The 72,089-nt window shown below is 44.1% G+C and overlaps 3 protein-coding genes across 8 annotated transcripts in view; 2 read left to right on the forward strand and 1 right to left on the reverse strand.

The window, feature by feature from the left end:
* Positions 1–35,760: 35,760 nt before the first annotated feature.
* Positions 35,761–45,777, forward strand: LOC311145533 (sushi domain-containing protein 6-like). Of its 3 annotated transcripts, none has more exons than XM_084181801.1 (8): positions 35,761–36,096; positions 38,193–38,344; positions 38,847–39,038; positions 39,193–39,582; positions 39,699–39,893; positions 43,550–43,688; positions 43,856–44,244; positions 44,355–45,777. In XM_084181801.1, the coding sequence occupies exons 2-8, from the start codon at positions 38,227–38,229 to the stop codon at positions 44,378–44,380; spliced, it is 1,449 nt and encodes a 482-aa protein (XP_084037927.1). In that variant the 5' UTR covers positions 35,761–36,096; positions 38,193–38,226; the 3' UTR covers positions 44,381–45,777. The 3 variants fall into 3 exon arrangements, with proteins under 3 accessions (XP_084037927.1, XP_084037926.1, XP_084037928.1); XM_084181800.1 differs by having other exon boundaries at positions 36,010–36,096; positions 39,190–39,582; XM_084181802.1 differs by having other exon boundaries at positions 36,010–36,096; positions 39,190–39,576.
* Positions 45,778–45,917: 140 nt separating this feature from the next.
* On the reverse strand, positions 45,918–53,087 carry LOC311145679 (hepatic sodium/bile acid cotransporter-like). The gene is made up of 6 exons (XM_084181941.1): positions 52,970–53,087; positions 49,562–50,019; positions 49,055–49,259; positions 47,106–47,284; positions 46,790–46,989; positions 45,918–46,630 (listed from the first exon to the last, which is right to left on the reverse strand). The coding sequence occupies exons 2-6, from the start codon at positions 49,981–49,983 to the stop codon at positions 46,575–46,577; spliced, it is 1,062 nt and encodes a 353-aa protein (XP_084038067.1). The 5' UTR covers positions 49,984–50,019; positions 52,970–53,087; the 3' UTR covers positions 45,918–46,574.
* Positions 53,088–72,057: 18,970 nt separating this feature from the next.
* LOC311145871 (protein max-like) overlaps positions 72,058–72,089 on the forward strand; it is a 4,289-nt gene continuing 4,257 nt past the window's right edge. For 2 of the 4 annotated variants that reach the window (XM_084182221.1, XM_084182223.1), the window contains exon 1: positions 72,066–72,089. This exon is cut by the window's right edge and continues 124 nt beyond it. The gene's annotated coding sequence lies outside the window, so the exon portion shown is untranslated. The other 2 variants (XM_084182222.1, XM_084182224.1) reach the window with 2 other exon arrangements.

The raw sequence follows: 72,089 nt of genomic DNA on the forward strand, positions 1-72,089 counted from the left end.
CGGCGGTATGACACAGAGGAGAGGTCCAACGAGCCTACTTCCATACTGCCGGAGTCCTGTTTGGTGGCTCCGGTGGTGTGGGAGGTCGATTCAGAAATCGAGCGGGCACTGCGTACCGACCCTACTCCCCCCGAGTGTCCTGTGGGGCGGACGTACGTTCCGCTCGAGATTCGGGATCGACTTATTTATTGGGCTCATACATCACCCTCCTCTGGACATCCAGGTATTGGCCGGACATTGCACTGTCTTAGCATGAAATACTGGTGGCCAACGTTAGCCAGGGATGTGAGGTTTTATGTCTCCTCCTGCTCGGTATGTGCCCAGTGTAAGGCGCCTAGACATTTGCCCAGGGGTAAGCTACATCCCCTGCCCGTTCCACAACGACCATGGTCCCACCTATCGGTGGATTTCGTAACAGACCTTCCCCCCTCCCAGGGGAATACCACCATTTTGGTCGTTGTGGATCGGTTTTCTAAGGCCTGTCGTCTCCTTCCCATGCCGGGTCTCCCTACTGCCCTACAAACCGCTGAGGCCCTATTCACCCATGTTTTCCGGCACTATGGGGTCCCCGAGGATATTGTGTCTGACCGAGGTCCCCAGTTCACTTCCAGAGTTTGGGGAGCGTTCATGGAACGGTTGGGGGTCTCGGTAAGCCTTACCTCGGGGTACCACCCAGAGAGTAATGGGCAGGTGGAACGTGTCAACCAGGATGTGGGTAGGTTTTTGAGGTCCTATTGCCGGGACCGGCCGGAGGAGTGGTCGAGGTTCATCTCCTGGGCAGAGATGGCCCAGAACTCTCTCCGCCACTCCTCCACCAACTTAACACCTTTCCAGTGTGTTTTACGTTATCAGCCGGTCCTGGCACCGTGGCACGAGAGCCAGATCGAGGCCCCTGCGGTGGACGAGTGGATTCGGCGCTCGGAGGAGACGTGGGACGCTGCCCATGTCCATCTGCAGCGTGCCATCCGTCAACAAAAGGCGAGCGCCGATCGCCACCGCAGTGAGGGACCGGTGTACGCACCGGGAGATCGAGTCTGGCTCTCGACTCGAAACCTGCCCCTCCGCCTGCCCTGCCGGAAGCTGGGTCGGCGGTTTGTGGGGCCCTTCAAAGTCCTGAGAAGATTGAACGAGGTGTGTTACAGGTTACAACTGCCAATTGAGTATAAAAATATTAACCCCTCGTTCCATGTGTCTCTTCTCAGGCCGGTGGTAGCTGGCCCACTCCAAGAAGATGAGATAGGAGAGACCCCTCCGCCCCCTTTGGACATCGAGGGGGTCCCGGCGTACAGGGTCCGGACCATCCTGGACTCGAGGCGCCGGAGGAGTGGTCTCCAGTATCTCGTGGAGTGGGAGGGGTACGGTCCGGAGGAACGGTGCTGGGTGCCCAGGGGGGACATACTCGATCCATCCCTCCTGACTGAGTTTCACCATGGGCATCCCACGCGCCCGGGTCCGCGTCCTCCTGGCCGTCAAGGGGGGGGTACTGTCACGGTTTCGGCCGAGGATGCTCCTCCTCCTGGTTCGGGCAGGCTTCGGTGTTCGCCGTCCCCGGAATATTAGCTGCCACCGCTCTATGTTTCTGTGTTTGATTGCTTTTGTCTGTCTGTCACACCTGTGTCTGTTTGAGTGTTGATTACGTGTCTTATAAGTTCCTTGTTTTGCTCTATGGTAATTGTGTGTTGTTATTTTCCGTTGCCTATTTTGTATATGATACGTGTTTGTTTTCCGTATCATTTTTCTATGTTTAGTGTTTTACGCGTGTGCGTAATTTTCCCTCGCCTCTTCGTGTTATCGAGGTCGGGGTTTATACCATTGCATTTGAGACTATTAAAAGTCTTGTTGGACTAAACCTCTGCTTCCTGCGCTTGACTCCTCCACCACATCCACAACGGTTTATCACATATACCATTACCTGCATGGCCTTATAACCGCACCTCTATTACCATGGTCCTCGGCACATCATATTCCTGATAAGCAACAATGATGAAAATGTATTCTCACTGCCTATTAAAAAAAAAGCAGTTGTGGCATGATTTGACTTTCCGCGGACAACTAGCCTAGTGCCCAAGCAGATAGACTGTCTGTCTCATTGCGCTAAACATGCTGCATGTCAATATGACTCAGGGATAGGCCTATATCCAACAGTAAAAATGCAGGTAAAGTAATATACGTAATAGCATTATATATATATATATATATATACTGTATATATAATCCATATATAATTTATATAAGCTATGTTGATATACACGTAGGCCTATATATTTTAATATATACAGTTGAAGTCGGAGGTTTACATACACTTAGGTTGGAGTCATTAAAACTCATTTTTCAACCACTCCACAAATTTCCTGTTAGCAAACTATAGTTTTGGCAAGTCGGTTAGGACATCTACTTTGTGCATGACACAAGTCGTTTTTTCAACAATTGTTTACAGACAGATTATTTCACTTATAATTCACTGTATCACAATTCCAGTGGGTCAGAAGTTTACATGCACTAAGTTGACTGTGCCTTTAAACAGCTTGGAAAATTCCAGAAAATGATGTCATGCCTTTAGAAGCTTCTGATAGGCTAATTGACATCATTTGAGTCAATTGGAGGTCTACCTCTCGATGTATTTCAAGGCCTACCTTCAAACTCAGTGCCTCTTTGCTTGACATCATGGGAAAATCAAAAGAAATCAGCCAAGACCTCAGAAGAAATATTGTAGACCTCCACAAGTCTGGTTCATCCTTGGGAGCAATTTCCAAACACCTGAAGGTACCACGTTTATCTGCACAAACAATAGTACGCAAGTATAAACACCATGGGACCACGCAGCCGTCATACCGCTCAGGAAGGAGACGTGTTCTGTCTCCTAGAGATTATGGTAGAATGAAACACCTATATACCTTAAATGTTTATGGATTGAGAACCAGATGAAGGGTTAATACAGAGCAGAGACATTTGTGTTTTTCATAAACTCCCTGCAGCTGGTTTGGGTATGTCAATGACGTGATGAAGATACAACTCCTCGTGGTGGCTGTGTGGAGATTGGAGTAACAATGGAACTAGTGTTATCATTTGTTTGTGCTTATGACCTGACACATAGCCACATGCACATAATATCAAGGGCCAGGGAGGATGGTAAATGATAAATGCTTAAATGTATGTGGTTGAGAATGGGTTATGGATGACATATTTAAACCATGTTTTATAATGTGTTATGAAATGATAAAGGTAAAACAGAATGAACATGATTGATACTTTGTACTTCAGATATATGTCTGGATAGTGAATATAGTCAATACAGAGTGTGATTGTTCTTTAATGTACGTATGTACATAATTTTTTGAGTCACGCCACTAATAAGATACAGAGGCCCCATTTAGAGAAGTGCAAGTAGCCCCCGTGAGTAGCCAGCATGTGATAATGAAAATATGTTATTCATTCACATAGAGAGGAGTAACTATGTATGTTGACTATGCATTTGTGTCTGTATAAAAGGAGAGCTCCGGTTCAGGGCAAGTAGTTGCTCCATGGAGCAAGCTCGGCTTTGTTATGCAAATAATAAAAGTCTAATTTTTGGATTCACAAGCTCCAGTCTCTTGAGAAATATATTTAAGTTGACTACTTTTGAGTCAAATATTTATACAACAAGATGAACGTACTTGGGTGCGAAAAGTGTGAATCAATCCCAGAACAACAGCAAAGGACCTTGTGAAGATGCTGGAGGAAAAAGTTACAAAAGTATCTATATCCACAGTCAAATGAATCCTATATCAACATAACCTGAAAGGCCGCTCAGCAAGGAAGAAGCCACTGCTCCAAAACCTCCATATAAAAGCCAGACTATGGTTTGCAACTGCACATGGGGACAAAGATTGTACTTTTTGGAGAAATGTCCTCTGTTCTGATGAAACAAAAATAGAACTGTTTGGCCATAATGACCCTTGTTATGTTTGGAGAAAAAAGGGGGTCTCTTGCAAGCCGAAGAACACCATCCCAACCGTGAAGCACAGGGGTGGCAGCATCATGCTGTGGGTGTGCTTTGCTGCAGGAGGGACTGATGCACTTCACAAAATAGATGGCATCATGAGGAAAGAAAATTATGTGGATATATTGAAGCAACATCTCAAGACATCAGTCAGCAAGTTAAAGCATGGTCGCAAATAGGCCTTCCAAATGGACAATGACCCCAAGCATACTTCCAAAGTTGTGGCAAAATGGCTTAAGGACAACAAAGTCAAGGTGTTGGAGTGGCCATCACAAAGCCCTGACCTCAATGCTATAGAAAATGTGTGGGCAGAACTGAAAAAGCGTGTGCGAGCAAGGAGGCCTACAAACCTGACTCAGTTACACCAGCTCTGTCAGGAGGAATGGGCCAAATTTCACCCTACTTATTGTGGGAAGCTTGTGGAAGGCTACCCGAAACGTTTGACCCAAGTTAAACAATGTAAAGGCAATGCTACCAAATACTAATTGAGTGTATGTAAACTTCTGACCCACTGGGAATGTGATGAAATAAATAAAAGCTGAAATAAATAATTCTCTCTACTATTATTCTGACATTTCACATTCTTAAAATAAAGTGGTGATCCTAACTGACCTAAGACAGGGAATTTTTACTAGGATTGAATGTCAGGAATTGTGAAAAACTGAGTTTAAATGTATTTGGCTAAGGTGTATGTCAACTTCTGACTTCAACTGTAGTCTAGGTACGCCTAGCCTATAGGCCTATAATGAACTCGGATATGAATTGCGAAGATCAGTCGGCCAAAATGCTTTCCAAAATGCAACATTCTCATCACTTTTTATGATTATTTTCTCATTACTCATAAGACATTCACTAAAGTTGATCAGCCCATTCCACTGCTCATAACTAATATCATTATTGTACTATGTGCCTAGATCTCTGGTCAAAAGTAGTGCACTTTCAAGGGAATAGGATGGCATTTGGAAATAAATGATCCAGTACCTTTATCCATTGAACTAACATTGTTCCAGTAGAAAGACAAAGGTCACTCTTGTTTCCTGCTATGTCTCAGATTTGCATTAATTTGTTCCAAACAGAATGTTGAAACTTAACTATATTGGAAAAGGCACAGGTCAAATGAAGAACTGTGTATGTTAACCTGTGCGCCTTTTCTAATAGTGCGCAGGCGTTTTATTTCAAGACCACGGACAGCTACTTCTAGCTAGTGCGGGAGAAATGCAAGACATGCCGTGGCGAGTTCAGAACCACGGCAGTGGAGACTGGAGAAGGTCACTAACAACAAATAGGAAGACCACAAGATGATTTTTACCTACTGTAAACATTGCAATTTCAAATCACGATATGAACCTGTGATTTTCAACCATCTGACCTACTACTGTCTGATTCATATAGCCTGATTTTTTTTATATGTGTTCTTTATTATATCAACTGATTGCTTCTATATGGGGTGCTTTGGCTGAAAGACCAACACGTTTGATCTGGAGCCCATAGACTATGTAACTTGCAAATTAACAGTCTATACAGTAAATATTATTGTATCTACTCCATAAGATAATTAGCTATGTTCATCGTGTTATAGGCATAGGCTAAAGGTCAAGAATGGACAGAGTGAAATTAAACATACATATTTAATAACATAGTAAATTGAATCAATTCAAACATAAAAGACAAAAATACTCAACTTCTGACTACTTTAATACACAAGTGAATTTATCAAAATACCTTTGGTCCCCTTAAATGGGGGGACTATGCACAAAAAGTGCTGTAATTTCTAAACGGTTCACCAGATATGGATGAAAATACCCTCAAATTAAAGATGACAGGCTGCACTTTAACCTCATAGTCATTGTATCATTTCAAATCCAAAGTGCTGGAGTAGAGCCAAAACAACAAAATGCCAAAACAGCAATACTTTTGTAGCTCACTGTATATCAAGAAGATCTAAATGCATATTCTCATGAAACTGATTGAGATCAAATGGTTGGCATGCTGATGCTCCATGAACGTTTCAATGGTAAATCATGCAGAATTTGGCCAACCATTTATGATTGACAGTGATAAATGTGAAGGGAGAGTGAGGAATACATTTGTGCATAAAGTAGAGGTTAAACTGGAGAAACCCGGACCTCGGCCTTGATCAGTTATCGGCCCATTTCTTGCCACTGTAAGACAAGAAAGAAAACATAAAAAGGAATGTCATGTTTTTAAGCAGAAATAGAAAATAAATAATTAAATATTTAAATCGTGAGCAAGGGTTGCACCTATTCCTTTCAAAGGGTTTTATGATTTTTGGTTGCACCTTGTCTCATGTTGGTCGAGCGCCTTCTCCTCTCAAATATATTATTTCAACTACATAAAGTGCCTTGCAAAAGTATTCATACCCCTTGGATTTCTTCACATTTTATTGTGTTACAAAGTTTAATTGAAATGGCTTTAATTTAGATATTTTGTCAACAATCAACTCAAAATGGTGTACTCTAATGTCAAAGTGGAAGAACATTTTGATTTTTTATAAAGATTAATAAAACATTAGAGAACTAAAATGTAGTCGTTGCATAAGTATTCAGCCCCTTTGTTTAGGCATGCCTAAATTAGTTCACAAGTTAAATTTGGCTTAACAAATCACAATTTTATATGGACTCAATAGGGGTTGACATGATTTTTGAATGACTATCCATACCTCTGTCCCCCATACATCCAACATTTGTAAGGTCCCTCAGTCAAGTATTGAATTTCAAGCACAGATTCAACTACAAAGACCAGGGAGCTTTTCAAAAGCCTCATAAAGAAGGGCAGTGATTGGTAGATGGTTAACAATAACAAATCAGGCATTGCATATCTCTTTAAGCATGATCAAATTAATAATTATGCTGTGGATTATGTATTAAACCACCCAGACACATCAAAGATACAGTTGTCCTTCTGAACTGAGCTGCAGGACATGAATGAAACTGCTCAGGGGTGTTACCATGAGGCCATTGGTGATTTTAAAACAGTTGCAGGCTGTCATGGAAGAAAAACTGAGGATGGATCAACATCATGGTATGGGTATGCTTGACATCGTTAAAAACTTTTTTCAGAATGAAAATAAACGGGATGGACCTAAGCACAGGCATAACCCTAGAGGAAAACCTGCTTCAGTCTGCTTTACACCAGACACTGGGAGAGGAATTCACCAATCAGCAGGACAATAACCTACAACACAATGACAAATCTACACTGGAGTTGCTTACTAAGAAGACATTGAATGTTCCTGAGTTGCCAAGTTAAAGTTTGGACTTAAATCTGATTGGAAATCTATTGCAAGACTTTAAAATTGCTGTCTAGCCATGATCCCCAACATATTGACAGAGCTTGAAGAACTATGAAAAGAATAATGGGATAATATTGCACAATCCTGGTGTGTAAAGCTCTAAAAGACTTACCCAAGAAGACTCACAGCTGTAATCGCTGTCAAAGGCGTTTCCAAGGGGTATGACTACTTTTGCAAGGCACTGTAAAGTTACATCCAATACCAAGGTACAGCCAAAACCATATGTATTTGGACAGTGAAGCTAAAATGTGACATTTGGATCTATACTCCAGAATTCCGTATTTTAAATAAGTTGTTTCATGTACTATAACTTTAATACACTTTAGGTGAATTTGTCCAAATACTTATGGCTTCTTCAAATTGGGGGGACTATATACATAAAGTGCTTTCATTTCTAAATTGTAAAAAGGTGACCTTCTGTACTATTGCCTCATCTGAAACATTTGATCTCAAATCCTAAATGCTGGAGTTTAGAGTCAAACTGTAAATTTTAGCTTCACTGTCCAAATACATATGGTGTTGAGTGAACAGTATATCCTCAATTCATTCTAGGAGATTACTTCAAGTAAACATACCATCCAGAGCATGGCTTCTACCTCACTTTCTGCTCCTGACCCTTTATTATGCAAGAAATATAAATTTATTTTTTATTTTAAAGCTGCACTATGCAGAAATCGCTAGGTCATGTCAAAGTTGCTCATGTCAGCTGTTTGAAGCTGGTATACAAAACCAAAGTAAAAGACTCAAAAACAAAACTTAAGAACGGGAAGCATAGAAATAATGCATACTGTAGAACACATCTACTGCTTCTTAGACCTGCTTTCAAGTAGAATGAAAGATCTGTAACTCACATTTCTATGTGAATTTGGTCGGGCCACCCAAAAAGTTACATATTGCCACTTTAACTACAAGGTCTATGCACTGCAAGTTACAATTGGTGTTGCACTAGGATTAGCCTGTAAATACAGTCAATTTCAATGTACTGCAGATGATTTACCTCCTTTGAAGTTCTATTGGCAAGAATTTCGAGAATAGGGAAAATCATTTGTCCAGGATGCACTGGACACTGAAACAATAAATACATGTATTTACTTAATCACCTCCCATCAGAACATTAATAAAGTTAGTGTGCCAGTCATTTACATTATTCATTTTACATCTATGCCTAGCCTTATACTACACTCTTAGAAATGGTTATTTGACTGTCCCCATAGGAGAATCCTTTTGGTTCCATGTAGAACCCTTAAGACAAAGGGTTCTACATGGAACCAAAAAGGGTTCTACCTAGAACCAAAAAGGGTTCTCCTATGGGGAAAGCTGAAGAACCCTTTTGGAACCCTTTTTTCTAAGAGTGTACAGTATGCCTCTAGTAGGGGGACCATCAATCACTGGAATTAGTTTATTAAAAACATCATTGAAGATTTATGAATAAACAATATAAGTTAGATACTGATTTTTTTGCATGTAGTCATATTTCCTCTTCCTTGGTCGGGGTTGAATTGGGTTGACTGTCATGCTCAGCGGGTTGGAGGGTTTTTTGAGGGTGACAGGGCTACAGGACTTTCTCCCTCTCTTCTTTGGTTCGGTTTGGGTGTAGCTGGTCTCCTGGGCGGTGGGGGTTATTGGGGGTTCAACCTGGTTGAGGATAGTGTAGCTGGTCTCCTGGGCAGTGGGGGTTATCGGGGGTTCAACCTGGTTGGGGATCCGGGTGTAGCTGGTCTCCTGGGTGGTGGGGGATATCGGGGGTTCAACCTGGGTGAGGATGGGGGTGTAGCTGGTCTGCGGGTGGTGGGGGATATCGGGGGTTAAACCTGGGTGAGGATGAGGGTGTAGCTGGTCTCCTGGGCAGCAACAGGAGGAGGGTTGTAGTGTGGGGGCATGGGTGTTGATTGCCACTGCGAAATTTTAACATATTAAGGAAATGGGACAGACAAGTGGACAACAGTTTCCAATTGGCAGAGGTGAGCATGTACAGTGGGGAAAAAAAGTATTTAGTCAGCCACCAATTGTGCAAGTTCTCCCACTTAAAAAGATGAGAGAGGCCTGAAATTTTCATCATAGGTACACGTCAACTATGTCAGACAAATTGAGAAAAAAAAATCCAGAAAATCACATTGTAGGATTTTTTATGAATTTATTTGCTAATTATGGTGGAAAATAAGTATTTGGTCACCTACAAACAAGCAAGATTTCTGGCTCTCACAGACCTGATCCAGAAGAGGATTGGGAGAATGTCATATGGTCAGATGAAACCAAAATATAACTTTGGTAAAAACTCAACTCGTCGTGTTTGGAGGACAAAGAATGCTGAGTTGCATCCAAAGAACACCATACCTACTGTGAAGCATGGGGGTGAAAACATCATGCTTTGGGGCTGTTTTTCTGCAAAGGGACCAGGACGACTGATCCGTGTAAAGGAAAGAATGAATGGGGCCATGTATCGTGAGATTTTCAGTGAAAACCTCCTTCCATCAGCAAGGGCATTGAAGATGAAACGTGGCTGGGTCTTTCAGCATGACAATGATCCCAAACACACCGCCCGGGCAATGAAGGAGTGGCTTCGTAAGAAGCATTTCAAGGTCCTGGAGTGGCCTAGCCAGTCTCCAGATCTCAACCCCATAGAAAATCTTTGGAGGGAGTTGAAAGTCCGTGTTGCCCAGCGACAGCCCCAAAACATCACTGCTCTAGAGGAGATCTGCATGGAGGATGGGCCAAAATACCAGCAACAGTGTGTGAAAACCTTGTGAAGACTTACAGAAAACGTTTGACCTGTGTCATTGCCAACAACGGGTATATAACAAAGTATTGAGAAACTTTTGTTATTGACCAAATACTTATTTTCCACCATAATTTGCAAATAAATTCATAAAAAATCCTACAATGTGATTTTCAGGAAAAAAAAATCTCATTTTGTCTGTCATAGTTGACGTGTACCTATGATGAAAATTACAGGCCTCTCATCTTTTTAAGTGGGAGAACTTGCACAATTGGTGGCTGACTAAATACTTTTTTCCCCCACTGTATATTTAAGAAATAAGGCCCGAGGAGGTGTGGTATATGGCCAATATACCAGTGTACATGGCCAATATACCACGGCTAAGGGCTGTTCTTATGCATGATGATGCCGAGGTGCCTTATTGCTATTATAAACTGGTTATCAACATAATTAGAGCAGTAAAAATAGCAGTACAAATAAATGTCTGATATACCAAGGCTTTCAGACAATCAGCATTCAGGGCTGGAACAACCCAGTTTATAAATAAACTTCTACACAGGATATGTGAAAATAATGTTTTGAAATGTTGCTCGCCTGAACTAAGTCCTCTACTTTATTAATAAGAATACATGAAACATACAGTCGTGGTCAAAAGTTTTGAGAATGCCACAAGTATTGGTCTTCACAAAGTTCGCTGCTTCATTGTTATGAGATATTTTTGTCAGATGTTACTATGGTATACTGAAGTATAATTACAAGCATTCCATAAGTGTCAAAGGCTTTAATTGACAATTACATTAAGTTTATGCAAAGAGTCAATATTTGCAGTGTTGACCCTTCTTTTTCAAGACCTCTGCAATCCGCCCTGGCATGCTGTCAATTAACTTCTGGGCCACATCCTGACTGATGGCAGCCCATTCTTGCATAATCAATGCTTGGAGTTTGTCAGAATTTATGGATTTTTGTTTGTCCACCCGCCTCTTGAGGATCAACCACAAGTTCTCAATGGCATTAAGGTCACTTAGTTATCACTTTTGCCTTATGGCAAGTTGTTCCATCGTGCTGGAAAAGGCATTGGTCGTCACCAAACTGTTCTTGGATGGTTGGGAGAAGTTGCTCTCGGAGGATGTGTTGGTACCATTCTTTAATCATGGCTGTGTTCTTAGTCAAAATTGTGAGTGAGCCCACTCCCTTGGCTGAGAAGCAACCCCACACATGAATGGTCTCAGGATGCTTTACTGTTGACATGACACAGGACTGATGGTAGCGCTCACCATGTCTTCTCCGGACAAGGTGTTTTCCGGATGCCCCAAACAATCGGAAAGGGGATTCATCAGAGAAAATGACTTTACCCCAGTCCTCAGCAGCAGGGGCGGTGTGTTCATTAGGGCGATATGGGCGACGCACTGCCAAACGGGAAAAGGAAGGGATTTTTTTCCTAATCAATTATATCACGGCAACAGTAGTTATCAGTGTTCTAATCTAGACGTCTGATCTGCCACTAAATGTCCAATCAGGCTAAAGTCGTGCTTCAAATGGCCCCGCCCCTTTTGGGGCGATTTCAGTCAGGTTGAAAATCGCCCCAGAAGTCTCTCATAGACTCTCATGTAAAATCTTTTTTTTTCAAATATCAGAGCTTTCAATACAATCTCTATGGGTTCCGGGAGGGCTTGCACTTACGCGCTTTCGTCATACGTAACATAACCATGAACGTAACTAAGAAAAGAGCGGGTAGCAGCGTCAATCAATTCACGTACTACTGTCAAGATGGCTAGCGTTCAGTGCAACTCGATTGTCTCTTTGAAAGAAGTTCCTTTTTGTCGGCGAACAAATCAAGATAAATTGGCAACGAAACAATTAGGACCTCCCAGACCAAATGTAATAATTCAACAGGTTTCTACTAAAGGGGGAAAGTCCTACACCCGAGGATTTTCCAAAAATTGGTACGAACGAAAAACCTGGCTAGCAGGCTGCGATGTAGCTAATGCAGTCTTCTGCTACCCCTGCTTACTCTTTTACCCTGAAGGCGGCACGGCAGACAGCACCGCTTGGACAGCGACTGGTGTAACGGACATGCACCATCTTTCAGAAAAGATTAAGAAACATGAGCCGTCAAAGACCCACATGGATAGCTGTTTGAGATTGTCTGCTTTGGGGAGAGTGAACATTGCCACTCAACTGGATGAGGGATACAGGCTAGCTGTCCGCCGCCACAACGATGAGGTTAGCAAGAACCGCCACATCCTCAGCCGGCTAATCCAGTGTGTGAAGTTTTGCGGAGTGTTTGAGTTAGCTTTGCGAGGCAAAGATGAAACTGAGGGCTCCACCAACCCTGGTATTTTTCTTGGACTTGTCAACTTTGTGGCACAATTAGATGAGGTGTTTTATGGAAATGTATATTGTTTATGCAGTGTTGAGGAATGTGAAAGAACACCCTTGATTATTTTTACTGTGATAACTTATTTTGCTTTTGTAAGCCAACACTTTTGAGATCAGTCAATAAATGCTTCTGGTATTGACTTATATGCTGCCCCTGTCTTCATGTTGTTGCTGGACACATCTTTTTTTAAATGTGTGTAGGTCACCTAAATCATCAGAAAAATTGCCCCCCCTGAGAATTTTTTCAGGAGCCGCCACTGCTCAGCAGTACAATCCCTGTACCTTTTGCAGAATATCAGTCTGTCCCTGATGTTTTTCCTGGAGAGAAGTGGCTTCTTTGCTGCCCTTCTTGACACCAGGCCATCCTCCAAAAGCCTTCGCCTCACTGTGCATGCAGATGCACCCACACCTGCCTGCTGCCATTCCTGAGCAAGCTCTGCACTGGTGGTGCCCCGATCCCACAGCTGAATCAACTTTAGGAGACGGTCCTGGCGCTTGCTGGACTTTCTTGGGCGCCCTGACGCATTCTTCACAACAATTGAACCTCTCTCCTTGAAGTTCTTGATGATCTGAAAAATTATTGATTTAGGTGCAATCTTACTAGCAGCAATATCCTTGCCTGTGAAGCCGTTTTTGTCCAAAGCAATGATGACGGCACGTGTTTCCTTGCAGGTAACCAATATTAACAGAGGAAGAACAATAATTTCAAGCACCACCCTCCTTTTAAAGCTTCCAGTCTGTTATTCTAACTCAATCAGCATGACAGAGTGATCTCCAGCCTTGTCCTCGTCAACACTCTCACCTGTGTTAACGAGAGAATCACTGACATGATGGCAGCTGGTCCTTTTGTGGCAGGGCTGAAATGCAGTGGAAATGTTTTTGGGGGATTAAGTTCATTTCCATGGCAAAGAGGGACTTTGCAATTAATTGCAATTCATCTGATCACTCTTCATGACATTCTGGAGTATATGCAAATTGCCATCATCAAAACTGAGGTAGCAGACTTTGTGAAAATTAGTATTTCTGTCATTCTCCTGTAGCTCAGTTGGTAGAGCATGGTGCTTGCAACGTCAGGGTTGTGGGTTCGATTCCCATGGAGGGCCAGTATGAAAAATGTATGCACTCACTAACTGCAAGTCGCTCTGGATAAGAGCGTCTGCTAAATGATTGAAATGTAATTCTCAAAACCTTTGACCACGACTGTACATAGCTTTACAATTGTAGAAACAAACAATCAACAATCTAACTAAAAAAAAGGAAGAAAAACATTAAACGAAATACTTGTTTATACGTGGCACTAACATGCATCCTTTGTCCTGATCTTGTCCACATTCTGATTGTGCCCACATTTTTTTAAATGCGTCTACACATGGTCTTATCTGTCCACTGTGTCCGCATTGTGAACAGATTTCCTGGTCCCGCCTTGTATGCTAATTATTTGACAGATATTCTTTCAAAATAATACTTATTTATTTTAAGACACATATATATTCCATAAGTCAATGGTGCCACCTTTCAATGATTTTAGAAGGAAGGATGATTTCAATGGTTTCACTGTCACCTCCAGACGTGGTCAGGAAGATCTGATTTAAAATCTGATCACAATGTTTCTTTTAATCGTCTACACCTGTCTGAAAATGTGGGCACAATCAGACTGTGGACAAGATCAGGACATATAATGCATGTTAGAACTAGATATAAATGGGGCTAAATAGAGGTAAGAAGGGCTCAAGGAAAGGATGTGATGTGTGAGTGAGCGAGCAGGTGTTGCGCGTATGTGTGAGTGCGAAACAGAAGAGGTGTGTGTGAGAATGGTGGAGGGGAAGGTAAGGGTAGGCCATGGTGAAGAGGTGGGTTTTTAGACGGGACTGAAAGATGATGGACTCTGAGTCATGGATGGCTAGAGGGAAGGAGTTCCAAAGCCTAGGAGCAACCCTGGAGAAGGCCCTGTCACTGAAACTCTGGAGCTTGGACCTGGGGATGACAAGGTGGCCAACTGTGGTTGAGCGGAGAGAGCATGAGGCTTGGTAGGAGAGAAGAAGGTCAAAGAGGTAAGGGGTAGCAAGGTGGGGGAGAGCTTTTTAGGTCAGGAGGATCTTGTAATTAATGCGGTGGGAGACAGGGAGCAAGTGGAGTTCACAGAGAATGGGGGTGATATGCTGCCAGGATTTAGTGTTGGTTAGAAGATGAGCTGCTGAGTTTTGAACCATTTGGAGTTCATCGAGGGAGCTTGTGTTGATGCCGGGGAGTAGTGAGTTGCAATAGTCTATTCGGGAGAAGATGAAAGCATGGATGAGAGTTTTGACCAGCAGGACAGGAGAGGGAGGGGCTGACTTTGGAATAATTAATTTTTTACAGTCTGACGGATGTGGTGGTTGAAGGATAGGGTCTTAAGGTAGACAAACATACGTATTTCTGTCCAAATACCTTTCACAATTGCCTCATACAACCTTTGGATTGCTGCCATTGAGGTCTGATTCATCATACCACTGTGAGTCCTCAGTGCAGTTGACGACAAAATGTTGTCCTTCTTCCTCTTGCTGAGGAGTAGCAGGGGGTACACTCCTACCTTGTGGAACCTATGTACCTGGAATCATTAATGACAAAATAACTTCCAGAAACAACAAATATCAGTCAAATAATGACATTTAGATTTACAGTCTTAAATGACACAATGAGACAACAACAAATAAGTGCATAGGGCCTATCATTTCCCTCCGCTAGAAATGCAAAACTATTTTTAGAAGAGAACATAAAGCTTACGAGCTTGTTTGCTGCATTAACCAAGGTTGCATATCTTCCATGTTTCATTGTTTTATTTTCCCATTCATCTGTTGCCTTCATTTTTTGGGCCTCTAACTTTACCTTTAGCTGTATTTTTGCACCACAGAACTTGCACTTCTTTGATGCTACACCTATTGATGTTTTACAACTAGGACACAGCTTACGGCTGGAGCCAGGAGCCATTCTGCATGAAAGGTGGATACAAAAGTGTCAGAAAGAATAGCCCTATACACATAACTTTGACTGATGGAATGCACCAGGGAGGTCCACTCTGGCATGGGGCTTGAATTGACAAGGAGAACTAGAGATTGTGAGATAAAAACTACTCTAACAATAGCAATTAATAGAGTTTGGCCAACTAAGGAGCTGACGTTGAGTTCACATTAAAGGTCAAGCCCTGACCCTTCTCAAACCCATTAAATAACTGCTATGTGTGTGTTTGAAGGTGACATGGGTTTCAATGACTCAAACAAATGGGTCAGATCTGATAATGGACCTTGCCTGGTACTAAAACTAAGCCTAAGTCTTTAACATTATCCCACATGCCACACTGTAACATAAAAATGTGTCATACTAACTGTTGGCTACTTTTGTAGCTTAGATATAGGCTACCTGCTACAACCTCAGGTGCATAGTGCAATGAGCGTCGTTAGTTGACAGATGAAACAGTACCTGGGCCAGTGGAATTTGGTTACTTATTTTAAGCTACACTTTTTGGATAATCTCCTCCAGTTGGTTTGCATTTTAAAACTACAACCTGGTTTGGTTTGTGAAAACACAACAAATGGGAAGAAATCTGAATTAAATTGAAAAAGTCTCCACTTACTTTTTAAATGCAGCCAGATGATGGATCAAGAGATCTGTATCAAGAGGATGGATAGAAATAAAGAGAGAGAGAGATAAAGAGAGTGACTAAAGGTGTCGGCCGTTGGTTTGAGTGGTCTGAATAGAAGGGTGGTAGGTGTGAAGGGTCTTTATTTGGAGCTGCAAAGTAAACAGAACAAGTTTAGAATTGTATTTCACTGCTGTATAGGTAGGATACTTATTTTAATAAACATTTTTAACTGAGCGTTAAGATGTACTTCATTTGTAAGTGGATTACATCACAAAAACTACAAGTGGTGTACCAAAATGTAAAGAATGTGGATGATGGATAACAAGATGACCATTGGATGGATACACATTTACTGTTGCTGTCTTGTTGTCCCTATTCATCCATTGTTTGCAATTGTTTGCTCCACAAGATCTAAAACTGTCTTTAGAAAGGCTTTGCAAAGACATGTTGAACTAGCGCTATTAGACCTACCAATAATAGGGGGAGTACAGAAAATGTCAGTTTGAGATAAATATATTTCAATGTAAGTTATTTTGTGCAAAAATATAATTCAAATACAGTAGTTGCAGGATTTTGTTCTAAACAAGCAGTAACAGTAGGCTAACAGTAACAGACTAAATTTAGCAGGGTTGTCAAACTCATTCCACAGAGGGCCAAGTGTCGACAGGTTTTTGTTTTTTCCTGTCAATTAACACCTAGACAACCTAACCAGGTGAGGGGAGTTCCTTAGTAATTCGTGACCTTAATTGATCAATCAAGGGTGGAGCAAAAACCTGCAGTCACTCGGACCTCCCGTGTTAGGAGTTTGACACATGTGGATTAAAGTAATTAACCACTCAAACTAGTTGAATCAGGTGTGTAGATGTTGGCCAGAACAAAACCCTGCGCCCACCGTCAACCTCCATAGACTGTAGCCTAGCTAGCTAGCTGAAAATGTTGAGTAGGCCTATAGCTAAGATTTTCATTGAAAACCTTGACAGGTCAATGAAAAATGTCAAAGTTGCGTCAATTCAAATCTGGCATTAGGAACAAAAGAGGTCAACACGACTTCTAAGATATACTAGTTATTTTAATTAATGCAAAAACCTTCAATGGTAAATATGATGTTTCGTATATACGGGCTCTTTGAAATACCTCGCAGGGCACTTCAGAGAACTAAATCCATTGTTTCAGATTGTTCCTCAAATTCCCACCTCTCTGCTGGCCAATCAGAGTAGAGACTTGAGCGTGGTTTAGACTTACTTAGCCAATCCGTTGACGCACAGGCTAGTCCCCCGCCTCTTAGCGCATCCCTGTTTCCAGGCATACGTTTATCATAACAACCTGTCATAGTGAGAAGAGCCAGCTCCCCTAGACACCATTCCTACGTCCAAGGATGGTTCACAGATCACAAAGAACCAGTATTGTCTAGTATTTGGAGACAGAAATTCTTATCTCATTTTACCCCCTAAAACAGCTCTTCACATCAATCACAGCTTGCCAGGTGACACAACCTACATTAGCCCAGTCAAGAATGCATTCTTTCTAAGTTAGTCATGCCATTAATTATAAAAATAATAAATCTCTCACAATCCCCTTTTTCACACCCACTAGGGTGTGATTCAAAAAATAAGAAAACACAGGGTGTCATTCATTATAATACAATACAAACAAAAAGAATCCCAATTTTATTAATAGGCCATAATGATACTAAAAAATAAAAACCCTCAGTCCATCTACACCCAACTTGCAAATTGTTACCAGTCACCAAGGAACTTCAAACCATAAAACACAGGATTAATAAAACACAAAACATAAGACTATTAAAACATAAAACACAAACAGAGAAGTATATTTTGGCCCCCTTTAGACACCCTCTAGTGTCACTCCACCAAGCCTGGTAGGTCATATCCTTCATTCCTTAGGTCGGAGTCCAGGATTGGGCCGTATCTCACCATCTGTTGGGAAACCACCTTCTCCATCTCCTTTCTCACCAAACCTCAGACACAGGAAATAAGACAACATCCACAAAGAACAAGTATACCCATAGAAGCTATAACTTCACCCAGAATAGTTACAACAATAGTTTTCCATTTACCAAATATGTTATCAAACCAACCGTTTATGGAGCTATCAATACCAGAGTTCTCAGCCAGTTCGTTCGTCAGCGTAGTTACTCCCCTGAAGCTCTTTTGTCACTGACCCGTCCGGTGCTATATTGTTTGAGGATGAAAGTACAGCACATATATCCAAACAGAACACAAACTCTGCCCCGCTCAGCCAAAAGCATATCTAAAGCTATTCTATCCTGCCATGTCATTAAGCTAGTTGCCGCTGTCTGCTCAGCTAATCCCTTTATTGCATCACGAGTGTGGTTTATAAATATTTGCTGGTTATAGTAAATATAATTTATCCAATCTACGTTTTTATTAATTGTTGACCACCAAAAAAGACTTGATTCAAACTCAGCTACGATCTGATTCCTAGCTTTGAATTCTTCTGGTACCCCTCGAGGTACTCCTATCCCATCAAAGGATCCTTTCATCAAAGGATCCCGGGAGGAGGTCCTACTTTCTACGTGACAACTCACCAGTCTCTGACACGTTTGATTATTTGCGTATGTAGGTGAGTTCACAATCAGTTATCACCACACAACCATCAGATGTCAGCACGGGCCTGGTTTTGGTTCCTAAAATCCTCTGGCTGCAACAAAGAGGAGAGATTAGTCATGGTCTCTTTTAGTTGTGATATTCTCTGTGTGGGAGCAGGAGCTAAGATGCTCTACTCTGTATCCTATCTTACTAGTCCTAGAAAAACAATTAGAATCCCCTGAGACTTCAAACGTAGGCAACCTAGGTCGGAATGACTTTGTTTTCGGGGGATACAGATAGTTCAAGTTACTACAAGACTCTTTCACCACATTCCCAGGTGGCTTGCATGGAGGATAAACCTGTTTTTGCGTACTTCAGACTTTCAGACAGTACCTACCCTTCTATGGGTCGCACTGCCATTTCTGGTAATTCCCTACTTTCACAATACTACACCTGTCCCTAAACTGTGTATGGAGATTGACATATCCCCCCCCCCGCTTGGTATGAGCAACTACATAGTCCCGGGATGTACATGGTGACATACATATGGTGATGTCCTTCCCTAAAGTCCCTAGTACTTCCCCTTTCCCTACATCTAGCTGTCTCCTATGCCTTTGTAGACCGTGCTCAGGTATTATTTTATCAACTTGTGTTAGGTTAACTACTACTTCTGGCTGATCAGGAGGGTTTGAGTGTGTTAGGAATATGGCCCCCACAATCAGACAGCTACCTACCGTCAGGAGACCTGTGAATCCCCACCCTCGCCCTGAGAACATGTCAGACGCCAACCCATTGCTTCACCTTCTACCGAACTCACACAGGGATGATCAGACAGGGTAAGGGAATCTTCGTTAAGGAGCCAACCCCCGAGCCCTAGTGGTGATCGGTTCTTTCTCCTAACTCTGTGTTTGTTCGTCAGGTGTAACTGGGTTTACCTTTTTGCAGTGTGTGACATGCACCAAGGTGGATCTAATAGGACTTGATAGGGCCCTTCCCAACAGGCCTGCTTCCAGTTTTTCTTCTTTTAGGGACTGGATCCACACCCAGTCTCCTGGTGAGATAGAGTGGGTCACCTTCTCCTTTAGTTCACCTGTGGGGCACAAAACCTCTGACATACGGGTGTGGTTAATAAACTATCTTCACACATACATGTTGAGCTCTCAATTTCTATTTTTTTTTTTTTTTTTTTAGTATTTTGTCCTCTCCTTCGTATATATTTATTATTTAATCCTATCACTTTCCTAAACCATCCCTTAGGTAATTTATCATCCAATTGCCATGCCTTTCATTTTCGAGATTGTCTTTTGCTTCTTTATTGCTCCTCCCACTTCCTTTGTCTTTTATGGTAGCTAAATTCGACTTTCATCCAGTTCAGAATCAATTAGTAATCCAATCATCAATCTCTTATCTTGTAAAAACACTCATGTTTAGTTCAAACTCTGTTCTACCCAGGCTCTCCCGGGCTTGACCTGAAGACTGATTGTTGGACATGACAAGTCTATATTTAGGTCACCTAAGTCTTCTGTCTAGCAACAAAGAATAAAAACGTATATGTTCATGATTAACCCAGTTATATCTAATAGCCCACCAAAAAAACTAATCATCATTAAATCACGACCAATGTCATATCCCTCTTTACTCTCTACCATTTGGATAACATCCCTGATGTATGTATGCCTCCTTAGAGTTCCAAATGATTTGACCATGGGCTGCCATTGCCTTCCCATAGATAAGATCACTTAATTTATCCGTATGCAGTACATAATGGAGTACCCAAGCTTTACAGCAGTTTATCATGACCAAAAAGCTCATCATTTGTTTTTTGTTTAACGGTTTTGGCGCTTCAAGTATAGCAGTTTTCCTGGATGAGTTTAACATTCGCCCCTCCTGAGTTATAGTGTGTCCTAGGTAAATGACCTCGCTCTGCCAAAGTTGAAGTTTCTTTTTGCTCACTTTGTGTCCCTGTTCTGCCAGGAAGGTTAACAATTGGATTGTATCCCTCTTACATCCCTCCTGAGTGGGATTAGCCAATAGAATATCATCTACATAAACTAACATTTGGCTTCCTTCCCTAGGTTCAAACTTTCCCAAATTCCTAGTTATAGCCTGGGCAAAGATTGTAAGACTTTCCGAGTAGCCTTGAGGCATCCTAGCGTAAGTCCATTTCCTTCCCTGAAAAGTAAAGCCAAACCACCCCTGACTATCCAGATGAACTGGGATACTAAAGAAAGCATTAGCTAAATCTATCACTGTAAAATAGGAGTTATCTGGTTTCAATTGGTTCAGCAATGTATGTGGATCTGGTACTCATGGAGCTCTGGGAATTATATTTCTATTAACCCCCTGCAAGTCCATGACCATCCTCCAGTCGGCGCTAGGTGCCGCCTTTTTAACAGGAAATACTGGAGAGTTGCATTGTGCCTCATCTCCAGGAATTATCACCCCTCCCTTAAGTAAATGCTCAAATGTAGGTGTTATCCCTTTTTATTGCTTCTGGTTTCATATGATATTGCTTTTGGTATGGTCTATGATCGGATCGAGGAATCACTTGTACTGGAGCTACCCCCTTAATTAGTCCTACATCGGCTGGTCCTTGTGACCATAATTTGAACGGAATTGCTGCTAACTCAGCCTCCTGTTCCTGAGTTAAGAAAATCTCTTCCTGTCATCCGTTAAAACTTATCTCCAGGTGGACCCCGGGCAGGGTTTTTGCTCTCCAATTTAACTTTCTTCTATATCTCCCAGTGGAGTGGCCATACTGATCCACATTTGGTGTATTCTGCCAGTCAGTAATGTTTTTCCCCTGTTTTATCCATTTACCTAGTGATAACCATTCCTCTGAATGTTCTTTCACTAGGGCAACATGGGGGCTTCACCTTTCTCTGTACAGCCTCTGGCTCTGTGAACCCATTTTAACCCAATTTGAAAAACAACAACCACAAATAGCCAGGCCTCACTTAATTTGGTAGCTCACTTTTATGACCTAAATACTGCCTAACTGAGATGAGCTAAACTCTTTCTCCTGGTTATAATCTAAAGATGGTAGTACACACAAAACATGATACAGATATCCCCAGTCTTAACCCATCAATAATTGTTTGTATCAATCTAATTCCTCATAACTAATCCATTAAACCACTCAAAATTCCTCGAGTATACAATGATTATTTAATTGATTACCCTAACTCTGCTACATGTGATCTCATCTCAAATGATCCATTATCAATTATTTGTTCAACCCCCTAGGAAAATCTGTCTCCTATTCTATTGTTCCTGTCCCCCCTGTTTTACCAATCCAGAACCCACCACAGGCTGGCGCTATTTTCCCCAGCACAACAGCCAATGCATACTTTCATCCTAACCAAAATAAATTATCGTTCTAAAATTGTCCAACTATTTTGTATTTTCCTGCTAACCCATTTCAGTTCGCTATTCAATTTCTTTAACTGTTCTCTCTGATTAGGCCCTAATTAATAAAACAAATACTTGCTATCGTTGATCAGCATACACTTAATGACATTCCTACCATCTGAACTATGTCCTGTCTCTTACATCTCCTCCCCCTCTCCTGCTCCTTCCTACATTATGGGGGAGGCGCGGGAAACTTCCCTACAATCTTCCTTCTTAGGAAATAATGTCATTCGTACTTGTAACATATTTTCATAGACCTATCTAGAATAATACTAAAGCTATCTTATGCAACTTTTAATACACGTAAAAACTCTCTCTCTCTCCACCCATTCCCTATTGAATAAGTGAGTTTTTTTCTATTTAACCCCAAAACACGCTACAAATAATCCATTCAACATTACCAAACCAAATACTCCATCGTACCCATTCAATCAACACATCAGCAGTGGAATTTACACTCATAAATGCAGATTGCTACTCCATGCCTTGATATGATAAATAGATCTCCACCAATAGCACCATTAATGATTTCTCATCTTACCCTCTGACACAAAATGAAGTTCCCTCACTGTACTACGTTAGCTCTACCATGATAATTAGTTGAATGTAACCCTCTATTTGCTTTGTACTATATTATACATTACGTCTAAAACAACATTAGTTATGGTCAGTTTATTCCACCATCACATGATCCAACAACGCCACAACCTTAAACTCATATGGGGCGGCAGGCATCTTAGTGACCAATAGCGCCGCGCCAACAACCGAGAGGTCGCCGGTTCCAATCCCCGAGCCGACCAGGCGAAAAATCTGCAAATGTGCCCTCGAGCAAGTCACTCAACCCCAATTGCTCCCATAAATCGCTCTGGACAAGAGCGTCCGCCAAATTACCAAAAATGCAAATGTAAATGTTCTCTACTCTCTCACCCATGACGTACGTCTACATTCGGGTGAGCAAGTTTAGAACATCTCTCGTCAGAAACCCACATGCACCTCTCAAATAATCACCCCGTGTGGCGTTCCCAGCCAACTCCCAGTCTTTCCTGGCTCCAAAAGCCACACTTTCGCTCTCTCCAGCCCCTCCCCTCGCAACTCTACCTTCCGTGTCCTCTAAGGAGCTGTGTTTCTTGTTTTCAATATTCTGCCGTTAATTAAGGTACTTTAGTCTATTTATTTGAATCAAATAATTCCCACCTAATTAGTTAAAGTTGGTGCACGTTTATATTTAAACGATAAACCGAATTATTTCAGTCTAACTGTTTGAAAGCAGTATTCTTACAGTGCCACACATCAAATGGTAAATCAAAACAAATAAACCAAAGTGTTTCAATTATTTAACCAATGGTTGATACGTCAAATTAAACGGCACACATCAAATGGTAAATCGAACGAATAAACCCAAGTGTTTCAATTATTTAACCAATGGTTGTTATATCAAATCAAGCGCCACACATCAAATGGTAAATCGAACAAATAAACCCAAGTGTTTCAATTATTTAACCAATGGTTGTTATATCAAATCAAGCGCTAAATCATATTACTTCAATTTACTTATTTAAAACCAGTGTTATGCTATGTCAAACATTAAACATTACAATTCAATTATATCAGTTCAAACGTTTCAGTTTAGTCATACTAGTTATTCATTATTTTACCTTCATATTCCCAATTGTTATTAACGGGTTATACGGTTTAAGCAACAACAAACCCAACAGTTATTCACAAATTATACAGTTTGGACAGCCACAGACGTCTTAATATACAGGTTTATTACTTTTAATAACCCCTATTCACTATTTTATTTCGTCTGTGATCATTCGCGCACTCATGCATACAACAACACCCAGTGTCCCCCTGATCCTAACCGTATCTAGCCCTCTGATACGTGTCAGTAGCGTAACACTATCTAAAATTTAAGTGCCCGTTATGATCCTAGCCGTATCTCAGTGGATATGTGCCACAACGTTACACTTTGATCAATTAATCCCTGTATCTCACAGAGACTTCAGTATGTCCCTTGATCCTAGCCATATCTCTCTGAATATGTGTCAAAGGAACCATACTCAACTAAAATTTTGGCGCTCCTCTGATCCTAGCCATATCTCGATGGATATGTGTCAGTAGCCAACGCCCTTAGCCAATAATTCCCTGTGTCCACAGTTCTCACCCCTGGTGATCCTAGCCTGGGGACTTCAGTATTTTTTTCTGCAGAAGTTTAGTTATTTAACAATAGGTATCTGCTTACCTTTTTTTAGTAGTCCGGACTTTTTGTGAAACATACAGCCCAATGAAAGAGGTGACCAAATGGGCCGGACAATACCCAGCGAAGTCCCTTCTACCAGATCACGTCGGAAGTCACCAATTGTCAAAGTTGCGTCAATTCAAATCTGGCATTAGGAACTAAAGAGGTCAACACGACTTCTAAGATATACTAGTTATTTTAATTAATGCAAAAACCTTCAATGGTAAATATGATGTTTCGTATATACGGGCTCTTTGAAATACCTTGCAGGGCACTTCAGAGAACTAAATCCATTGTTTCAGATTGTTCCTCAAATACTCTGACAGAGAGAGAGAGTTTCCCACCTCTCTGCTGGCCAATCAGAGTAGAGACTTGAGCGTGGTTTAGACTTACTCAGCCAATCCGTTGACGCACAGGCTAGTCCCCCGCCTCTTAGCGCATCCCTGTTTCCAGGCATACGTTTATCATAACAACCTGTCATAGTGAGAAGAGCCAGCTCCCCTAGACACCATTCCTACGTCCAAGGATGGTTCACAGATCACAAAGAACCAGTATTGTCTAGTATTTGGAGACAGAAATTCTTATCTCATTTTACACCCTAAAACAGCTCTTCACATCAATCACAGCTTGCCAGGTGACACAACCTACATTAGCCCAGTCAAGAATGCATTCTTTCTAAGTTAGTCATCCCATCAATTATAAAAATAATAAATCTCTCACAAAAAGCATAGTGAGAAATGTTGTAAAAAGCTATAAATCAATCTCCATAACATTACATACTAGCGATTACAACCACATTGTTTTATTGCATACTTCACTTAGAGGGAAAGAGGATGATCGCGTTGGAGGATCGGGTACGTTCCAAGTCGCCTTCTTTGTTGAAGTTATGATGCGCAATTGTGTTGTAGGTCAACATACATAGATTCTGCACAGAAGAAGAATATACATTCAAACTGCCTGGAAAAGCGTTTCTTAGATTCATTTAATTCGATATTCTTATATGCGTCGAACAACGCAGAAAGTAACCTCCCCTGCAGCCGATTGTGTTGACGAGCTGGAACGCGCTCCGCATTACATTGGGTTGAAGTTGCCTATGTACAGTACTGATCTTGGGTCAGTTTTCCGTTATTTTCACGTACGACTTGCGGAGAGAAAGCAACATCACCCGCAAGGGTTTTGGTTGGCCAACATATGTTTTCTGACTGCAATGAACGCTACAATACCCAAAAATATTTATGTCATGCAATAAAATGCAAATTAATTACTTAAAAATCATACAATGTGATTTTTTGGATTTTTGTTTTAGATTCCATCTCTCACAGTTGAAGTGTACCTATGATAAAAATTACAGACCTCTACATGCTTTGTAAGTAGGAAAACCTGCAAAATCGGCAGTGTATCAAATACTTGTTCTCCCCACTGTATATGCACGAATTCAATGTGAGATTGTGATGCAGCATCAGACCAGAGAATTTTGTTTCTCATGGTCTGAGAGTCTTTAGGTGCCTTTTGGCAAACTCCAAGCGGGCTGTCATGTGCCTTTTACTGAGGAGTGGCTTCCATCTGGCCACTCTCATTAAGGCTTGATTGGTGGAGTGCTGTAGAAATGGTTGTCCTTCTGGAAGGTTCTCCCATCACCACAGAGGAACTCTTGAGCTCTGTCAGAGTGACCATCGGGTTCTTGGTCACCTTCCTGACCAACGCCCTTCTCCCCCTATTGCTCAGTTTGGCCAGGTGGCCAGCTGTAGGAAGAGTCTTGGTGGTTCCAAACTTCTTCCATTTAAGAATGAAGGAGGCCAAAGTGTTCTTGGGGACCTTCAATGCTGCAGAAATGTTTTGGTACCCTTCCCCAGATCTGTGCCTCGACCAAATTTCTAAAAACCTGCTCGTCCTAATATTTACATATTTCTTAATTCCATTCTTTTACTTTTAGATTTGTGTATTGTTGTGAATTGTTAGATACACTTTTGGTGCTAGGAACACAACCATTTCACTATGCCTGCAATAACATCTGTTAAATATGTGTATGTGACCAATAACATTTGATTTGATTTGATTGGTAATAATCTGAGAAAGATTTAGGGAGTCCTATTGCTTTAGGACTTGGTCAGGTGGTTTAAGCATGTCCCAGTTTAGGTCACCTAGCAGGACTAATTCAGACTTAGTGTAAGGGGCCAGGAGAGAGCTTAGGGCAGGTAGGGTACAGGCTGATGGTGGACGATAACACCCAGCAACAGTCAACAAAGAGCTTATTTGAAAGTGTAATGCTTAAAACCAGCAAATCAAATTGTTTGGGGACAGACTTGGTGGAGACAACCGAGCACTGAAGGTGTTCCTTTGGAAGATCTGTCTTGCCGAAAAAGGTTATGACCAGAAAGGTTAACATCAGTGTTCAAAGCACTCTTTCTTAACCACGTCTCAGTAATGACCAACACATCTGGATTGGAGCTGTGAACCCACACTTTCAATTGATACATTTTAGGTAATATGCTTCTAGTGTTAACGTGCAGAAAACCCAGGCTTTTACGTGAGCAGAAATCAGTGAAACAGATATCAGAGCACAAGTCAGAATTGGGGCTAGCAACAGTAGATGGGCCAGGGTGTACATGCACATTTCCAGATATCATCAGCAGTAATACAATCAGGGCACGGCAGAGGACAGGGAGAGCTCTGCAGTGTTGATTTTTTATGACATTTGAATGTGCATCAGATGGCAACAAGATCATATTGTACAGCAATTTCATCAGGGAACATGAATACAAAGCCGGCGAGAGGTGGTTAGAATAGGATGGGAGGCCAAGAGTCTGTGTAACCAATAGAGAGTCAGAGTCCCGAGTATGAGAACAAACATAGTCTGTCCCACAGTTGGGTAAACAAGCAAGTTCATAGTCAACAAAGCACGCAGGAGTCATGAGACAAATAGCATAAAGCACCAAAAATATATATAACGACTTGGGGCTAGCCATTGTAAGTTCAAAGAGTCACTTGCCCCAACAAGATAACTTGAGAGAGTAGCTCTCTATGAGTCCAGTAGGCTATAAAAGTATGAGATAAAATAAATAAATAGTAGGCCTATACTAGTTAATTAAAGGGTTTCTGAGTAAGCTCACATAATAAGCTTCACATGTTAATTAGTCTACCTAAAATTCCGATCAGTCCAAAGTCTGCGGTGTGTGTAAGTGCGTGTGTGCTGTGCTGGAGGCGAGCGAAAGCTCGGGGGGAGTGTGGCGAGGGTACCTGTACCAGACAGGGGGAGACAGGGCAGAAGGTGAACAGATTGCCAAGCAGCAGGCAATGGGAGTAGGTGTCACACCCGCTTGGGAGAAGCTTATTCGGGAGGCAGATTCCTTGTAGAAAATCCCAGCTAGCTAACGTTGCTAGCAAGTCTCTGTCCACCGTTTTTATTTTATTTTATTTTCGTGCAAAAGGTCGTTAGTTAGCTATATCTATTCAGTTTCGGCTAATGGTCCTTTACGACGTCCAAACAAAGTTGTCCTGTGGATGTTGTATTTTGGAGATTGCGAGGAGGATACCTCTCACTTCACACCTCAGTGCTAATTGAAGTTGCAGCCGGATCTGTTCTGTCCTAGCAAGCTTGGTAGCCTTAACTTAGCATTCAGACCATATAAAGTCAAATATATCATTGTAATTTTTTTTTCTTCTCGGCTTTAAAAGTAGACTAAACATTACTCACTCAGTTCCAGGTTGGATGGTGTTTTCAAGTTGCCTTGATTGGGTAACTGATTAATAAAACTTTTTTTATTTTTTATTAACTGCATAATAAATACATGTGACTGGTCAATTGTGTGAGTCAGGGTCTGGGCCCAAGCCCATAGAGGCCCAAGAGGCAAAGAAAAAATATATAATAAAAATATATATAAAACAGCCCACTCTCAATGTTCAAAATACACCAGAGGGCATAATTTGGCCACAGAGGATCAATAGTTTCTAAAAAAAATAACAGTTAACTGCCAAAATAAAGGAAACACCCACATAAAGTGTCTTAAAAGGGTGTTGGGCCACCACGAGCTGCCAGAACAGCTTCAATGTGCCTTGGCATAGATTCTACAAGTGGACCTAAACCATGCCAGGAAAATGCACCCCACATACCATAACATAAACTTTGTAGCTCCCGAGTGGCGCAGTGGTCTAAGGCACTGCATCGCAGTGCTAGCTGTGCCACTAGAGATCCTGGTTCGAATCCAGGCTCTGTTGTAGCCGGCCGCGACCGGGAGACCCATGGGGCGGCGCACAATTGGCCCAGTGTCGTCCAGGGTAGGGGAGGGAATGGCCGGCAGGGATGTAGCTCAGTTGGTAGAGCATGGCATTTGCAACGCCAGGGTTGTGGGTTCGATTCCAGTATAACAAATAAAAATGTATGCACTCACTAACTGTAAGTCGCTCTGGATAAGAGCGTCTGCTAAATGACAAAAATGTAAATGTATCCCTCATTTACTCAAGTGTTTCCTTTATTTTTCCTTTATTGATCTCAGTTTGTCAGTGTCAGAGTATCCACTCATTTTGGTCATTTGTGTGGTATTAAGAAAGATTCAGCCAATGTCTTCTGTCATGTAAATGACATAGAATTGCATGAAATGTGTTTTTAAAAGGCCAATTTTTTGGGGGGACCCTGCTAATAAATGTTCCCCATGTGTGGAAATCCTAAAAACGCCTCTGCTCAACTAGCCTATGCCACATCGCAAATGTTATTATGGGTTTATTATAAAGGGGCTTTTTCTTCAACAGTAAATTTACAACAGATCGAATTGCATCTTGGTGCACGGATTTGTTTACAGAAACGTATGGTACGCGGGGGAGGGGGCTATAAAAAAAATTACAACGCCCCGGGGCCTATGATTTCTTAATCCGGCCCTGCACAGGACAAACATAGGTACACTGTAAGGGTTTAAGATTTTACAGCGACTCGATGTAGTTGTGCTCAACTTCCTTGTACTTGTACTTGGAGAGTTGAGATTTCCCAGCAACTCGGACCCTGAAGTCAGGGGCGCAACTTTGGTTATAGAAGTAGGTGGGACATAACGTGGTGGGGGGTCTGAGGGTCCTCCAATTTTGGGGGGCATCTAAAGCTCATTTTCTGCATTTCTACACAATCTAATATGACCCATGGCCCTTCTAGCCGTCTCTATTTAGAACAACATAAAGTAAGCAAAATGTCCCAGTCATCAAGCTAGGTAAGAGATCATTATTAAATATGTGGTCCTCTGTAGCTCAGCGTGGTCCTCTGTAGCTCAGCTGGTAGAGCACGGCGCTTGTAACGCCAAGGTAGTGGGTTCAATCCCCGGGACCACCAATGCACAAAAAAAAATGTATGCACGCATGACTGTAAGTCGCTTTGGATAAAAGCGTCTGCTAAATGGCATATTATATTATTTAAGTGATTGATAAGACTGAACTAGATCAATGATAATTCAATAATCAATATTGTGTTGCACCTTTAACAAATAGCCTAACAAATTAACAACTCTTACAAATAAAGTACAAAGACTTTTGATTGTCTTTATCAAGACATCCTCTATATCAAATTTCAGCCAGACCGCCCAGCCAGCCCGAGCCGCCTGCACGCCCGACCCCCACCAGTCTAGTCAATATCTCAACTCTCTCCCCAACACAACTTCCTTCCCATCTTTTTTTTTTTTATGTCTCAAGGAAAGGTTTGGAAAAAAAAGTTTTATAAAAACACACATACACCCACACATTAACACACAGAAACAGTACACCCTCCATATAATTCATATCATAGGCCTAATAGTTCTGTAGAGCTCTTTTTACTTGCACACAGCTGGGTCACCCCGTCCTGTCCCTAGGGATCAATGGACCTGCAGCGCCCCAACCCAATACACCCCACTCAAATGTAGGATCTTAGTTTATTGGTTTCAGGTGTGTTAGGCCAACGCCAGAGTGTCAACCAACAGTATGGCAAACCCCTAGGGCCAGGACTGAGCAGCCCAGCAGCTAGGGATTGCCAAAATAGGTATCTCCCCTGACGTGGGCATGTTTTCAATACAGACTCCTTTTGTTATACTGTATTCCATATAAAGCATCCAGACCTTATGAAAGATGCACAGTATACCCTTAATCTTGTAATAAATCAAATCTAGTGATACATAACTTGACATTTCTTCCATCCATTGTGGAAAGATAACCAACCTTCCAATTAATGGCAATGCATTTCTTAGCCGCTATAAATGCTAGGTTACACAGTTTCTTCTGATAAGTCTCCAGTATCAACATTTCCAAGCAAACAAAAACAGGGAGAAGAGAGAATCTGTAGACATGCTGAGATAAAAGAACATACTCTTTGCCAGAATTCAGCCAGCCTTCACAAGACCATGTGTTTTACACCTCCAGCAGAATAATTACATTTATGTGTGCTTGATATTCAGTTTCACTGGCATATAGTAACTTCTATGGATGGTCTTAAACTGCAGTAATTTATGTCTGAGATTATATGAACATGACTGGGCATTCTAACATATCTGTATCCATTCATCATCATCAATAGCATCTCCCAGGTCTTCCTCACATTTTTGTTTTACATGTTTTGTGTCATCGGGAAAAGCCTCTATCAACCCTTGATACAGTTTGGAAATCAACTTTAGAGGTTTGTCAGACTGCCTTAAAATAGTTTCAATATTTGAAGCTTCTTGCTTGTCCAGTGTTTGCTGCACAGAGAAAATAAAGTGTATCTGCAAAAAATTCACCTCAACTCCGTCACAGACTGGTCTTCCCTGGCTGCCTGACCCTGATGAGACCACTGTCACCATCTGATCCTGCTCAGATGAGGCATGACAAAGAATTACATTGGTGTACATTGAAACATTATATTATCCATTAATAGAATCAATGGTTCAAATTTGAAATGGCCATTATTCCCAGATCCCAGACTGTAGCCTACCAATCAACTCAAGATGGAACTTTGTATCCATTCACTGATTGCAATAATATACTGCAAAACTCACCTGAGCCCTGTAGACTGGTCTTCCCTGGCTGTCTGACCATGCAGGGACACCTGTCACCATCTGATCCTGCTAAGACATGATGAGCATAGTGTTGTGTACTGACTGTGCACCATGACAGTGAAGTTTGTAGAGCTGTTTATACCGTGTCAGAGAAAAGTAGGGAATTAGCTAGGGAAACTGACAGATCAATAACGTTACATTGCTATACTGACTAATAGAAACTCACATTACACTGAAAAAAACATCAGGATATCGGTCTTCAATCGTTTGGCCGCTGGTTTAATCATTTGATTCAGGTCTAGTGTGATTGAGGCAAAAATAATAACTAAAGTTAGTGAGATAGCTAGCTAATGTTAGCCAACTTTTGGCTAGCTCTGCTAGCTAATGGTACATCATCAAATTTACTTCAGTTGAAACGGGACAAAACAAAGGCTACAAAACATTTCCATACACACAACAGGTGCTACAGATACTGTAGCTAGCAGTGGAGGCTCCTCAGAGAAGGAAGGGGAGGACCATCCTCCTCAGTAAATGTAATTAAAATTAAAATGTTAAAACATTACAAATGTTATCCTTTTTAGCTAAAAATATACTAAATATAATCACGTCACCAAATAATGGATTAAAACACACTATTTTGCAATGAAGGTCTATAGTAGCCTCAACAGCACTCTGTAGGGTAGCACCATAGTGTAGCTGGAGGACAGCTAGCTTCCGTCATCCTCTGGGTACATTGACTTCAATACAAAACCTAGGAGGCTCATGGTTCTCACCCCCTTCCATAGATTTACTCAGTAATTATGACAACTTCCGGAGGACGTCCTCCAACCTATCAGAGCTCTTGCAGCATGAACTGACATGTTGTCTACCCAATCAAAGGATCAGAGAATGAATCTAGTACTGAAAGCATAAGCTACAGCTAGCTAGCACTGCAGTGCATAAAATGAGGTGAGTAGTTGACTCAAAGAGAGAGAAAGACAATGGTTGAACAGTTAAAAAAAAAAAAAATCTTCCAAAATGAAGTAGAAGTGTGAGAGAGAGAGAGTCCTTTTTTTTCAGTTTCACTAACTTAGCTAGCAAACGCAGCTAGCAAATTTAGCCTACTCAAACAACCTGCTCAAACAGAGGGATGATATGTTAGCTAGCTGGCTATGACTATCCAACACAAGACTGGAACTCTTCCAAGTCAAGGTAAGCTTTTGGTTTTACTAATTTATTGCCACCGGGGCCCGCCGGTGTAAGTGCTGAACTGCTTACTGACTGTACACTGTAACGTTACTGCATGATTGTAGCGGGTTTACTAACGTGTTAGTTCTATTAGTTATGTTGACTATGATGTTACTTTAGCTAATATGGTGACAACAATTTGGTTTGGCTTGGAAAGTTGTTTTTGCCTGGTCACATACAGCTGATATGTTGTGCATTGAAGTCAACAAGCGAAGGGAAAAGGTGAGAGGAGGAGAGCGCATAGATGCGAGAAGGAATACAACGTGGCTGCTATGAAAGTGAACTGTGTTTACAAGTGATCAGGGGTATATTCATTCTGCCGATTCTGTTGAAACGTTTCTTCAATGGAAACAAACAGAACAAAACGGCGATAAACATACCTGAATTTGACCAATACAAACTCTCGTTTGCAACTGTTGGACTAATGATTACACCCTATATCAGCTAGATGCAGGCTAGAGTGTGCAAGGCGTTATTGAATGTGTCACTGTCTGTCCATGTGTCACTTTCTGTCACCTCAAATTTTTCTCTGGACCTGTGTGCACCTACGTTGTAAACTTTCATTCATAGGCTAGGTTATAACAACCTCATGATGGGTACAGGGAAAGTTTGAGTATCATGTAGTAGCCTAAACCTGTAGTCGCTGTTACATTGACCTGGGTGAATGGAATATGAATGGCAGTCATCCAATACAGTGCCTTGCAAAAGTATTCATCCCCCTTGGCGTTTATCCTATTTTGTTGCATTACAACCTGTAATTTAAATGGATTTTTATTTGGATTTCATGTAATGGACATACACAAAATAGTCCAAATTGGTGAAGTGAAATGGAACTTATTTCAAAGAATTCTAAAAAATAAATAACAGAAAAGTGGTGCGTGCATATGTATTCACCCCCTTTCCTATTAAGCCCCTAAATAAGATCTGGTGCAACCAATTAACTTCAGAAGTCACATAATTAGTTAAATAATGTCCACCTGTGTGCAATCTAAGTGTCACATGATCTCAGTATATAGACACCTGTTCTGAAAGGCCCCAGAGTCTGCAACACCACTAATCAAGGGGCACCACCAAGCATGCGGCACCATGAAGACCAAGGAGCTCTCCAAACAGGTCAGGGACAAAGTTGTGGAGAAGTACAGATCAGGGTTGGGTTATAAAAAAATATCAGAAACTTTGAACATCCCACGGAGCACCATTAAATCCATTATTAAAAAATGGAAAGAATATGGCACCACAACAAACCTGCCAAGAGAGGGCCACCCACCAAAACTCACGGACCAGGCAAGGAGGGCATTAATCAGAGAGGCAACGAAGAGACCAAAGATAACCCTGTAGGAGCTGCAAAGCTCTACAGCGGCGATTGGAGTACCACTTTAAGCCGTACACTCCACAGAGCTGGGCTTTACGGAAGAGTGGCCAGAAAAAAGCCATTGCTTAAAGAAAAAAATAAGCAAACACGTTTGGTGTTCGCCAAAAGGCATGTGGGAGACTCCCCAAACATATGGAAGAAGGTACTCTGGTCAGATGAGACTAAAATTGAGCTTTTTGGCCATCAAGGAAAACGCTATGTCTGTCTGAAACCCAACAACTCTCATCACCCCGAGAACACCATCCCCACAATCCAATTGAGGATCTGTGGTATGACTTAAAGATTGCTGTACACCAGCGGAACCCATCCAACTTGAAGGAGCTGAAGCAGTTTTGCCTTGAAGAATGGGCAAAAATCCCAGTGGCTAGATGTGCCAAGCTTATAGAGACATACCCCAAGAGACTTGCAGCTGTAAAATCAATTTTAATTCCAGGTTTTAAGGCAACAAAATAGGAAAAATGCCAAGGGGGGTGAATACTTTCGCAAGCCACTCTATGCTGTAATAGAAATAAGGCAATGCTCATGAAGAAAAGTCCTCCCTCATCTTAAACGGCACTGACCGCCACTGGTAGCTAGAGGCGATCTAGAGCTGAACTGGCTGTGGTGGCTACTAACTAGATAGTTATCTGCTAGTAGTTCATTCATTGAGTCAAGAGGGGATGAAACATTAGCTAACGTAACATGTCAGTTACACTACTAGCTCAGCACTGAGAATAAAACAAATTTTTTTCTGTCAAACATGCCTTGCCAGCTAGATCAGTCAACTAAAGAGTAACCAGTTTCTGCTCTGCTTGTTTTTACAACTCTGAGAAAAAGCGCAACACAGACAGCAGCTGCCTCTGTTCATCTCTCCCGTGCTAGTCCTATACGCCAGCCTTTCAGAAGCTTTGCCATCACACAGCCTGTACGCACGCTCTGTGATGTCTGTGCAGTCCTAAATCTAGCTGGCTGAAACTGGAAAACAGCCTACCCGACCACTCTGAGGCATCCGCATGGTCCTAAAGCACACCGCTGCCATGTTTTGTATCACAGTGCAATGATAAAACTGGGGGGGATAAACATGCAATTTCAGAATGTGGGGGGGGGGGTTGTTATGTGAACAGTTAAAGCCAAAGATGGTGGCTCTGTTATACACTGTACACATGTCCCTGCCTAATTACGGTCCTGGGGTCCCCTGTGAAACGTTGACCAAAAACAATGGTCCCTACCCTGACACAATAACATTCCAAAATTATATTTTCTTGACCCTTTTACTTCATGAAGAGCATACTGTAGTTCATCTTGTTCTCCACCGTGCAAAGTGTGCATGCAGATTGAAAGGCTGGTCATGGCTCACATCAACACCATTATCCCAGAAACCCTAGACGCACTTAAATTTGCATACCTCCCCAACAGCTCCACAGATGATGCAATCTCTATTGCACTCCGCACTGCCCTTTCCCACCTGGACAAAAGGAACACCTACGTGAGAATGATATTAATTGACTACAGCTCAGCGTTCAACACCATAGTGCCCTCAAAGCTCATCACTAAGCTAAGGACCCTGGGACTAAACACCTCCCACTGCAACTGGATCCTCGACTTCCTGACGGGCCTCCTCCAGGTGGTAAGGGTAGGTAACAACACATCTGCCACGCTGATCCTCAACACGGGGGCGTGCTCAGTCCCCTCCTGTACTCGCTGTTCACCCATGACTGCATGCCCCCCCCCCCCCCCCCCCCCTTCCTCTTGTAATATCCATCGATGCCTTGACCTTGACGCTCTGGTAACGTAACCCAAGATTAGAATACCGTTAGATAATTTTTGCAAGAAATTGTAGGTAAATAAATCACATGTTCTATTGTATTTTTCATTAAATTATACATATAAAGTCTACATGATAGCTGATGAGGCAGGCGTGGTAATGTTTTTGTTTTGGAGTGGTCTCTAAGGACGCAGAAGACCCGGATGTTGTAACTATACAAACGTTGAATACTAGCTAGCTATCTTTATTGGTTAATTTTCTTTTCACAATAACAAACTCCGATAGAGGCGAAATCGAGGCAGCTCAGCAAATATAAAAAAATAATTATTTATATGGCAAAGCCTAGCATCAAAGCCGTTGCCAAGCTAGCCTAGTGGGGGACGATTTGCAGTCTCCCCTGGCCGCGCATAGTTGATGTATCTAGCTAGTGTAGTAGCGAGGGACAGTTGCCGTTTTACAGAAACTGATTAGCCAGATGTATCGACTACAGTGAGCGAGTAGTAAGAAGAGGGTGGAGGAGGATCTGACTGTCCGTGTTGTGTGGGTAAGCGAAGAGACAGGCTAGCTAAATTAGCTAGCTAGGTACGGCTAGGTATAGCTGACGTTGCTAACTACAAGTAGAGGGAACGATTTTATTGTTGTTAGCTTAGCTAGCTATCGCAAATTGATTCACAGTTAGCTAGTGTTATTATGCTGATAGTGTACTGATAAAGAACGTTAGCTACAGTAGCTATATTTCTAACGTTAACCAGCTGGTGTTCTCTACCTAGCATTAATCTGCCGCTGTTAGCCAGGTATTATTGTGGTGTGTAGGTAACTATATATACAAAAGTATGTGGACACCCCTTCAAATTAGTGGATTCGGCTATTTCAGCCACACCCGTTGCTGACAAGTGTATAAAATTGAGCACACGGCAATGCAATCTCCAGAGACAAACAGTCATTGGCAGTAGAATGGCCTTACTGAAGAGCTCAGTGACTTTCAACATGGCACCATCATAGGATGCCATCTTTCCAACAAGTCAGTTCGTGAAATTTCTGCCCTGGTCAACTGGGTTTCCATGGCCAACCAGCCGCACACAAGCCTAAGATCACCATGCGCAATGCCAAGCATCAGCTGGAGTGGTATAAAGCTCACGCCATTGGACTCTGTGGAAACGTGTTCTCTGGAGTGATGAATCACACTTCACCATCAGGCAGTCCGACGGACGAATCGGTGTTTGGCGAATGCCAAGAGAACGCTACCTTCCCGGATGCATAATGCCAACTGTAAAGGTTGGTGGAGGAGGAATAATGTTCTGGGGCTGTTTTTCATGGTTCAGACTAGGCCCCTTAGTTCCAGGGACAGGAAATATGCTACAGCATACAATGACATTCTAGATGATTCTGTTCTTCCAACTTTGTGGCAACAGTTTGGGGAAGGCCCTTTCTTGTTTCAGCATGACAATACCCCCGTGCACAAAGCGAGGTCCATACAGAAGTGGTTTGTTGAGATCAGTGTGGAAGAACTTGACTGGCCTGCAAAGAGCCCTGACCTCAACCCCATCGAACACCTTTGGAATGGAATTGGAACACTGACTGCAAGCCAGGCCCAATCGCCCAACATCAGTGCCCGACCTCACTAATGCTCTTGTGGCTGAATGGAAGCAAGTCCCTGCAGCAATGTTACAACATCTAGTGGAAAGCCTTCCCAGAAGAGTGGAGGCTGTTATAGCAGCAAAGGGGGGACCAACTCCATAATAATGCTCATGATTTTGGAATGAGACGTTCGACGAGCAGGTGTCCACTTACTTTTGGTCATGTAGTGTAGTTAATAGCAGAGAGGAAGACTATCTGGCTAGTTTTAAAGGTGCAATATGTAGAAATCGCTCTGCCATTTCCTGGTTGCTAAAATTCTAATAATTCGCCTAAATGTGACACTGAGTGTAGAGAATTATTGTACCATCTTTACAATAACCAAAAAAAATGTATTTTCAGTTGTTTGAAGCTGGTGTACATAACTGAAAGTAAAGATGCAAAAATGAAACTTAAGAAAGGGGAAGCATAGAAATAGCCCACATAAAACAGATCTACCGCTTCTTAGACTTGCTTTCAATGAGAATGACAGATCTATAACTCACATTTCTATGAATTTGGTAAGGTTGCCCAAAAAGTTACATATTGCAGCCTGTAAACAAAAATGGAACTGGCTTGGGAGGACCTACCCAAACTGTAGTTACATTAACTAGCTAGCTAGTTAGTTATCAAATAGGATGCTAGTATGAGTGTCTTTGGCCGTAACTTAACTACAGTCAGATCTTGGCCGTACTTAGTTCTCATTGGACCCAAACAAAGGGTCAGTTCTATCTGGGATACTTGGAACATCCCTACCCTAAACCACAAGCCTAACCTTAACCATTTTAAATGTCAACTTCAATGGGGGTAGGGACGTCCCAAGGGTCCGTGATTGCACGGTCCCCAAACAAAGCATCTGCTCTTTCTTGATTGATCTTGGGATATATGCACTAGACTCAGTCTAATGTGGCTTTGCAGTTGCCAGTAAATAATAACTAGAACTTGGACAAGATTGATTATTTGGGGGGGGGGGGGGGGGGACTCAGTTAATTTGTCACACAATTCATTCTGGTCTTCTATCCCTAGGTTGAGCTGACTCCCTCTGCAGTGGAAGTAAAAGATGTGCAATGGAATGTTCGAGTCAATGTCAAAAGCCCTTGAGCTGCTCACCTCCGCTGACAAGTGGTCACTTTCACTGTTTCTCTTTCTAACTGTGCTATCCACTGGACAAGGGTCAGGTAAGAGATCTCTCGTCGTCAGCAAAAGCCCCCCTCACACATCTCCATTCCTCCATTCCATCCACTACTGCAACTGTTATGCTGCTACAATTCCTCTTCTCTCTTTCAGTCTAATAATGCAGGATGTACAATGCTCTATGTGGTAAATTATAACATTGGAATTGGGTTTATTTGAGCAAACAGCTGGCCCACATCCACCACATATGAGCTACACTCAATATTAAGGTGTCAAGTCCCCACATCCTCTCCCTCTCATAGCTGATGAGTAAAATATGCTGGATGGGGGGCGTGAAGCTGTTGCTAGAAATCCTCCTCTTGCTCACCTCCCACTCACCTCCCACTCACCTCCCACTGCATTCGTGACTCATTGATATTATATAAACTTCATAAAACCCACTCATATAGAATTGCCTTTAACAACAGTGTTTTAAAACCATCAAATATAGCATAAACACAACAGAATGCGCTAGCATCAATCATATTACCTTTCGTCCCTCCTCAGGATGTGTGAGGCCATTCATGTTGCAGAACAGCTGGGTCAACCTGACTGAGACCAACAGGGGTTCCTTCCCTGTGGGCACAGTGCTCCAGTACAGCTGTGACCCAGGCTACCTGGCTGATGGGCCCAGCATCATCACATGCAACCTCCTGGGCCTCTGGACCTCAGACCCACCCCGCTGCATACGGAGTGACGGTAGGTGGCTCTCTCTACAATGTGGCCACCAGTATGACTCATTGTGAAAAGGATAATTTCTCTCCAGTTGAACAACATAAAGTTGATACCAAAATGTGGATAATGTAGGATTATAACTTTATAACATGATGATTGTGTTGTTTCTGACCAGCAGTGTGCCGGCCTCCGTCTGTGCCTGAGAATGGAGGGTACACCTGCCACCCCTCTTCCTGCCACCGGCTAGGCCAGGGTACTGTGATCGAGTACTTCTGTGATGAAGGCTACATCCTGAAGGGAGACTACAAGTACAGATATCTTACCTGTCAGGATGGGGAGTGGGACGCCCCCATGCAGATTAGCTGTGTCAACCAAGGATGTGCGAGGCCGTTCATGGTCCAACATGGGTCAGCCAACCTGACAGAGACTGACAGGGGTTCCTTTCCTGTAGGCACGGTGCTCCAATACAGCTGTGACCCAGGCTTCTTGGAGGACGGGCCCAACATCATCACCTGCACCCCCCTGGGCCACTGGTCCTCAGACCCACCCCGCTGCATACACAGTGAGGGTACTAATAGCTTTACTAAATACTCTGAATTCATTCCACACACACTAACATATTTGGGAGTCTAAAATGAGGTTTGTGAGCTCAATGATGATGGTTCTCTTGTTTCTTGTCAACAGTGTGTCTTCCTCCATTTGAGCCAGAGAATGGGGGCTACACCTGCCACCCGTCCCCCTGCCATAGACTAAACCATCGCACTGTGATCGAGTACTTCTGTGATGAAGGCTACATCCTGAAGGGAGACTACAAATACCTGACCTGTCAGGACGGGGAGTGGGACGGCCCCATGCAGATTAGCTGTCTCCTGGACCAAGGTTGGTGACCATAATGTGAGATTACACTGATTTACTCTCCACAGAGTTCAGTGTTAGGTGGCTTAACTATTCGTTTTGTGTTGTATCAACCTGCAAAATGAAATTATACTGTAACGTTACTACTTTTTCAAGCCTCAAGCGGGACTGTCTGTCCTTTTATGGACAGCAGACCTGCCAACCTGCACACATTTTGCGTACCATGCATGCAATTTGAGGTCAAAGTACGCTGGTATGAAAAACTACCCTAAAATATGCAAAAATAGACTTCTATTTGGCACATTGCGGTAGTAGGCACGAGTGCATTGACGAGCAAGGAAACGTGCGTTGTTGCGGTAGTTCAGTGCATGTCGCTTCTTGAATGGAAACAGACAAGGCAGAGAGAGCTGTTCCGCCAATACGTCCTTCACAGAAAGTTATGTTACATTTGACATTTTAGTCATTTAGCAGATGCTCTTATCCAGAGCGACTTACAGTTTTTTTAGTGAGTGCATACATTTTTCATACTGGCCCCCCATGGGAATCAAACCCACAACCCTGGCGTTGCAATCGCCATGCTCTACCAACTGAGCTACAGGAGGCCCTGTTAGACAGTTAAAGATTAGTAGACCTATGTTAATTCATCAGTTCTTGATCTGTCCTCATGATATAGTTGTATGTCAACAGTAGGCTTCAAATTATGTGATAATAGTTGGTTCACCAATGACAAGGCATGTTGAATGAATGGTAGCCTAGTAGTCAGACCTAACTTGATGGATTAGGTCAGTGATGGAAATTTGATGGAAAAACAAGCTCATTTAGGCCTAGTTCAGTTGTTTCATATTCCAAATAGCCTACAGTAAACTAGACTACTACATTGCATCCAGTAGTTGGAATTGTTCAGAATTCAGTTTACATTTTCTCTAGACTGTCAATATAAAGACACCTGTTAATTAGAATAATAATTTCCCCTAAATTTAACCTAGAAAGATTTAATTGAGACCACATCAATTTCATTTAGGATCAAACACAAGACTTCTGTGTTGGCTACATGCTCCAACTTCCTGAGGGGGAAGTTGACTGACCCCCTCCGGACCTCCCCCCTATCCAACCGTAGGCCTACATCAGCACCACCTTGTCAGAAAATCATAGGAAGAGCCCTGATTGTACATTTTAAACATATCTCTTCTAGTTAGCTAGTGAAGAGCAACCAATTACTAAGTACCATAACAGTCTAAAGCAGGGGTGTCAAACTCATTTTAGCTCAGGGGCCACATGGAGGAAAATCTATTCCCAAGTGGGCCGGACCGGTAAAATCATGGTATATATATAACTTAAAAACAACAACTTCAGATTGTTTTCTTTGTTTTAATACTATCAACATAAAACATAAAGCTGGAGCCTGAGGACAGTGTGTCCAAAATAGTACAAGCACAACATCACTATTAATCATAAAACACCTCAAGTTTATTTGAAAATTCTAAAGAAAAAACACACAAACACACAATGCCTCAGTGATTCACATAACTGTTTCACAGATCACAGAACTATATCAGGGTGTCATTTCTCAGGCAGAAATTTAGATACAAATAATGAAATCCTGTTCCCCAAACAAGTGCAAGAACCACAGAGTCAAGAATAGGTTAAATATACAAATAAAATAAAATCAATTAAAAACAATAGCACATCAACATAAAAACATATAAACATAAAGCTGGAGCCTGAGGACAGTGTGTCCAAAAGCACAACATCACTATTAATCATAAAACACCAAGTTATTTGAAATTCTGAGGACAAACAACACACAAACACACAATGCCTCAGTGATTCACAGAAGTATATCACAGATCACAGAACTATATAAGGGTGTCTCATGCAGCACTTTAAATGGGGTTGCATAGTTTATTTGACTCCTGATACCTGGCATCTTTTAGCTTTCACCAGCGCATCAATATCAGGCGTCACATCCTGAGTGGCAGCCAACTTCAGGATGTGATTCAAGTGCTTGTGCGTGAGCCTTGAGCGCAGCTTTGTTTTATTTATGCTCATTACAGAGAACTTGCTCACAAAGATATGTGGTTCCAAACATGCACAACCGTTTTGCAGCGAGGGCTGTCAAGTTGGGGTAACCTGGCAAGAGATTCTGATAAAATGTGTCCAAGCCAGCTACGGCAAATTTTCCCTTCAAATCCGAGTCACACTGCAAGTCTATTATTTCAAGTTGGATGCTGACGGGCAGATCAGAGGGATTCACGGTGAATGGCGAACAAAAAACTTTGAAGTCTTTCTCCAGTTCACCAAAAATCTGAAAGCGTTGCTCAAACTCCCTTAACAGTCCCGTTATTTTATCTTTGAACCGCTTCATGTCTGCCACATGTTGGGTCGCGCACACATTTTTCAGACAGGGGAAGTGAGCTGCATCACCACCGGCGAGTTGCGTCTCCCACAATGACAGCTTCAACTTGAAAGAACGTATTTTACATTTACATTTTAGTCATTTAGCAGACGCTCTTATCCAGAGCGACTTACAGTTAGTGAATACATATTTTTTTATACTGGCCCCCCGTGGGAATCAAACCCACAACCCTGGCGTTGCAAACGCCATGCTCTACCAACTGAGCTACATCCCTGCCGGCCATTCCCTCCCCTACCCTGGACAACGCTGGACCAATTGTGCGCCGCCAGTTGTGCAACATCTGTAATGTCCGTGTTTTCATCAATTGCAACCGAAAACGCAATAAATGACTTTACTTTTTGCTTCAACTTGCTGTCCAAATCCACTGAAAGGTCGGAAATCCTGTCTGCAACTGTGTTTCTTGTCAGGCTGATATTTGCAAAAGCCTGGTGCTTTTCAGGGCACACAATCTCTGCTGCCTTCATCATGCATGTTTTTACAAATTCACCCTCACTAAATGGTTTTGAAGCCACTGCGATTTCATTAGCAATGAGGTAGCTAGCTTTCACTGCAGCGTCACTGATGTCTCGGCTGTGAGTAAACACAGACTGCTGTTTCTTCAGACCCACCAACAGTTCATTCACCTTCTCTCTTCTCCGCTGTCCTTGAAAGTTGTCATATTTGTCGGCATGAAGACTCACATAGTGGCGACGAAGGTTATATTCTTTCAGCACTGCAACATGCTGTGAACACACCAAACATACAGCTTTCCCATTCAATTCCGTGAATAAATAGAAGGATGACAATTTTTCTTGGAACACTCTGCACTCTGCGTCCACTTTTCTCTTTTTTGACAGAGACATATTGGGGCAATGAGGGTGCCAAAGCACATAATGTTAAAAGTAGAAGCCGTAATACATATCGCGGGCAAAACAAAGTAGCTCATCCGGACTGGCTGCACTTGCTTGACCTATTTGCTCTGCCCCGGTATAAACAGTTTGCTTGCTTAACACAATTGCTATTGCGCCATCCAGTGGACACAATTGGAACAGCAGTTTCTTTTATTGAAAAATTGCAGCTCATTTTTATACTTTACAAAATCATCTCGCGGGCCGGATTAAACCCGATTGCCTAGGATTTGAGCAGTGAGGTGTCGCACGTTCGCCGTGGTGGGGGCCAGGGGTGGCACCGCCACGCTAAAGTGGTACTCATAAAAATTATTCAAGGTTGGCAGGTCTGGGACAGTGTTTGAGTGTGGGCTGATAGCCTGCTTCCCCTCTTCCAGACAGAGACCCTGCCCTGCCGTTGGGCATACCCACCCTGTCCATCGTGGCCTCCACTGCCAGCTCTGTAGCCCTCATCCTGCTGCTGGTGGTCCTGTTTGTCCTGCTGCAGCCCAAACTCAAGTCCTTCAACCACAGCCGGTGAGTGGCCTGAAACTACAGACAGGCTTATTTAGCATCAGCTATGGTAGACTTATCCCAGCTATTTGTGTACTCCAGGGGTGTGCATGTCTCATAAAACTAGCTCTTAAGAGTCTAAAGTAATGAGATATTAACTGACTGTTCCACTCCTCTCTGGTTCCCCTCAGCCGTGAGCAGGGGGTGTCAGGCCAGCCCGTGTCCATCATGGTGGAGGGGGTGCAGGTGGCCCTGCCCTCCTATGAGGAGGCGGTGTGTGGCGGAGGGGCTCTGAGTCTCAGCTCTGAGTCCCGGGTCCAAATAGTGCTGTCAGAGGGCCAGCAGGCTGCAGGGACGACAGAGCCTCTCATTGCCCAGGCCAGGCCCTCCACCCTCTCCCAGCTCTCAGAGATGGCATTGGTTCACCCAGTACCACCATCCTTCGCCTCTTCATCCTCCTCCTGCTGGGGCCCAGAGCAGGCTGCTACTGCAGTGCCTTCACCCTCACAGCGGAGGGACTCCACGGGCAGCGAGCAGCACAGCCTGCCCCTCCTCGACTCTGAGATGGACTACTCTGATGGTAGGCCCTCTATCAACATGTCTCTCCAAACAGGCCTCTTCACACATGTATTGGTTGATAATGCCCATATATGCATACAGTGTATTGATTATGTCTCTTTGTTCCTGCAGATATGCCTTTGTTAAAGGAGGCCTGAATCATGCTGCAGCCGCTTGGGCGTACGTTACGGAGACCCCTAGGGTTGCTGTTGATCGGCTGTGTTGAGTCAGAGGCCTGTATGAAGCTCCCCACTGCAGCAGCTGCCAACACAACAGACTACCCACCCACCTCCTCCAGGGGCACTAAGTGAGGCCGTGTCATGCTCAGCAGAATGTTACCTCTCCCCAATCCAGAGGAGGGCACAGAGGGGTTTCACATGTACATAATGCTTAGCCATTTTATAAGTGTCTGACACTTGTTCTTTTAACCATTGGCTTAGCGCAGGTACATAAAACTGTAAAAGAATGAGCACCCTGTATGTTGGAAGGTTTTTTGGAATGGCTCGATATGACATGTTTTTTTTCAGTGGTTAATGCTATAAACACATTTTATGAGATAATCATTGCACTCATCACCAATTTGTACCATGTCAACCTGTTTTGACATGATCACTGCAGAACATGCACAGCAGCACATTAGGAATGATGCATGAAGACCACTGCAATTTAGATTGAACCAGTCATTCTCACACATACACGGATTTGACCATTTATACTCAAACATTTTAACGATAGGGAATGACTTTAACTTACGATAATATTCTGGTTGGGGTTCTTTATGGCACAACTAATTGATGTCACGTATCCACTCTGATCATGGTTTTGAGCTCAATGTTTTTTTTTCATGCATTTATTAGATGATTTTGCTAAAGGCAAGTGTTCCCTAGGTTGAGGCACACGTCTCAGCTCATTGACATTGGGCTTAGCGTTCATATCCTCTTATTCATGTCAGTACACCTTTTCTCCGATGGCCTTAGAGCTCCACTTCTATGCACAAAACACATCCGTATTGAGTTTCATTCCTAAAAAAGGATTTAAAAATGAATGTCAATTTTCGGTCTTCACAGCTCAGTGATGTAACAAATTGGAGCATAGTTGGTGGTGTTTCTTGGACACCTGACAACTTTTACTTTCTATTTATTTGTGGTTTGTTTAAAATTATGCTTTAAGTTAAGCTAGGAAAACTAAATTGAGTATTTAATATATTCATGTCCAGAATGCTGTTGATCAGCCATGGTTGCTTGGATGCTTCCACAATTCTTGGAAAAGGATATTAAGACGGGTCTTGTAACATTGCCACCTTGGTGGACTCATAAGGACATATGTGTAAGACTGTAAAGTTAATTGGGTTAACCATAAATCATTAAAAACAGGTAGTTATTGTTATGTACAGAAGCTTAGTGTCATGTCTATTCAAATGGGTTCAGTTGCTTTGGGACTAAACAATGCAATTGGTGTAAAGATAGTATTTTAATATTTGAAAAAAGTTTGTTAATTTTACTCTGTATATACCCTGTGATAATTTTGAATAAACATAATTTGAGTTGTGCAAGTTTTTGTCCTTGTCAACCAATGCCATTCTTCAACAGTTCAACCTCTCTTTCACTGAACCGTTTGATATCTACGTTTTGTGGACTTTCTTTCAGCACTAGGTGGCATTGTAATGCACTTTATTCATAGTCTTGACTTCTAGAACCCACTTCTTGAACATTTATTTTCTGAAAAGTTAGAGGCTTGTTTAATTACAAACATCACAATTTTTTCCCATAAAACTGCCACAAAAACAAAGCTGGAGACCGTGTACAGCTTTATGGTGCTTTTATGTCCTCTACAGAAATCACTCCATTGTCGTTGTATTTGGTTAAAACCTTAATCTACATTATAACTTTTTTATATTTACACACTAAGTATAAAATACCTGGGCATAACCTATTGTGTCAAAATGCAAAATATGGGCAGCAGATAAACTATTTAAATTCATATTCATTATTAACATCTCTAGAAATAAAATCTGGCCTATATAAATAGTTACTATTTTTCCCCCCTCCAGTTAGTATCTAGTGGCTTAGACACTGCATTCCACCTACAGTATACAGTTGCATTGGTAAAATTGTGCTGCACATCCCCAGCCAGTTATGTTGCCCTAAAAAGCCATACAATTGATGTCACTGAAGTGACTGAGCGATGGCCATATTAGACTACCATCTTCTGTCCTCAGATTGTCTGAGGTGTCCCTCTCCCTTCCGTTGCCTTTCCAATGCTGGGGTCTTGGCTCCTGTCCTGGGCCTGTTCAGTTTGGTCTGCTGTCCTCCTGTGACCTCTCCATCTCTTTGGGCCTCTCCCATATGGGACCTATAGAACCTTTACTTCCTCAATTTTACCGGCAACTGCCAGGTATAAAGGCTTTGCTATGGGAGAGAAAAATAGATTTCTTTAGAGGAAAGACTGCCTATATTTTCTCCCTTTGTCGAACAGTCTGGCACACTGTAACAACAACCGGGGTAAGCGGACAGTACGTTCTCTGAGCCACGCTACCCTAGTGTTACCCAGACAGCTGTGACACTTACCCTCAGCTGGTGGCTTGAACCTTTGGTAACATCTGAAGAGGATGATGAAAAGCAACGCCTCACCTCCCTGGAATATGATGTAGATCAGCGGGAACAGATACAGGGGCCCAATGACCTCCGGGGGAAAGGCCACCTTCAAGATGGTGGAACACAGCTGGATGTTCTGACAGCCTGTCTCTATAGAAATAGTCCTCCTGCATCTGAGAAAATATTTGTTACATGGTTTGCTCAACTGTATATAATTATTGATAACTATGAATGGATACCCCTTGGCCCAGTCCCATCCTTGAACCAATGAATACAGCAGTGCACTTACTGATGATTGACTTTGAAGATGGTGGACATGATGTATCCCAGCAGGTAGCCTGTCAGGGGCATCAGTGAAGCTGCAGCCAGGAGTTGGGGTGAGAGAACCACCCACACTGTTCCCCCAATAGTGATGCCTGACATGACGCCAATGGCCACAGAGGCAATCAGTAAGATGCTTAGACCAACCTGTGGAGTAAAAGCTCTATCAAATCAGACATGCTTTTAGAGGATGTTTATTAATGTCCTTTAGTAATTAGACCATGCTATATAAATTGATTAGAAACACAATTTGATATACAGTGGGGGAAAAAAGTATTTAGTCAGCCACCAATTGTGCAAGTTCTCCCACTTAAAAAGATGAGAGAGGCCTGTAATTTTCATCATAGGTACACGTCAACTATGACAGACAAATTGAGGAAAAAAAATCCTGAAAATCACATTGTAGGATTTTTAATGAATTTATTTGCAAATTATGGTGGAAAATAAGTATTTGGTCACCTACAAACAAGCAAGATTTCTGGCTCTCACAGACCTGTAACTTCTTCTTTAAGAGGCTCCTCTGTCCTCCACTCGTTACCTGTATTAATGGCACCTGTTTGAACTTGTTATCAGTATAAAAGACACCTGTCCACAACCTCAAACAGTCACACTCCAAACTCCACTATGGCCAAGACCAAAGAGCTGTCAAAGGACACCAGAAACAAAATTGTAGAACTGCACCAGGCTGGGAAGACTGAATCTGCAATAGGTAAGCAGCTTGGTTTGAAGAAATCAACTGTGGGAGCAATTATTAGGAAATGGAAGACATACAAGACCACTGATAATCTCCCTCGATCTGGGGCTCCACGCAAGATCTCACCCCGTGGGGTCAAAATGATCACAAGAACGGTGAGAAAAAATCCAGAACCACACGGGGGGACCTAGTGAATGACCTGCAGAGAGCTGGGACCAAAGTAACAAAGCCTACCATCAGTAACACACTACGCCGCCAGGGACTCAAATCCTGCAGTGCCAGACGTGTCCCCCTGCTTAAGCCAGTACATGTCCAGGCCCGTCTGAAGTTTGCTAGAGTGCATTTGGATGATCCAGAAGAGGATTTGGAGAATGTCATATGGTCAGATGAAACCAAAATAGAACTTTTTGGTAAAAACTCAACTCGTCGTGTTTGGAGGACAAAGAATGCTGAGTTGCATCCAAAGAACACCATACCTACTGTGAAGCATGGGGGTGGAAACATCATGCTTTGGGGCTGTTTTTCTGCAAAGGGACCAGGACGACTGATCCGTGTAAAGGAAAGAATGAATGGGGCCATGTATCGTGAGATTTTGAGTGAAAACCTCCTTCCATCAGCAAGGGCATTGAAGATGAAACGTGGCTGGGTCTTTCAGCATGACAATGATCCCAAACACACCGCCCGGGCAACGAAGGAGTGGCTTCGTAAGAAGCATTTCAAGGTCCTGGAGTGGCCTAGCCAATCTCCAGATCTCAACCCCATAGAAAATCTTTGGAGGGAGTTGAAAGTCTGTGTTGCCCAGCGACAGCCCCAAAACATCACTGCTCTAGAGGAGATCTGCATGGAGGAATGGGCCAAAATACCAGCAACAGTGTGTGAAAACCTTGTGAAGACTTACAGAAAACGTTTGACCTGTGTCATTGCCAACAAAAGGTATATAACAAAGTATTGAGAAACTTTTGTTATTGACCAAATACTTATTTTCCACCATAGTTTGCAAATAAATTCATAAAAAATCCTACAATGTGATTTTCTGGATTTTTTTTCCTCAATTTGTCTGTCATAGTTGACGTGTACCTATGATGAAAATTACAGGCCTCTCTCATCTTTTTAAGTGGGAGAACTTGCAGAATTGGTGGCTGACTAAATACTTTTTTTCCCCACTGTATCCTAATATATGTAACTTTGTTGGCCAAAAATACAGGACCTGGAGTCAAGCCCACCTTGATGATGATCTGAGAGTACTGTGGTACCCGGTGGTTGATGGCTATGCCAATGGCACAGGGCGCTAGGGTCATGATGAGAGCTATGGTGATGCCAGTGTAAGGCACAGCGTTTTCCAAGTTATTGAAGCCGTGGCAATATAGGAAGAGCAGCAGAGGCATCATACCCAGGGCCAAAACAGTAGAACATGTGGTCATTACAATGCTGTAGGATATAAAGAGAAGGGGGGGGGGGGGGGGGGGTTGAAACCTTTTATAATTTCCATTGAGTTTTCAATTGTAATTGAGTTTCGGTGATATCCTTGCCCAATCTTAACAATAGAACATGTTATGTTTAGTTTAGCAGTCATGCATTTTTCTGTATTGTGAAACAATTGTATTACTTTTTTGGTCCAACATTTTAACGGACTCTGTGTCCTGACCTAAATATGCTGAAAACCTTAGCAGCCTAATATTGTTTAAAAAAATTAAAAAAAACAGACAGATCAAAATGTCAATGAGTTCCACCTGAGGTTCATGTCACCCTTCAGGGCCAGGGCGAAGATGTTGGAGAGGTTTCCCCCCGGACAGCAGCCACAGATCAGCACGGTCACAGCCTCGATGGGGCCCAGCTGGAAGATTTTGGCCAGGCTGAAGGCAGTGAGAGGCATGATACCAAACTGGGCCACCACTGCGATGGCAACACCTTTGGGCTTCAGAATATGGGCCTTGATCTTGGAGATCTCCATGGTGCAGCCCAGGGACACCATGGTGATGAAGAGGATGATGATGGTGATGCCACTGATGGCCATGTCCATAACCGGGGAGAAGAGGGACTGGAAGCCAGTGGTGACATTACGAGGTGTGATGTTGTAGGTGTTGCTGCCATTCCAAGCTGTCTCATAGCCGTCTCTGTACTGTCCCTCTGTCTGGTTCATGGTACCATTCATCCCAAAGCTGTTGGTTTACTTTATATTTAATATACCCTGAGACACCGAACATAAAAAAGTTAAATTAAATAAAAAATATATCTACAGTATGTCAATGGAGAGCAAGTGGTTCTTTGTTATCTCTTGGACTTGATCAACTGGAGAGTTACAACCCATCCTGTCTACTCTATTACACTTCAGCCTTGTGATCTAAACGTTGAATCCTGTCTACTCTACTACACTTCAGCCTTGTGATCTAAACGTTGAATCCTGTCTACTCTACTACACTTCAGCCTTGTGATCTAAACTTTGAATCGTGTCTACTCTAGACTTACATGATGAGTATTACTATTTTTACAATAAGACAGTTTGGTACTAGCTATGTCCCTCAATGACACCACACAATTCATTTGATGAGACATGAACAATGTAATCTATGAATGCATTTTGCTACCAGGCAACATTTCACCTCAGAAGATGATTCAAATCTATCCTGCAGTGTTGAATGACTCCGCAGCTATGCTGATGATGACTCACCAGTCCAGAGAGTTAATACACTACTCTATAAATGGAAACCATCGTCACTCAGTTCTGACCGTACAGTGATTAGTATTAGCCTTTGGTGTTTCTCAGAGAGCTCTAAGATATTCTCCTTGTGACTTTCAGCTGCTACAAAAGCTGAAAGGATAAGTTACAAATGATTGTTCAAAGAATATGCCCCTTTCCTAGAATATGTGACTAAGGAGCAAACATATACAGTGAGGGAAAAAAGTATTTGATCCCCTGCTGATTTTGTAAGTTTGCCCACTGACAAAGACATGATCAGTCTATAATTTTAATGGTAGGTTTATTTGAACAGTGAGAGACAGAATAAAAACAAAAAAATCCAGAAAAACGCATGTCAAAAATGTTATAAATTGATTTGCATTTTAATGAGGGAAATAAGTATTTGACCCCTCTGCAAAACATGACTTAGTACTTGGTGGCAAAACCCTTGTTGGCAATCACAGAGGTCAGAGGTTTCTTGTAGTTGGCCACCAGGTTTGCACACATCTCAGGAGGGATTTTGTCCCACTCCTCTTTGCAGATCTTCTCCAAGTCATTAAGGTTTCGAGGCTGACGTTTGGCAACTCGAACCTTCAGCTCCCTCCACAGATTTTCTATGGGATTAAGGTCTGGAGACTGGCTAGACCACTCCAGGACCTTAATGTGCTTCTTCTTGAGTCACTCCTTTGTTGCCTTGGCCGTGTGTTTTGGGTCATTGTCATGCTGGAATACCCATCCACGACCCATTTTCAATGCCCTGGCTGAGGGAAGGAGGTTCACACCCAAGATTTGACGGTACATGGTCCCGTCCATCGTCCCTTTGATGCGGTGAAGTTGTCCTGTCCCCTTAGCAGAAAAACACCCCCAAAGCATAATGTTTCCACCTCCATGTTTGACGGTGGGGATGGTGTTCTTGGGGTCATAGGCAGCATTCCTCCTCCTCCAAACACGGCGAGTTGAGTTGATGCCAAAGAGCTCGATTTTGGTCTCATCTGACCACAACACTTTCACCCAGTTCTCCTCTGAATCATTCAGATGTTCATTGGCAAACTTCAGACGGGCCTGTATATGTCCTTTCTTGAGCAGGGGGACCTTGCGGGCGATTTCAGTCCTTCACGGCGTAGTGTGTTACCAATTGTTTTCTTGGTGACTATGGTCCCAGCTGCCTTGAGATCATTGACAAGATCCTCCCGTGTAGTTCTGGGCTGATTCCTCACAGTTCTCATGATCATTGCAACTCCACGAGGTGAGATCTTGCATGGAGCCCCAGGCCGAGGGAGATTGACAGTTTCTTCCATTTGCGAATAATCGCACCAACTGTTGTCACCTTCTCACCAAGCTGCTTGGCGATGGTCTTGTAGCCCATTCCAGCCTAGTGTAGGTCTACAATCTTGTCCCTGACATCCTTGGAGAGCTCTTTGGTCTTGGCCATGGTGGAGAGTTTGGAATCTGATTGATTGATTGCTTCTGTGGACAGGTGTCTTTTATACAGGTAACAAGCTGAGATTAGGAGCACTCCCTTTAAGAGTGTGCTCCTAATCTCAGCTCGTTACCTGTATAAAAGACACCTGGGAGCCAGAAATATTTCTGATTGAGAGGGGGTCAAATACTTATTTCCCTCATTAAAATGCAAATCAATTTATAACATTTTTGACATGCGTTTTTCTGGATTTTTTTGTTGTTATTCTGTCTCTCACTGTTCAAATAAACCTACCATTAAAATTATAGACTGATCATTTCTTTGTCAGTGGGCAAACTTACAAAATCAGCAGGGGATCAAATTCTATAGAGTGCAGTCGGGTGCCCGATCACACATGCATTCGAAGAGGCCTTCAGTAGGGGGAAGTGTCTCTTAGAAGTGTCTCAGAACACGGTCACTAATGAAAACATCAGGACCCGGCAGAATATTTTTACAACACAGAGTGCAGAAATACACCTCTACAAAGTTTGAAAGCATTCCACAGGGATGCTGGCCCATGTTGTCTCCAATGCTTCCCACATTTGTGTCAAGTTGTCTGGATATCCTTTGGGTGGTGGACCATTCTTGATACACATGGGAAACTGTTGAGCGTGAAAAACCCAGCAGCGTTGCAGTTCTTGACACAAACCAGCACTTAAATATGTTTTCTTGCCCATTAACCCTCTGAATGGCATACATACACAATCCATGTCTCAATTGTCTCAAGGCTTAATTAGGTTTAATTATTGGTCTTTTTTTATGAGATAAACTAAATCTAGATCTGCTTTATTTGTAAATTAGATTACTTTCATGCAGGTCCTGTCTGTGTTTTCAACGTATGAGTCCTGAAGTGGCCCTGTAGTTCAACTAGTTATTACATTGTTATTGTAGTCCATTTGATAAAAAGATAAAGTAGATAAAAATCCCAGATTATAATGCAAGTAGTAATTAATTATCATGACACCTCAAGGCACTGTGATTATTTAAAAAGTATTTTCTTACCTTCATAGTGTGCAGTCTTGTGATGTTCAAGTCTCTGGTCCGCTGAGTGCTTTCTCTCTCTTCTTTCTCTCTCTTACTCCCCCTCTCCCTCCCCTCTCTCTCTCTCACACACACTTTCCCCATCCCTCCTCAAGTTCTTCTATCTAACCCCTTGGCTCTCTATCTAGAACACCCTGTCACATGGCATTATGGTCACATGGTAGGGGTGCTAACTCCTGCGCAACAGGCTACATCTCCAAATTCATAACAATCATCACATTTCTGTACTCCATGCCCTCTTACATCCTAGACATATCCACCTGAATATGTTTGTATATGATATGGGGATGTAAATGAGACAAAGGAATGTGTATGCATGTATTTCTTCCCAATTCAACTTTCTTAGCAGAATTGACATAATTGGTTATTACCCAATCATCAGCTAAAAACAGCTTGTTAGATATCCATGGTTAATGATGATGTCAACACTCTTATAAAATGTTTCAGGGCTCTAGAGTTAACATTCAGTACAGCTGAAGATAAGTTGATCACAATACTGTACCAATAAGTTACAGTAAATGCTCATCCACACCTGCTAATATGAGATGCCAGCTCTGTCCCTTGTTTGGCTGTTTTTTCTATTGGACTTGAGTACCGTGGGAAAGCCTTGTTTAGCATCAATGGGTCAGATTGTGTGGACAGAGTGTAATTGTTGCCAAAGCACTTCAGAAGGCTTTTTTCTACTTGGCGTTCATGCACATGTAAGTATCAATTCATATTACACAACCAGGCTGAAGATTCAATGCCTTCGCCTGGCAAAGTTGCCAGTCCTTTCAGTGGCGCCCCTCCTCTCTTTATGCCATGCTTGGCAACTTGGGACCTTCCAGTCACTACTCACACAACTGGGCCAGAGATGTCAAATAAGGCTGAGTTGTTGATTTTGTAAACAGTGTGTTACGGATTAGTCACTTTATTCCTAGTTATATGTACAGTTGAAGTCAGAAGTTTACATACACTTAGGTTGGAATCATTAAAACTCGTTTTTCAACCACTCCACACATTTCTTGTTAACAAACTATAGTTTTGGCAAGTCGGTTAGGACATCTACTTTGTGCATGACACAAGTAATTTTTCCAACAATTGTTTACAGACAGATTATTTCACTTATCACTGTATCACAATTCCAGTGGGTCAGAAGTTTACATACACTAAGTTGACTGTGCCTTTAAACAGCTTGGAAAATTCCAGAAAATGATGTCATGGCTTTAGAAGCTTCTGATAGGCTAATTGACATCATTCGAGTCAATTGGAGGTGTACCTGTGGATGTATTTCAAGGCGTACCTTCAAACTCAGTGCCTCTTTGCTTGACATCATGGGAAAATCAAAAGAAATCAGCCAAGGCATCAGAAAGAAAATTGTAGACCTCCACAAGTTTGGTTCATCCTTGGGAGAAGGTACCACGTTTATCTGTACAAACAATAGTACACAAGTATAAACACCATGGGACCACGTAGCCGTCATACCGCTCAGGAAGGAGACGCGTTCTGTCTCCTAGAGATGAACGTACTTTGGTTGAGAAAAGTGCAAATCAATCGCAGAACAACAGCAAAGGACCTGGTGAAGATGCTGGAGGAAACAGGTACAAAAGTATCTACAGTGGGGAAAAAAAGTATTTAGTCAGCCACCAATTGTGCAAGTTCTCCCACTTAAAAAGATGAGAGAGGCCTGTAATTTTCATCATAGGTACACGACAACTATGACAGACAAAACGAGAAAAAATCCAGAAAATCACATTGTAGGATTTTTAATGAATTTATTTGAAAATTATGGTGGAAAATAAGTATTTGGTCAATAACAAAAGTTTCACAATACTTTGTTATATACCCTTTGTTGGCAATGACACAGGTCAAACGTTTTCTGTAAGTCTTCACAAGGTTTTCACACACTGTTGCTGGTATTTTGGCCCATTCCTCCATGCAGATCTCCTCTAGAGCAGTGATGTTTTGGGGCTGTCGCTGGGCAACACAGACTTTCAACTCCCTTCAAAGATTTTCTATGGGGTTGAGATCTGGAGACTGGCTAGGCCACTCCAGGACCTTGAAATGCTTCTTACGAAGCCACTCCTTCGTTGCCCGGGCGTTGTGTTTGGGATCATTGTCATGCTGAAAGACCCAGCCACGTTTCATCTTCAATGCCCTTGCTGATGGAAGGAGGTTTTCACTCAAAATCTCACGATACATGGCCCCATTCATTCTTTCCTTTACACGGATCAGTTGTCCTGGTCCCTTTGCAGAAAAACAGCCCCAAAGCATGATGTTTCAAACCCCATGCTTCACAGTAGGTGTGGTGTTCTTTGGATGCAACTCAGCATTCTTTGTCCGCCAAACACGACAAGTTGAGTTTTTACCAAAAAGTTCTATTTTGGTTTCATCTGACCATATTACATTCTCCCAATCCTCTTCTGGATCATCCAAATGCACTCTAGCAAACTTCAGACGGGCCTGGACATGTACTGACTTAAGCAGGGGGACACGTCTGGCACTGCAAGATTTGAGTCCCTGGCGGCGTAGTGTGTTACTGATGGTAGTGTCACGGTTTCGGCCGAGGCGGCCTCTCTTCCTTGTTCGGGCAGGCTTCGGCGTTCGTCGTCTCCGGAATTCTAGCTGCCACCGTTCTATGTTCTGTGTTTCCTGTTTGATTAGTTTTGTCTGTTAGCCACACCTGTTTTGTGTTAGGTATCATTATGCACCCTATTTAGTTCCCTGTTTGTGTGTATAGTGTTGTGTGTAATTGTCGCTTGTCAGATGGTTGCGTAGCTGTGTTTATTTCCAGTACGCCAGTATTAGTAGTGTCCTCCTCTGTTGAGGAGAGTTTTGCGCACTGTGTTTTCGTGCGATCGTGTGTTGACGCCTGTGCGCGTCTGTTTGGCCTCCTGCCGTTTGTGGATTATTTTTGCATAGTAAAGTCTTGTTGGACTGTACCTCTGCTTCTGCGCCTGATTCCCCACCACACCATCACTACATCGTTGACAGAATTACACACCTTAAGCATGGAATCAGCGGGAGCCGAAGCAGCGCCGACGAGACTGGAGGTCCAGGTTCGGGAGCAACAGGAACAGATCCTCCAGATGGGAACCGCCCTGCAGGAGGTAATCACCACGCTCCGAGGCTGGGGCGCACCTCCACCACCTTCCTCACCGCCAGCCCAGCCAGCACCATCGGCCAGCCTGCCCATTCCAGCGCCAGAACACCGAGGTATCCGACTCGCTCTCCCGAGGGCCTACGACGGAACCGCGGCTGGGTGTCAGGGATTCCTCCTCCAGGTGGAGTTGTACCTGGCCACCGTACACCCGGCCCCCTCGGGGCATGAGAGCGTGTCTGCCCTGATATCCTGCCTGTCCGGGAAGGCGTTGGAATGGGCCAACGCGGAGTGGAGGAAGATCGACGCCGCGAGTATCACCTACGACGAGTTCTCCCGTCGCTTTAGGGCGGTGTTCGACCATCCCCCGGAGGGGAAAGCGGCGGGGGAGCGTCTGGTCTTCCTCCGGCAGGGGAGGAGGAGTGCTCAGGAATTCGCGCTTGAATTCCGTACTCTAGCGGCTGACGCAGGGTGGAATGAGCGGGCCCTCGTCGATATATATCGATGTAGCCTAAGGGAGGACGTCCGTAGGGAGCTGGCCTGTAGGGACACCAGTCTCTCTTTCGACCAGCTGGTCGACATGTCAATCAGGTTAGATAACCTATTGGCCACCCGCGGACGTCCTGAGGGGGGTCCGTCCATTTCACCCTCCAGCGCATCCGAGCCGTGTCCTATGGAGCTCGGGGGCGCTGGCGCTAGAGATAGGAGGAGTCGGCAGGTGAGGGGGTCCATCCACTGCACCAACTGTGGTCGGGGAGGACACACCGCGGCTAGGTGCTGGGGATGGCCTCCTCGGGGAGATGACGACAGGTCCCGCACTGGGGATTCCCTCCAGGTGAGTAGGCGCCCCACTCACCCAGAGCTCACTGTTGCCCATTTTTGTATGCCTGTGCGTTTCCCGCAGGTGGCACCTCATTCCCAGTATAAGGCGCTGGTAGATTCAGGCGCGGCTGGGAATTTCATTGATAAGAAGTTTTGTTTAGAGTTAGGGTTTCCCCTTCTCCCTGTTGATGTTCCTTTTCCCGTTCACGCCCTAGATAGTCGTCCGTTGGGTACGGGCTTAATCAGGGAGGTCACGGCGCCACTTAGGATGTGTGCGCAGGGGAATCATCAGGAGATAATTCAACTGTTTCTGATTGACTCTCCTGCGTATCCGGTGGTGCTGGGCATGCCCTGGTTAAGTACCCATAACCCCGTTATTTCGTGGCAGGAGAGGGCTCTGATGGAGTGGTCTGCTCAGTGTGTGGGTAGATGTTTGGGCGTTTCCATAGGGGCTACCTCGGTGGAGAGTCCAAACCAGGTGCCCGCATTGCACATTCCACCTGAGTATGGGGATTTGGCTATCGCGTTTAGTAAGGCGAGGGCGACGCGGTTGCCACCCCATAGGCAGGGGGATTGTGCGATAGACCTTCAGGCAGGAGCTGCGCTCCCACGGAGTCATGTGTATCCTCTGTCTCAGGAGGAGAAGAAAGCTATGGAGGTTTACATAGACGAATCACTGAGACAAGGATACATACGGCCGTCCACTTCCCCCACGTCCTCGAGTTTCTTTTTCGTGAAGAAGAAGGATGGGGGTTTGCGTCCGTGCATCGATTACCGTGGTCTCAATCAGATTACGGTGAAGTATAGTTATCCACTCCCGCTGATTGCGACCATGACTGAGTCGTTGCATGGGGCGCGTTTCTTCACGAAATTAGATCTCAGGAGCGCGTACAACTTGGTGCGCATCAGGAAGGATGATGAATGGAAAACAGCCTTTAGTACCACCTCGGGCCATTACGAGTATCTAGTCATGCCATACGGGTTGATGAATGCTCCGTCAGTTTTCCAATCATTCGTGGATGAGATCTTCAGGGACATGCAGGGACAGGGAGTCGTGGTGTACATAGATGACATTCTCGTGTACTCACCTACCCGTGTCGAGCATGTGGCCCTGGTGCGCAGGGTGTTGCGGAGGCTGGTGGAGCACGACCTGTATGTGAAGGCAGAGAAGTGTCTGTTTTTCCAGGAGTCGATTTCCTTTTTGGGGTATCAGTTGTCTGCGTCAGGGGTGGAGATGGAGGTAGACCGAGTGTCAGCCGTGCGTAATTGGCAAACACCAACCACTGTGAAAGAGGTGCAGCAGTTTTTGGGGTTTGCGAATTACTACCGGAGGTTTATCCGGGGTTTTGGGCAAGTGGCAGCTCCCATCACGTCTCTCTTAAAGGGGGGCCCGGTGCGTCTGCAGTGGTCAGTCGAGGCGGACAGGGCGTTTGAGAAGCTGAAGGACCTGTTCACCTCGGCTCCAGTGCTGGCGCATCCGGATCCCTCTTTACCATTTCAGGTAGAGGTGGACGCGTCTGAAGCCGGTATTGGCGCCGTGCTTTCACAACGGTCAGGCGCGCCACCTAAACTCCGCCCCTGTGCCTTCTATTCCAAGAAGCTCAGCCCGGCGGAGCGAAATTATGACGTAGGGGACAGGGAGCTGTTAGCTGTGGTACAGGCCCTTAAGGTGTGGAGGCACTGGCTTGAGGGGGCTCAACACCCTTTCCTCATTTTGACGGACCACCGTAACCTGGAGTACATCCGGGCAGCGAGGAGGCTGAAACCTCGACAGGCTAGATGGAGTATGTTTTTGACCCGTTTCTCTTTTAAGATCACCTACATCCCTGGGTCACAAAACGGTAAGGCAGATGCACTGTCTCGGCGGTATGACGGGGAGGAGAGGTCCGTGGAGCCCACTCCCATACTGCCGGAGTCGTGTCTAGTGGCACCGGTGGTGTGGGAGCTCGATTCTGAGCTCGAGCGGGCATTACGCACCGACCCTAGTCCACCACAATGCCCGGAGGGTCGGAAGTATGTTCCGCTCGAGTGTCGGGATCGATTGATCTATTGGGCTCACACGTCACCCTCCTCTGGACATCCGGGTATCGGCCGGACAGTGCACTGTCTTAGTGCCAAATATTGGTGGCCCACGTTGGCCAGGGATGTGAGGGTTTATGTTTCCTCCTGCTCGGTGTGCGCCCAGTGTAAGGCGCCTAGACATCTGCCTAGGGGTAAGTTACTGCCCCTACCCGTTCCACAACGACCATGGTCCCACCTCTCGGTGGATTTTATAACTGACCTTCCCCTCTCTCAAGGGAATACTACACTCCTGGTCGTTGTGGACCGGTTCTCTAAGGCCTGTCGTTTGCTCCCCATGCCGGGTCTTCCTACTGCCCTACAGACCGCCGAAGCACTATTCACTCATGTGTTCCGGCACTACGGGGTGCCCGAGGAAATTTTGTCTGAGCGGGGTCCCCAATTCACCTCCAGAGTCTGGAGAGCTTTTATGGAGCGGTTGGGGGTCTCGGTGAGTCTCACCTCGGGTTACCACCCGGAGAGTAATGGGCAGGTGGAACGCGTAAACCAGGATGTGGGCAGGTTTCTCAGAACATACTGCCGGGACCGGCCGGAGGAGTGGGCGAGATATGTGCCCTGGGCCGAGATGGCACAGAACTCTCTCCGCCACTCCTCCACCCAACTAACCCCTTTTCAGTGTGTTTTAGGGTACCAGCCGGTTCTGGCACCATGGCATGAGAGCCAGATCGAGGCCCCCGCTGTGGATGAGTGGGTGCGGCGCTCGGAGGAGACGTGGAACGCTGCACACGTCCATCTGCAGCGTGCCATACGTCGACAGAAGACGAGCGCCGACCTACACCGCAGTGAGGGGCCTGTGTACGCACCTGGAGATCGAGTCTGGCTCTCTGCCAGAAACCTGCCCCTCCGCCTGCCCTGTCGGAAACTGGGTCGGCGGTTTGTAGGGCCATTTAAAGTCCTGAGAAGGTTGAACGAGGTTTGTTATAGATTACAGTTACCAGTGGAGTATAAGTGTATTAACCCCTCGTTCCATGTGTCCCTTCTCAGGCCGGTGGTAGCGGGCCCACTTCAAGAACATGAGATCTTGGAGACTCCCCCGCCCCGTTGGACATCGAGGGGGCACCGGCGTACACTGTAAGATCCATCTTGGATTCTAGACGTCGGAGGGGGGGTCTTCAGTATCTAGTGGAGTGGGAGGGGTACGGTCCGGAGGAGCGGTGCTGGGTGCCGAGGAGAGACATTTTGGACCCGTCGCTCCTGACGGAATTCCATCGGGGGTATCCGACGCGCCCTGCGCCGCGGCCTCCGGGTCGTCCCCAAGGCCGGAGTCGGCGCGCGTCTGGAGCCGCGCGTCAAGGGGGGGGTACTGTCACGGTTTCGGCCGAGGCGGCCTCTCTTCCTTGTTCGGGCAGGCTTCTGCGTTCGTCGTCTCCGGAATTCTAGCTGCCACCGTTCTATGTTCTGTGTTTCCTGTTTGATTAGTTTTGTCTGTTAGCCACACCTGTTTTGTGTTAGGTATCATTATGCACCCTATTTAGTTTCCTGTTTGTGTGTATAGTGTTGTGTGTAATTGTCGCTTGTCAGATGGTTGCGTAGCTGTGTTTATTTCCAGTACGCCAGTATTAGTAGTGTCCTCCTCTGTTGAGGAGAGTTTTGCGCACTGTGTTTTCGTGCGATCGTGTGTTGACGCCTGTGCGCGTCTGTTTGGCCTCCTGCCGTTTGTGGATTATTTTTGAATAGTAAAGTCTTGTTGGACTGTACCTCTGCTTCTGCGCCTGATTCCCCACCACACCATCACTACATCGTTGACAGGTAGGCTTTGTTACTTTGGTCCCAAATCTCTGCAGGTCATTCACTAGGTCCCCCCGTGTGGTTCTGGGATTTTTGCTCACCGTTCTTGTGATTATTTTGACCCCACGGGGTGAGATCTTGCGTGGAGCCCCAGATCGAGGGAGATTATCAGTGGTCTTGTATGTCTTCCATTTCCTAATAATATTTCCCACAGTTGATTTCTTCAAACCAAGCTGCTTACCTATTGCAGATTCAGTCTTCCCAGCCTGGTGTAGGTCTACAATTTTGTTTCTGGTGTCCTTTAACAGCTCTTTGGTCTTGGTCATAGTGGAGTTTGGAGTGTGACTGTTTGAGGTTGTGGACAGGTGTCTTTTATACTGATAACAAGTTCAAACAGGTGCCATTAATACAGGTAACGAGTGGAGGACAGAGGAGCCTCTTAAAGAAGTTGTTACAGGTCTGTGAGAGCCAGAAATCTTGCTTGTTTGTAGGTGACCAAATACTTATTTTCCACCATAATTTGCAAATAAATTCATAGAAAATCCTATAATGTGATTTTCTGGATTTTTTTTTTCAATTTGTCTGTCATAGTTGACGTGTACCTATGATGAAAATTACAGGCCTCTCTCATCTTTTTAAGTGGGAGAACTTGCACAATTGGTGGCTGACTAAATACTTTTTTTCCCCACTGTATATCCACAGTAAAACAAGTCCTATATCGACATATCCTGAAAGGCAGCTCAGCAAGGAAGAAGCCACTGCTCCAAAACCGCCATAAAAAAGCCAGACTATGGTTTGCAACTGCACATGGGGACAAAGATCATACTTTTTTGAGAAATGTTTGGCCATAATGACCATCGTTATGTTTGGAGGAAAAAGGGGGTTGCTTGCAAGCCGAAGAACACCATCCCAACCGTGAAGCACGGGGGTGGCAGCATCATGCTGTAGAAGGGACTGGTGCACTTCACAAAATAGATGGCATCATGAGCAAGGAAAATTATGTGGATATATTGAAGCAACATCTCAAGACATCAGTCAGGAAGTTAAAGCTTGGTCGCAAATGGGTCTTCCAAATCGACAATGACCCCAAGCATACTTCTAAAGTTGTGGCAAAATGGCTTAAGGACAACAAAGTCAAGGTATTGGAGTGTCCATCACAAAGCCCTGACCTCAATCCTATAGAAAATTAGTGGGCAGAACTGAAAAAGCGTATACGAGCAAGGAGGCCTACAAACCTGATTCAGTTACACCAGCTCTGTCAGGAGAAAATAAAATTCACCCAACTTATTGTGGGAAGCTTGTGGAAGGCTACCTGAAACGTTTGACACAAGTTAAACAATTTAAAGGCAATGCTACCAAATACTAATTGAGTGTATGTAAACTTCTGATCCACTAGGAATGTGATGAAAGAAATAAAAGCTGAAATAAATAATTATCTCTACTATTATTCTGACATTTCACGTTCTTAAAATAAAGTGGTGATCCTAACTGACCTAAAACAGGGAATTTTTACTAGGATTAAATGTCAGGAATTGTGAAAAACTGAGTTTAAATGTATTTGGCTAAGGTGTATGTAAACTTCCGACTTCAACTGTATATACTGTATCTACCTTAATTACCTCGTACCCCTGCACATCAACTCGGTATTGGTACCCCTTGTATATAACCAAGCTATCGTTCCTCATTGTGTATCTATTATTACTTTTATTATTACGTGTTTTACTTTTCTATTATTTCTCTATTTTCTTTCTCTCTGCATTGTTAGGAAGGGCATTTCACTGCATTTCACTGTATGGATCTAAAATCTAAAATGTCCCTCCTAGGCACCCAGCACCGTTCCTCCGGACCGTACCCCTCCCACTCCACGAGATATTGTAGACCCCCCATCCGACGTCTCGAATCCACGATGGACCGGACTGAGTACGCCGGAGCCCCCTCGATGTCCAGTGGGGGCGGAGGGGTCTCTCTTATAGCACTCTCCTGGAGTGGACCAGCTACCACCGGCCTGAGGAGAGACACATGGAACGAGGGGTTAATGTGATAGTCATTAGGCAGTTGCAACTTGTAACACACCTCGTTCAATCTCCTCAGGACTTTAAATGGCCCCACAAACTGCTGGCCCAGCTTCCGGCAGGGCAGGCGAAGGGGCAGGTTTCGAGTCGAGAGCCAGACTCGATCTCCAGGGGTGTATACTGGACCCTCACTGCGGTGGAGATCGGCGCTCGCCTTCTGCCTGCGGATGGCCCGCTGCAGATGTACGTGTGCAGCGTTCCACGTCTCCTCCGAGCGCCGAAACCACTCATCCACCGCAGGAGCCTCGATCTGGCTCTGATGCCATGGTGCCAGAACCTGCTGATAACCTAACACACACTGAAAAGGAGTCAGGTTAGTAGAGGAGTGGCGGAGAGAGTTCTGAGCCATCTCTGCCCAGGGGATATACCCCGACCACTCCTCCGGCCGGCCCTGGCAATAGGATCTCAGAAACCTACCCACATCCTGGTTCACTCTCTCCACCTGCCCATTACTCTCAGGGTGGTAACCCGAGGTAAGGCTAACCGAGACCCCCAAGCGTTCCATGAACGCCCTCCAGACTCTAGAGGTGAATTGGGGACCCCGATCAGACACTATATCCTCGGGAACCCCGTAGTGCCGGAAGACGTGGGTGAACAAAGCTACAGCGGTCTGTAGGGCAGTAGGGAGACCCGGCATTGGAATGAGACGACAGGCCTTAGAGAACCGATCCACAACGACCAGAATAGTGGTATTCCCCTGAGAGGGGGGAAGGTCCGTGACAAAGTCCACCGAGAGGTGAGACCACGGCCGTTGTGGAACGGGCAGGGGTTGTAACTTCCCCCTGGGCAGGTGTCTAGGCGCCTTACACTGAGCGCACACCGAGCAGGAGGAGACATAAACCCTCACGTCCCTAGCCAATGTTGGCCACCAGTACTTAACACTAAGGCAGTGCACTGTCCGGCCAATACCTGGATGTCCAGAGGAGGGTGACGTATGAGCCCAATAAATGAGACGATCACGGACCTCGAGCAGCACGTACGTCCGACCCACTGGACACTCTGGGGGAGTAGGGTCGGTGCATACCGCCCGCTCAATTTCCGCATCGACCTCCCATACCACCGGTGCCACCAGACAAGACTCCGGCAGTATGGGAGTGGGCTCAATGGACCTCTCCTCTGTGTCATACCGCCGGGACAGGGTGTCTGCCTTACCGTTCTGGGACCCTGGGATGTAAGTGATCTTAAAAACGAACCGGGTCAGGAACATATTCCACCTAGCCTGACGAGGGTTCAATCTCCTAGCTGCCCGGATGTACTCCAGGTTACAATGGTCAGTCAGAATGAGAAAAGGGTGTTGAACCCCCTCAAGCCAATGCCTCCACACCTTTAGGGCTTGAACCACAGCTAACAGCTCCCTGTCCCCTACGTCATAATTACGCTCCGCCGGGCTGAGCTTCTTAGAATAAAAAGCGCAGGGACGGAGCTTAGGAGGCGTGCCGGAGCGTTGCGACAGTACTGCCCCAATACCGGCCTCTGACGCGTCCACCTCTACCTGGAACGCTAAAGCGGGGTCCGGGTGCGCCAGCACCGGAGCCGAAGTGAACAGGTCCTTCAGTTCACAAAACGCCCTGTCCACTTCAGCCGACCACTGCAAACGCACCGGGCCCCCCTTCAGCAGGGAAGTAATGGGAGCTGCTACCTGTCCAAAACCCCGGATAAACCTCCAGTAGTAATTGGCAAAACCCTAAAACTGCTGCACCTCTTTAACAGTGGTTGGGGTTTGCCAGTTACGCACGGCTGACACACGGTCAATCTCCATCTTCACCCCTGACGCTGACAACCGATGACCCAAGAAGGAGATGGACTCCTGGAAAAACAGAAATTTCTCTGCCTTGACATACAAGTCATGCTCCAACAGCCTCCCCAACACTTGGCGCACCAGGGCTACATGCTCGGCTCGTGTAGCAGAGTACACTAGGATGTCGTCAATGTACACTACCACTCCCTGCCCATGCAGGTCCCGGAAGATCTCGTCCACAAATGATTGGAAGACTGAAGGAGCATTCATTAACCCGTATCGCATGACAAGATACTCATAATGACCTGAGGTGGTACTAAATGCCGTCTTCCATTCATCTCCCTCCCTAATGCGCACCAAGTTATAAGCGCTCCTGAGATCCAGTTTTGTGAAGAAACGCGCTCCGCGTAATGATTCAGTCATACTCGCAATCAGAGGAAGAGGGTAACTGTATTTCACAGTGATCTGATTGAGACTATGGTAATCAATACACGGGCGCAACCCTCCATCCTTCTTCTTCACAAAAATAAACTTGAGGACGCAGGGGAAGTGGAGGGCCGTATGTATCCCTGTCTCAGGGACTCAGCTATGTATGTCTCCATAGCCGCCGTCTCCTCTTGAGACAGAGGATACACATGGCTCCGCGGGAGTGCCGCACCTGTCTGGAGGATTATCGCACAATCTCCCTGTCTATGAGGTGGCAATCGCGTCGCCCTTGTCTTGCTGAACACGAGTGCCAAATCCTCATACTCAGGGGGAATGTGCATTGCGGGCACTTGGTTCGGACTCTCCACCGTGGTCGCCCCAACGGAAACACCTAAACATTGCCCAACACACTGGCCAGACCATTCCTTGAGAGCCCTCTGTTGCCACGAAATGGTGGGGTCATGGGTGATTAACCAAGGAAGCCCCAGCACCACGGGATACGCAGGGGAGTCAATTAGGTACAACTGAATAATCTCCTCATGACCCCCCTGCGTCTTCATCTTTAGTGGCGCTGTGACCTCCCTAATCAACCCAGATCCCAACGGGCGGCTATCTAGGGCATGGACAGGAAAGGGTGCATCAACGGGCAGGAGGGGAATCCCTAACTTAGAACAAAATTTCCGATCAATAAAATTCCCAGCTGCGCCTGAATCGACTAGCGCCTTATGCTGGGAATGAGATGCAACCTGAGGAAATACCACAGGTATACACAAGTGAACAACAGAGAGCTCTGGGTGAGTGGGGTGCCTACTCACCTGAAATGACTCCCCAGTGCGCGACCTGTTGCCCCGATTCCCTGGAGACCCTCCCCAGCACCTAGTGGCAGTGTGTCCTCCACGGCCACAGCTGGTGCAGGGGACGGCCCCCCTCGGGTTCTCTCTCCTTCTCTCTCTAGCGCCAGCACCCCCGAGCTCCATAGGGCTCGGCTCGGAGGTGCTGGGGGATGGAATGGACGGCCCCAACTCGGGACGTCCGCGGGTGGCCAGCAGGGTATCCAGACGAATGGACATGTCCACTAGCTGGTCGAAGGACAGGTTGGTGTCCCTGCAGGCCAGCTCTCGACGAACGTCCTCACGCAGGCTACACCGATAGTGGTCGACGAGGGCCCTCTCATTCCACCCCGTATCCGCCGCTAGAGTCCGGAAATCCAGGGCGAACTCCTGTGCGCTCCTCTTCCCCTGTCGGAGGTGGAACAGACGCTCCCCCGCCGCTTTACCCTCAGGAGGGTGATCGAAAACAGCCCTGAAGCGGCGGGAGAACTCCGCGTAGCTGATGGTGGCGGCGTCTATTCCCCTCCATTGTGGCCAGGTAGAGTTCCACCTGAAGGAGGAACCCCTGACACCCGGCTGCGGTGCCATCATACGCCCTCGGGAGCGAGAGCTGAATCCCACTGGATTCCGGAGCTGGTCTGGTGGGGCTGGCCGATGGTGGTGGTAATGTAGGAGGAGGTGTGGGCACGCCTCCCCTTTCCCATCGGCGCAGGGTGTTCATAACCTCCTGCATGGCGGAGCCGAGTTGCTGGATCCTGGCGTCCTGGCAGCTGACCCGATCCTCCAGCGACTCGGTCGCCGCCGCTGCTCCTGCTGACTCCATATTCTGGTGTGTTGTTCTGTCAAGGGCTGATGTGGATGCGGTGTTGGAGTCAGGTGCAGGACACAGAAGCTTAGTCGAACTGACTTTAATTGTCACAAAGACAAATACAAAATAACGGGCCTCAACACACAGGAGGCGAGCGATTACGCAAACGGTGCGTAAAACACTAAACACTAGAAAACAATAAACATACACCAACGGACAGGCGTTCAACAACACACAACTGCAAACAAAACCAAAGGAAACTTATAGGTGACCTAATCAATACATAATACGAAACAGGTGCACCAACAAGACAAAACCAAACAAACATAGAGAACATCAAGCGGTAGCAGCTAGTACTCCGGGGACGACGAACGCCGAAGCCTGCCCAAACAAGGAGGAGGAGCAGTCTCGGCGGAACTCGTGACAGTCCACACCTGTTGTTTACGAAGCATGTGACTAATAACATGTGATTTGATTTGATGCAGACGTTGCATACCATGTAACTAAGCAATGCATACCATAGACTCAGAGCAATCCAAGTCATGACATTTCATTGTGATGTTTACTGGGATGTAGCTCAGTTGATAGAGCATGGCGTTTGCAACGCCAGGGTTGTGGGTTCGATTCCCACGGGGGACCAGTATGAAAAAAAAAAATATATATATATATATGTATTCACTAACTGTAAGTCGCTCTGGATAAGAGCGTCTGCTAAATGACTAAAATGTAAAATGTAAATGTACTGTAGAAATACAAATTATTGAAAATAGTTATTCCTGTTATCCTGGAGCTGCGTTTTACACAGGAGAAAATAAATACATTGAGTTTTGTAAAATGGTAAAATGTTGTTACTGTTGAATAGCTGCCAAGGGGGAAGCTTAATATTGTAATACTCAAGATCTAAAAATAAAAAGTATCCCAATCTATTTCTAATCAGCAATAGATTATAGCACTGCTTTCATGATATTATGACCTCTATTGACCAGGTTTTGTATGGAGTTACAAATACCAGATATGCATTCTGATTAAACATTTCACTGGAAAATTGTTATTTATGTGAATCTATGCTTCGCATGCCATGAAAGAGCTTGAAGAAATGTTTTATTATTTTTCAAACCCTCTCTTGAGTCCCGAACTTGTGCTTTTGTTAATTGCTCACATTCCAGTGTTACAAAAATGTTCAGTGAACCCTTTCGCTGTAGTGATTGTGGAGCTTAGTCTCACTGGGTGCACACAGCACCTCAGAAAACAGGCATTTACTGCTGGCCAATCATCCTGCAGGTCCGCTGAAGTAGGCAGGCAGTTCACGAGACCTGTGTCCACAGGCAGTCCCCAAATATGTGCACTGTTGGATAGTGTTTTACCACATCAAGTGAGCTATGTGTGGGTAAACTTATGATTTGCAGTTCTTTGGAAAGTTATAGCTATTTGCGAAAGCTCCTGCTTAAATTGAGAAATAAATTACTTTGACATTTGCTCTTTATATATGTAGTGGGTAATATTGTTCATATATATTATATATGCTATATTATATATACCTCACATGCGACTCGTAATAAGACTAAGCAATTAGCCTATTAAAATGTTTATCTTTATCTGACTCCATTTAACATTATTCAAGGCATAACAAGCATTACAACGCATTATTCAAAGCATGGTCAGAGAGAAAAAGAGAGACAAAGAAACCATGGTTGTGCCATGGCCCGTAGCTCATGGGCGAGGGAGAGAGAAAGAAAGAGTGTAGGTACTGTATTTCACCAGTGCAGGTCAGCAACATAAGAGAAAGAAACAATGAATCTAAGACCGTTTATAACATCTGACTTGTTGACCAATAGTATTACTGTAAAGTTAACCTCTAATCAGATGTCAGACCTACAGACCAGTAAAGACAACAGAACCTCTGCTTCTCAGATATGTGACAATGGGGGTTGGAGATCAAAACAGAGAATGCTGAATTCCTAAGACAACACAGAGGAAATTCTTGCATACAGTTGATAATAAGAGTCACTTCGGGGGCTGCCCTACATATATACAGTATCTTGATCAAGAAATATCTGAGGATTCTTTGGAGGAGAGGGGGCAATATGCCAATGATTGTGTGTTGGCCATTGGGTCATGGAAACGGCTCTGAGGGTTGAGGGTAGCATATGGTGTGGCTGGTGAGTAATATGATGTTAGAAAGAGCTGCAGAGGTACATAAAGTGAAAGTGCTGGTTGTTTTATGGACACTGATTAAGTCCATTAGGATGCAAGTTGCCTAGTTGGGTTTAGTCTGGCCCTCTGACTCTGGTAGTGCCTCCTTTGGATATTTATCATTTGACAGTGTCATTCTCTTTACTGCTAAATAATTACTGTCAAACATAACTTATACAAGAAGCACCTAGTGTTTATTTTCCTAAATGTATCGACTGTAAGATCATCCATCAACCATCAGAGGATCACATAATTGCAGAATGTCAGATGGTTGGTAAAATGTATGATTACTTATCTGATTGATTAGCTGAACACCAAACATCATCCCATTTATGAATGTACATATTATAGCCTGTTTTCTGTGTGTTTTTGTTTTACAGTATATATACAAAAGCCAGTTGTGCACAGTTATTCCCTTGATTATCAAATATTATACCTATCTGTGATATGAAAAATTACATTTGAACTCTGCCAATGTTGCATACCCTCAGACTGCAGCAATGGGAATATTCAGGTGCTTGTAGGGAAACAGCAGGTTTATACAGGTCAGATGGAGAGAAGTGTATGATCAGGGTGAGAAGTAGGGGAGGGATGCTGAAACTGGGCTGCCATCTGGCCTCATAATCACAGGCTGCAGAGGAAGAGGCCTGGTTATGATCGCCGCCTGCTTTCCACCTGGCTACCCCTGCCCCGGCCACCAGCTCTGCACCTTCCGCTGCAACTTGCCCATGCCCCCCCCCCCCCCCGCTTCTTCTTCACCCAAATTCACAAAGCTGATGTTCTGAAAGAGCTGTAAAATCTGGACCCCTACAAATCAGCTGGGCTAGACAATCTGGACCCTTTCTTTCTAAAATTATCCACCGAAATTGTCGCAACCCCTATCACCAGCCTGTTCAACCTCTCTTTCGTATCGTCTGAGATCCCCAGGTATTGGAAAGCTGCCGCGGTCATCCCCCTCTTCAAAGGGGGTGACACTCTAGATCAAAATTGTTACAGACCTATATCCATCCTGCCCTGCCTTTCGAAAGTATTTGAAAGCCAAGTTAACAAACAGATCAACGACCATTTAGAATCCCCCCGTACCTTCTCCGCTATGCAGTCTGGTTTCCGAGCTGGTCATGGGTGTACCTCAGCCACGCTCAAGGTCCTAAATGATATAATAACCGCGATCAATAAAAGACAGTACTGTGCAGCCGTCTTCATTGACCTGGCCAAGGCTTTTGACTCTGTCAATCACCACATTCTTATTGGCAGACTAAATAGCCTTGGTTTCTCAAATGACTGCCTCGCCTGGTTCACCAACTACTTCTCAGATAGAGTTCAATGTGTCAAATCGGAGGGCCTGTTGTCTGGACCTCTGGCCGTCTCTATGGGGGTGCCACAGGGTTCAATTCTCGGGCCGACTCTATTCTCTATGTATATCAATGATGTCGCTCTTGCTGCTGGTGACTCTCAGATCCACCTCTACGCAGACGACACCATTTTGTATACATCTGGCCCTTCATTGGACACTGTGTTAACAAACCTCCAAACGAGCTTCAATGCCATACAACACTCCTTCCGTGGCCTCCAACTGCTCTTAAACGCTAGTAAAACTAAATGCATGCTCTTCAATCGAAGGCTGCTTGCAACCGCCTGCCCGACTAGAATCACTACTCTCGGCGGCTCTGACTTAGAATATGTGGACAACTACAAATACCTAGGTGTCTGGTTAGACTGCAAACGCTCCTTCCAGACTCACATTAAGCATCTCTAATCCAAAATTAAATCTAGAATCGGCTTCCTATTTCGCAACAAAGCCTCCTTCACTCATGCTGCTAAACATGCCCTCGTAAAACTGACTATCCTACCGATCCTTGACTTCGGCGATGTCATTTACAAAATAGCTTCCAACACTCTACTCAGCAAATTGGATGTAGTCTATCACAGTGCCATCAGTTTTGTCACCAAAGCCCCATATACTACCCACCATTGTGACCTGTACGCTCTCGTTGGCTGGCCCTCACTACATATTCGTCGCCAAACCCATTGGCTGCAGGTCATCTATAAATCCCTTCTAGGCAAATCCCCGCCTTATCTTAGCTCATTGGTCACCCTAGCAACACCCACCCGTAGTATGCGTTCCAGCAGGTATATCTCACTGGTCATCCCCAAAGCCAACACCTCCTTTGGTCGCCATTCCTTCCAGTTCTCTGCTGCAAATGACTGGAACGAACTGCAAACATCTCTGAAGCTGGAGACACTTATCTCCCTCACTATCTTTAAGCATCAGTTGTCAGGGCAGCTTACCAATCACTGCACCTGTACACAGCCCATCTGTAATTAGCCCACCCAACTACCTCATTCCCATATTGTTATATATTTTGCTCATTTGTACCCCAGTATCTCTATTTGCACATCATCTTCTGCACATCTATCACTCCAGTGTTAATACTAAATTATAATTGTAATTATTTTGCACTATGGCCTATTTATTGCCTTACCTCCATAACTTACCACATTTGCACACACTGTATATAGATTTTCTATTGTGTTATTGACTGTACGTTTTGTTTATTCCATATGTAACTCTGTGTTGTTGTTTTTTTATCGCACCGCTTTGCTTTATCTTGGCCAGGTCGCAGTTGTAAATGAGAACTTGTTCTCAACTGGCTAACCTGGTTAAATAAAGGTGAAATAAATAAAATAAAATAAAAATAAATTAGTCTTGTGATCAATGGCCTTTGCAAAGAATGGTAACCATGCATGCTTAAACAGGGAACGTTTATAGATTGTACATACATAGGCCTAATTCTGAATAACAATAAACAAGTAAAGACAGCAATGATGATAATACTGTGAGCTCTCATCTGTATGTAGTTTGATATGATATATAATAATTTTATATAATATAATAATAATTTAATATAATAATTTGAAAAAGTCTTATTTGTCAAAGAGTCTGCCTGTCTGTCTGTCTGTCTGTCTCTGTATGTCTGTCTATCTCTTTCTATACATCTGCAATAGTCGCTCAATTACGATGAGCTATTTCAATGTGTAAGGCAAAATGATCAAACAGATCCTGGAACAGTTGTAAGGGTATTTAGAGACTTTTCCGTAGCACGGGGCGCGTCCAAATAAAGAGGCTAGTGGGGAATATAGTCCAATTACAAACGGTCACATATTGGTAATAATCGAATGAGTCACGCAAAGGACATCAATACCCATAAAACCTTTCGTCTTCGCACATGCGCTTTACAGACTGTTGTGTCCATGTGTAGGCGAATCACGTGTCGAGAATCCGTTGGTCGTCCCTGCTGTAGGAAT

Source organism: Coregonus lavaretus, assembly GCF_964263955.1.
Source record: "Coregonus lavaretus genome assembly, chromosome: 18".
In the NCBI taxonomy this organism is placed as follows: Eukaryota; Metazoa; Chordata; class Actinopteri; order Salmoniformes; family Salmonidae; genus Coregonus; species Coregonus lavaretus.

Coding starts and splice junctions, on each gene's coding strand:
- LOC311145533 (XM_084181800.1), top strand. CDS start 38,227: ATGTGCAATGGAATGTTCGAGTCAATGTCAAAAGCCCTTGAGCTGCTC. Junction 43,689..43,855: donor AAGTCCTTCAACCACAGCCG/GTGAGTGGCCTG, acceptor GGTTCCCCTCAG/CCGTGAGCAGGGGGTGTCAG. Junction 44,245..44,354: donor TGAGATGGACTACTCTGATG/GTAGGCCCTCTA, acceptor TTGTTCCTGCAG/ATATGCCTTTGTTAAAGGAG.
- LOC311145679 (XM_084181941.1), bottom strand. CDS start 49,983: ATGAATGGTACCATGAACCAGACAGAGGGACAGTACAGAGACGGCTAT. Junction 47,285..49,054: donor ACTCTCAGATCATCATCAAG/GTGGGCTTGACT, acceptor TTTACTCCACAG/GTTGGTCTAAGCATCTTACT. Junction 46,631..46,789: donor GTTCAAGCCACCAGCTGAGG/GTAAGTGTCACA, acceptor TCTCTCCCATAG/CAAAGCCTTTATACCTGGCA.